The 66,362-nt window shown below is 41.6% G+C and overlaps 2 protein-coding genes and 51 non-coding genes across 55 annotated transcripts; 52 read left to right on the forward strand and 1 right to left on the reverse strand.

Moving 5' to 3' along the window:
• Positions 1–90: 90 nt before the first annotated feature.
• Trnar-ccu lies at positions 91–181 on the forward strand. The gene is given in 2 exon segments: positions 91–127; positions 146–181. It is a non-coding gene; the product is annotated as a tRNA-Arg (tRNA).
• A 214-nt stretch (positions 182–395) lies between these two features.
• On the forward strand, positions 396–486 carry Trnar-ccu. The gene is given in 2 exon segments: positions 396–432; positions 451–486. It is a non-coding gene; the product is annotated as a tRNA-Arg (tRNA).
• Positions 487–703: 217 nt separating this feature from the next.
• Positions 704–794, forward strand: Trnar-ccu. Its single transcript is given in 2 exon segments — positions 704–740; positions 759–794. It is a non-coding gene; the product is annotated as a tRNA-Arg (tRNA).
• Positions 795–1,012: 218 nt separating this feature from the next.
• On the forward strand, positions 1,013–1,103 carry Trnar-ccu. The gene is given in 2 exon segments: positions 1,013–1,049; positions 1,068–1,103. It is a non-coding gene; the product is annotated as a tRNA-Arg (tRNA).
• Positions 1,104–1,320: 217 nt separating this feature from the next.
• On the forward strand, positions 1,321–1,411 carry Trnar-ccu. The gene is given in 2 exon segments: positions 1,321–1,357; positions 1,376–1,411. It is a non-coding gene; the product is annotated as a tRNA-Arg (tRNA).
• A 217-nt stretch (positions 1,412–1,628) lies between these two features.
• On the forward strand, positions 1,629–1,719 carry Trnar-ccu. The gene is given in 2 exon segments: positions 1,629–1,665; positions 1,684–1,719. It is a non-coding gene; the product is annotated as a tRNA-Arg (tRNA).
• A 217-nt stretch (positions 1,720–1,936) lies between these two features.
• Trnar-ccu lies at positions 1,937–2,027 on the forward strand. The gene is given in 2 exon segments: positions 1,937–1,973; positions 1,992–2,027. It is a non-coding gene; the product is annotated as a tRNA-Arg (tRNA).
• A 218-nt stretch (positions 2,028–2,245) lies between these two features.
• Trnar-ccu lies at positions 2,246–2,336 on the forward strand. The gene is given in 2 exon segments: positions 2,246–2,282; positions 2,301–2,336. It is a non-coding gene; the product is annotated as a tRNA-Arg (tRNA).
• Positions 2,337–3,509: 1,173 nt separating this feature from the next.
• On the forward strand, positions 3,510–4,040 carry LOC124260641. Its single transcript, XM_046694971.1, has one exon. The coding sequence runs from the start codon at positions 3,510–3,512 to the stop codon at positions 4,038–4,040; it is 531 nt and encodes a 176-aa protein (XP_046550927.1).
• A 4,428-nt stretch (positions 4,041–8,468) lies between these two features.
• Positions 8,469–8,559, forward strand: Trnar-ccu. Its single transcript is given in 2 exon segments — positions 8,469–8,505; positions 8,524–8,559. It is a non-coding gene; the product is annotated as a tRNA-Arg (tRNA).
• Positions 8,560–8,773: 214 nt separating this feature from the next.
• Positions 8,774–8,864, forward strand: Trnar-ccu. The gene is given in 2 exon segments: positions 8,774–8,810; positions 8,829–8,864. It is a non-coding gene; the product is annotated as a tRNA-Arg (tRNA).
• A 229-nt stretch (positions 8,865–9,093) lies between these two features.
• Trnar-ccu lies at positions 9,094–9,184 on the forward strand. Its single transcript is given in 2 exon segments — positions 9,094–9,130; positions 9,149–9,184. It is a non-coding gene; the product is annotated as a tRNA-Arg (tRNA).
• A 214-nt stretch (positions 9,185–9,398) lies between these two features.
• On the forward strand, positions 9,399–9,489 carry Trnar-ccu. Its single transcript is given in 2 exon segments — positions 9,399–9,435; positions 9,454–9,489. It is a non-coding gene; the product is annotated as a tRNA-Arg (tRNA).
• Positions 9,490–9,704: 215 nt separating this feature from the next.
• Positions 9,705–9,795, forward strand: Trnar-ccu. Its single transcript is given in 2 exon segments — positions 9,705–9,741; positions 9,760–9,795. It is a non-coding gene; the product is annotated as a tRNA-Arg (tRNA).
• Positions 9,796–10,010: 215 nt separating this feature from the next.
• Trnar-ccu lies at positions 10,011–10,101 on the forward strand. The gene is given in 2 exon segments: positions 10,011–10,047; positions 10,066–10,101. It is a non-coding gene; the product is annotated as a tRNA-Arg (tRNA).
• A 214-nt stretch (positions 10,102–10,315) lies between these two features.
• Trnar-ccu lies at positions 10,316–10,406 on the forward strand. The gene is given in 2 exon segments: positions 10,316–10,352; positions 10,371–10,406. It is a non-coding gene; the product is annotated as a tRNA-Arg (tRNA).
• Positions 10,407–10,623: 217 nt separating this feature from the next.
• On the forward strand, positions 10,624–10,714 carry Trnar-ccu. The gene is given in 2 exon segments: positions 10,624–10,660; positions 10,679–10,714. It is a non-coding gene; the product is annotated as a tRNA-Arg (tRNA).
• A 216-nt stretch (positions 10,715–10,930) lies between these two features.
• Trnar-ccu lies at positions 10,931–11,021 on the forward strand. Its single transcript is given in 2 exon segments — positions 10,931–10,967; positions 10,986–11,021. It is a non-coding gene; the product is annotated as a tRNA-Arg (tRNA).
• Positions 11,022–11,236: 215 nt separating this feature from the next.
• Trnar-ccu lies at positions 11,237–11,327 on the forward strand. Its single transcript is given in 2 exon segments — positions 11,237–11,273; positions 11,292–11,327. It is a non-coding gene; the product is annotated as a tRNA-Arg (tRNA).
• A 216-nt stretch (positions 11,328–11,543) lies between these two features.
• Trnar-ccu lies at positions 11,544–11,634 on the forward strand. The gene is given in 2 exon segments: positions 11,544–11,580; positions 11,599–11,634. It is a non-coding gene; the product is annotated as a tRNA-Arg (tRNA).
• Positions 11,635–11,848: 214 nt separating this feature from the next.
• Positions 11,849–11,939, forward strand: Trnar-ccu. The gene is given in 2 exon segments: positions 11,849–11,885; positions 11,904–11,939. It is a non-coding gene; the product is annotated as a tRNA-Arg (tRNA).
• Positions 11,940–12,154: 215 nt separating this feature from the next.
• On the forward strand, positions 12,155–12,245 carry Trnar-ccu. Its single transcript is given in 2 exon segments — positions 12,155–12,191; positions 12,210–12,245. It is a non-coding gene; the product is annotated as a tRNA-Arg (tRNA).
• A 215-nt stretch (positions 12,246–12,460) lies between these two features.
• Positions 12,461–12,551, forward strand: Trnar-ccu. The gene is given in 2 exon segments: positions 12,461–12,497; positions 12,516–12,551. It is a non-coding gene; the product is annotated as a tRNA-Arg (tRNA).
• A 215-nt stretch (positions 12,552–12,766) lies between these two features.
• Positions 12,767–12,857, forward strand: Trnar-ccu. Its single transcript is given in 2 exon segments — positions 12,767–12,803; positions 12,822–12,857. It is a non-coding gene; the product is annotated as a tRNA-Arg (tRNA).
• A 216-nt stretch (positions 12,858–13,073) lies between these two features.
• Trnar-ccu lies at positions 13,074–13,164 on the forward strand. The gene is given in 2 exon segments: positions 13,074–13,110; positions 13,129–13,164. It is a non-coding gene; the product is annotated as a tRNA-Arg (tRNA).
• Positions 13,165–13,380: 216 nt separating this feature from the next.
• On the forward strand, positions 13,381–13,471 carry Trnar-ccu. Its single transcript is given in 2 exon segments — positions 13,381–13,417; positions 13,436–13,471. It is a non-coding gene; the product is annotated as a tRNA-Arg (tRNA).
• Positions 13,472–13,689: 218 nt separating this feature from the next.
• Positions 13,690–13,780, forward strand: Trnar-ccu. Its single transcript is given in 2 exon segments — positions 13,690–13,726; positions 13,745–13,780. It is a non-coding gene; the product is annotated as a tRNA-Arg (tRNA).
• A 218-nt stretch (positions 13,781–13,998) lies between these two features.
• Trnar-ccu lies at positions 13,999–14,089 on the forward strand. The gene is given in 2 exon segments: positions 13,999–14,035; positions 14,054–14,089. It is a non-coding gene; the product is annotated as a tRNA-Arg (tRNA).
• A 216-nt stretch (positions 14,090–14,305) lies between these two features.
• Trnar-ccu lies at positions 14,306–14,396 on the forward strand. The gene is given in 2 exon segments: positions 14,306–14,342; positions 14,361–14,396. It is a non-coding gene; the product is annotated as a tRNA-Arg (tRNA).
• Positions 14,397–14,612: 216 nt separating this feature from the next.
• Trnar-ccu lies at positions 14,613–14,703 on the forward strand. The gene is given in 2 exon segments: positions 14,613–14,649; positions 14,668–14,703. It is a non-coding gene; the product is annotated as a tRNA-Arg (tRNA).
• Positions 14,704–14,922: 219 nt separating this feature from the next.
• Trnar-ccu lies at positions 14,923–15,013 on the forward strand. Its single transcript is given in 2 exon segments — positions 14,923–14,959; positions 14,978–15,013. It is a non-coding gene; the product is annotated as a tRNA-Arg (tRNA).
• A 216-nt stretch (positions 15,014–15,229) lies between these two features.
• On the forward strand, positions 15,230–15,320 carry Trnar-ccu. The gene is given in 2 exon segments: positions 15,230–15,266; positions 15,285–15,320. It is a non-coding gene; the product is annotated as a tRNA-Arg (tRNA).
• A 5,952-nt stretch (positions 15,321–21,272) lies between these two features.
• Positions 21,273–21,363, forward strand: Trnar-ccu. The gene is given in 2 exon segments: positions 21,273–21,309; positions 21,328–21,363. It is a non-coding gene; the product is annotated as a tRNA-Arg (tRNA).
• A 217-nt stretch (positions 21,364–21,580) lies between these two features.
• On the forward strand, positions 21,581–21,671 carry Trnar-ccu. Its single transcript is given in 2 exon segments — positions 21,581–21,617; positions 21,636–21,671. It is a non-coding gene; the product is annotated as a tRNA-Arg (tRNA).
• A 217-nt stretch (positions 21,672–21,888) lies between these two features.
• On the forward strand, positions 21,889–21,979 carry Trnar-ccu. Its single transcript is given in 2 exon segments — positions 21,889–21,925; positions 21,944–21,979. It is a non-coding gene; the product is annotated as a tRNA-Arg (tRNA).
• A 238-nt stretch (positions 21,980–22,217) lies between these two features.
• Trnar-ccu lies at positions 22,218–22,308 on the forward strand. The gene is given in 2 exon segments: positions 22,218–22,254; positions 22,273–22,308. It is a non-coding gene; the product is annotated as a tRNA-Arg (tRNA).
• Positions 22,309–22,525: 217 nt separating this feature from the next.
• Positions 22,526–22,616, forward strand: Trnar-ccu. Its single transcript is given in 2 exon segments — positions 22,526–22,562; positions 22,581–22,616. It is a non-coding gene; the product is annotated as a tRNA-Arg (tRNA).
• A 238-nt stretch (positions 22,617–22,854) lies between these two features.
• Trnar-ccu lies at positions 22,855–22,945 on the forward strand. Its single transcript is given in 2 exon segments — positions 22,855–22,891; positions 22,910–22,945. It is a non-coding gene; the product is annotated as a tRNA-Arg (tRNA).
• Positions 22,946–23,160: 215 nt separating this feature from the next.
• Positions 23,161–23,251, forward strand: Trnar-ccu. The gene is given in 2 exon segments: positions 23,161–23,197; positions 23,216–23,251. It is a non-coding gene; the product is annotated as a tRNA-Arg (tRNA).
• Positions 23,252–24,088: 837 nt separating this feature from the next.
• Positions 24,089–24,179, forward strand: Trnar-ccu. The gene is given in 2 exon segments: positions 24,089–24,125; positions 24,144–24,179. It is a non-coding gene; the product is annotated as a tRNA-Arg (tRNA).
• A 217-nt stretch (positions 24,180–24,396) lies between these two features.
• Trnar-ccu lies at positions 24,397–24,487 on the forward strand. Its single transcript is given in 2 exon segments — positions 24,397–24,433; positions 24,452–24,487. It is a non-coding gene; the product is annotated as a tRNA-Arg (tRNA).
• A 2,402-nt stretch (positions 24,488–26,889) lies between these two features.
• On the forward strand, positions 26,890–26,980 carry Trnar-ccu. Its single transcript is given in 2 exon segments — positions 26,890–26,926; positions 26,945–26,980. It is a non-coding gene; the product is annotated as a tRNA-Arg (tRNA).
• A 217-nt stretch (positions 26,981–27,197) lies between these two features.
• Trnar-ccu lies at positions 27,198–27,288 on the forward strand. The gene is given in 2 exon segments: positions 27,198–27,234; positions 27,253–27,288. It is a non-coding gene; the product is annotated as a tRNA-Arg (tRNA).
• A 6,010-nt stretch (positions 27,289–33,298) lies between these two features.
• Trnar-ccu lies at positions 33,299–33,389 on the forward strand. The gene is given in 2 exon segments: positions 33,299–33,335; positions 33,354–33,389. It is a non-coding gene; the product is annotated as a tRNA-Arg (tRNA).
• Positions 33,390–33,924: 535 nt separating this feature from the next.
• Trnar-ccu lies at positions 33,925–34,015 on the forward strand. Its single transcript is given in 2 exon segments — positions 33,925–33,961; positions 33,980–34,015. It is a non-coding gene; the product is annotated as a tRNA-Arg (tRNA).
• Positions 34,016–34,858: 843 nt separating this feature from the next.
• Trnar-ccu lies at positions 34,859–34,949 on the forward strand. Its single transcript is given in 2 exon segments — positions 34,859–34,895; positions 34,914–34,949. It is a non-coding gene; the product is annotated as a tRNA-Arg (tRNA).
• A 1,187-nt stretch (positions 34,950–36,136) lies between these two features.
• Trnar-ccu lies at positions 36,137–36,227 on the forward strand. Its single transcript is given in 2 exon segments — positions 36,137–36,173; positions 36,192–36,227. It is a non-coding gene; the product is annotated as a tRNA-Arg (tRNA).
• Positions 36,228–36,465: 238 nt separating this feature from the next.
• Trnar-ccu lies at positions 36,466–36,556 on the forward strand. The gene is given in 2 exon segments: positions 36,466–36,502; positions 36,521–36,556. It is a non-coding gene; the product is annotated as a tRNA-Arg (tRNA).
• A 555-nt stretch (positions 36,557–37,111) lies between these two features.
• On the forward strand, positions 37,112–37,202 carry Trnar-ccu. Its single transcript is given in 2 exon segments — positions 37,112–37,148; positions 37,167–37,202. It is a non-coding gene; the product is annotated as a tRNA-Arg (tRNA).
• A 540-nt stretch (positions 37,203–37,742) lies between these two features.
• Trnar-ccu lies at positions 37,743–37,833 on the forward strand. Its single transcript is given in 2 exon segments — positions 37,743–37,779; positions 37,798–37,833. It is a non-coding gene; the product is annotated as a tRNA-Arg (tRNA).
• Positions 37,834–38,071: 238 nt separating this feature from the next.
• Positions 38,072–38,162, forward strand: Trnar-ccu. The gene is given in 2 exon segments: positions 38,072–38,108; positions 38,127–38,162. It is a non-coding gene; the product is annotated as a tRNA-Arg (tRNA).
• A 217-nt stretch (positions 38,163–38,379) lies between these two features.
• On the forward strand, positions 38,380–38,470 carry Trnar-ccu. Its single transcript is given in 2 exon segments — positions 38,380–38,416; positions 38,435–38,470. It is a non-coding gene; the product is annotated as a tRNA-Arg (tRNA).
• Positions 38,471–41,722: 3,252 nt separating this feature from the next.
• On the reverse strand, positions 41,723–50,672 carry LOC124260632 (retinaldehyde-binding protein 1-like). Of its 3 annotated transcripts, none has more exons than XM_046694954.1 (6): positions 50,332–50,672; positions 47,016–47,377; positions 46,050–46,165; positions 43,349–43,570; positions 42,126–42,236; positions 41,723–41,938 (listed from the first exon to the last, which is right to left on the reverse strand). In XM_046694954.1, exons 2-6 carry the CDS (start codon positions 47,278–47,280, stop codon positions 41,798–41,800), a joined length of 855 nt encoding a protein of 284 aa, XP_046550910.1. In that variant the 5' UTR covers positions 47,281–47,377; positions 50,332–50,672; the 3' UTR covers positions 41,723–41,797. The 3 variants fall into 3 exon arrangements, with proteins under 3 accessions (XP_046550910.1, XP_046550909.1, XP_046550911.1); XM_046694953.1 differs by lacking the exon at positions 50,332–50,672 and adding an exon at positions 50,132–50,239; XM_046694955.1 differs by lacking the exon at positions 50,332–50,672 and adding an exon at positions 50,132–50,171 and having other exon boundaries at positions 47,016–47,398.
• Between the last annotated feature and the right edge of the window lie 15,690 nt (positions 50,673–66,362).

The raw sequence follows: 66,362 nt of genomic DNA on the forward strand, positions 1-66,362 counted from the left end.
GGCATCGATCAGTGTAAACAAATCATAACACTAACCCTCCAGAAGTTTGGGTGTTACACTGTTACCCTGAAAACGGCTGTATTTCACCAAGCCCACGTGGCCCAATGGATAAGGCACCGGCCTCCTACACTAAGACATTGGTGATAGCCGGGGATTGCGGGTTCGAGTCCCGTCGTGGGTAATGCATTCTTTTGCAATTGTTTTCTTCTTTGTTTTACGTTTTTCAACAATACACATAGTGAGAATTGACACCCACCTTTGCCTTTTCTATAACTGAAAAGAATTGGTAAGTGCATTGCCTTTCAGGCATCGATCAGTGTAAACAAATCATAACACTAACCCTCCAGAAGTTTGGGTGTTACACTGTTACCCTGAAAACGGCTGTATTTCACCAAGCCCACGTGGCCCAATGGATAAGGCACCGGCCTCCTACACTAAGACATTGGTGATAGCCGGGGATTGCGGGTTCGAGTCCCGTCGTGGGTAATGCATTCTTTTTGCAATTGTTTTCTTCTTTGTTTTTACGTTTTTCAACAATACACATAGTGAGAATTGACACCCACCTTTGCCTTTTTCTATAACTGAAAAGAATTGGTAAGTGCATTGCCTTTCAGGCATCGATCAGTGTAAACAAATCATAACACTAACCCTCCAGAAGTTTGGGTGTTACACTGTTACCCTGAAAACTGCTGTATTTCACCAAGCCCACGTGGCCCAATGGATAAGGCACCGGCCTCCTACACTAAGACATTGGTGATAGCCGGGGATTGCGGGTTCGAGTCCCGTCGTGGGTAATGCATTCTTTTTGCAATTGTTTTCTTCTTTGTTTTTACGTTTTTCAACAATACACATAATGAGAATTGACACCCACCTTTGCCTTTTTCTATAACTGAAAAGAATTGGTATGTGCATTGCCTTTCAGGCATCGATCAGTGTAAACAAATCATAACACTAACCCCTCCAGAAGTTTGGGTGTTACACTAATACACTGAAAACGGCTGTATGTCACCAAGCCCACGTGGCCCAATGGATAAGGCACCGGCCTCCTACACTAAGACATTGGTGATAGCCGGGGATTGCGGGTTCGAGTCCCGTCGTGGGTAATGCATTCTTTTTGCAATTGTTTTCTTCTTTGTTTTTACGTTTTTCAACAATACACATAGTGAGAATTGACACCCACCTTTGCCTTTTTCTATAACTGAAAAGAATTGGTAATTGCATTGCCTTTCAGGCATCGATCAGTGTAAACAAATCATAACACTAACCCTCCAGAAGTTTGGGTGTTACATTGTTACCCTGAAAACTGCTGTATTTCACCAAGCCCACGTGGCCCAATGGATAAGGCACCGGCCTCCTACACTAAGACATTGGTGATAGCCGGGGATTGCGGGTTCGAGTCCCGTCGTGGGTAATGCATTCTTTTTGCAATTGTTTTCTTCTTTGTTTTTACGTTTTTCAACAATACACATAGTGAGAATTGACACCCACCTTTGCCTTTTTCTATAACTGAAAAGAATTGGTAAGTGCATTGCCTTTCAGGCATCGATCAGTGTAAACAAATCATAACACTAACCCTCCAGAAGTTTGGGTGTTACATTGTTACCCTGAAAACGGCTGTATTTCACCAAGCCCACGTGGCCCAATGGATAAGGCACCGGCCTCCTACACTAAGACATTGGTGATAGCCGGGGATTGCGGGTTCGAGTCCCGTCGTGGGTAATGCATTCTTTTTGCAATTGTTTTCTTCTTTGTTTTTACGTTTTTCAACAATACACATAGTGAGAATTGACAACCACCTTTGCCTTTTTCTATAACTGAAAAGAATTGGTAAGTGCATTGCCTTTCAGGCATCGATCAGTGTAAACAAATCATAACACTAACCCTCAAGAAGTTTGGGTGTTACATTGTTACCCTGAAAACTGCTGTATTTCACCAAGCCCACGTGGCCCAATGGATAAGGCACCGGCCTCCTACACTAAGACATTGGTGATAGCCGGGGATTGCGGGTTCGAGTCCCGTCGTGGGTAATGCATTCTTTTTGCAATTGTTTTCTTCTTTGTTTTTACGTTTTTCAACAATACACATAATGAGAATTGACACCCACCTTTGCCTTTTTCTATAACTGAAAAGAATTGGTAAGTGCATTGCCTTTCAGGCATCGATCAGTGTAAACAAATCATAACACTAACCCCTCCAGAAGTTTGGGTGTTACACTAATACACTGAAAACGGCTGTATGTCACCAAGCCCACGTGGCCCAATGGATAAGGCACCGGCCTCCTACACTAAGACATTGGTGATAGCCGGGGATTGCGGGTTCGAGTCCCGTCGTGGGTAATGCATTCTTTTTGCAATTGTTTTCTTCTTTGTTTTTACGTTTTTCAACAATACACATAGTGAGAATTGACACCCACCTTTGCCTTTTTCTATAACTGAAAAGAATTGGTAATTGCATTGCCTTTCAGGCATCGATCAGTGTAAACAAATCATAACACTAACCCTCCAGAAGTTTGGGTGTTACATTGTTACCCTGAAAACTGTTGTATTTCACCAAGCCCACGTGGCCCAATGGATAAGGCACCGGCCTCAGACCTCCCTTGATTCGGAGGTGTGTGGACGTGTTGACGAGAGAGTGATAGATTTTCTCGGATATCATCGTTTATACTTGCGTCTGGATTTCAATTCGGTGCTTAGAAGGTAGGAAAACATTCACAATGTAATTGTAGGTGAACCTGCCGTATTAGCAAGCACTTTGGTGCGTGCTCAAGACTTTGTCTTTCTTGTTGATATCTTGCCGACTGGATACAAAATGGCGGACATCAAATCAAAAAGAAAGTATCAGAAAGACTGCACAATTGAAGTTCATGTTGGAGATAATAAAGTTATAAGTGCAACTATGCTATCCAATGCATTGGTGGAATATGTATCTGATGTGTGGGCATGTGTTTTGAAAGGCACCGATTGCTATGACGTAACAGTCCCAGATACTACTGAAGCAAGGATTCTTGCAGAAACCGATGACTTGGTCATAGGAGATCAACACATCTCATTTAGACTTCTTCACAGTGACAGCGTGGTTGTATCATTTTTACATCTCCCGCCTTACATTGATGATGTAGAAATTGAAAGGCTTCTTATCAAAAGAGGAATAACAATGAAAAGTGATATACAACACAGGACTCTGAAAGGCACAAACATTTTTGACGGAACACGATATGTGCGGGTTGTATTTCCCCCTCAGTGCACCTCATTACCATATTCTATGGGATTTAACACCCTAGATGGATATAGGTACTTTAGAGTTATACATAACAATCAAGAGCGTTTATGTTTCAAGTGCAATTCTGGGGGGCCACATGGTCAAAGATTGCCCAAATACCAAATGCTTTAAATGCAATGGACAAGGGCATATAGCCAGAAATTGCAATGCAGAAAGAAAACAGGAACGCAATTGCGATATATGTTTTCGTCCAATTGATATTTGCAACTGTTTCTCTGATGTTGAAGATAATGATCAGAGCAGTGTTTCTGATTCTGAGCTGGAGAGAGCTAGCCCCAACGAAATCTTGGGATGAGGTTCCTCTGGACCATGAGTCAAATGAGAACCATACAGATGGACCAGAAGAAGAAAAAGACAATGAAGAGGAAGAGACAAAAGGAGAAGAAAAGGAAAGAAAGGCTGAGGAAGCACATCCACGTGCAGTTCCGTCTTCTGAGATCATTCCTAGTTGTGACAAGGAGAAGGACAATGACAGCACGGACAAGAACGCTTTGTCTCAAGATAGACTTGACATAACAGAAGATGATAAAGACATTCAACAAACACTTGTGACACCTGCTAAGTGGACAATTTCTTCACGTAAACGTGCAAGAAGGCACAAACTACAGCCAAAGTTAACAGACACAGTAATACATAGCAATGACTTGAAAAATAAAGTGAGAGAAAGCAAAAAAGACCAACAAAAGAAAAAGAAAGCAGAAAAGGTCAACGACAGAAGAGAACTATCAGGTGTGTCGAAAAGTGTTATGGAAACCTCATAATGTTGTTCATTATCCATCTATTTCTCTTTATTGTAATGGTCACAATATGGTCATGGAATGTAAATGGACTCCGTGATATAGCTAAAATGCAAAATGTATTTGCACTAATTCAGAATTCGCACGTTGATATTGCATTTTTGCAGGAAACCTTTTGGTCAGATGAATATATAGAAAAATATAAACATTTATGGCCAGGAACTATTTTATATTCTAATGCAGAAAATGACAGAAGAGGTGTAGCGATATTAGTCTCAACTGGTTTTGAGCAAAAAGTTACGATGCTTAAAAAGATGAAGATGGAAGAATAATAAAGGCTTCTTTATCTATTGAAGATAGAACAGTGAGTTTATTAAATGTGTATGCCCCAAATGAGATTAAGGAGAGAATACATTTCTTCAACAATTTAAGAAAATGGATTGAAAAAGAACATTTAATTTGTGCTGGGATTTTAATGAGATAATAAATCCTTTACTTGATAAGGGCATAAATACTACATCGTTTAACATTCAAAGTAGCAACGTTTTAAACAATTTTCTCACCAATAACAACTTTGTTGATATATGGAGGTATAAAAACTATGACAAAAAAGAGTTTACTAGAATGCAGTATGTGTTAGGAGTTCTTAAACAATCTAGAATTGATCTCATAATTGTTTCAAGAGATCTTATTACAAGCGCTATAAACAGTTACATTAGATACTCCTCTGTGAGTGATCACAGCATAGTTGCACTGAGGTTGGACTTTTCTTCAGTAGAAAGAGGTCCTGGGGTATGGATTTTTAATAATCAGCTTCTGGAAGATTTTACATTCTACCTAAGAATTATTGCATTAATAGAGGAGGCAAAACAGTGCCCTTTACTTAAAACAGAGCCATTGATATGGTGGGATAACTTAAAATACAAGTTCAAAACATTTTCCAGATTTTATGCATCTAAAAAAGGCAACCAAGCAAAAGCTGATTATTACAAAATTCAAAATAAGCTTAGAATTGAATATCATAAAATATCCTCCATTCCTGGCTATACATCTACTGATTTACAATCATTGGAAAATGAACTTGAGATATATGAGAATAATAAATGCAAGGGTGCCATTCTCAGGTCAAAAGCACAGTGCACGCTGGATTCAGATAGAAACACCAGTTACTTTCTGAATCTTGAAAAACTAAACAACAGGCTAATTCAATAACATCACTCTTCAAGGAAGATGGTACGATAGCCAGGAGCACAGAGGATATTTTGGATACTGCTCAGCAATTTTACTCATCCTTATTTAATGCCGAGCAATGTAATTTAGTAAAACAACAGGGCCTCATTGATAACATTGAAAAAACTTTCTGAGGAAGAAAAAATTCATGTGACCTACCTATTTCTCAGAGTGAGCTTACAGTGGCACTCAAAGGAATGAAAAAGAATAAATTACCTGGCCCGGACGGGCTAACTGTTGAGTTTTATTTAAAGTTTTGGGATATTTTATGTCCCTTCTTTTTAGAAGTTGTGGATGGTATACACAAAGAACATAATCTTTCTCGTTCCATGAAAAAGAGTATTATCAGTTTGTTTTATAAAAAGAAAGGAGACAAGAGAGACATTAAGTGTTACAGACCTATTTCATTGATTAATGTAGATTCTAAACTCATATCAAGAGTGTTATCGTTGAGATTGAGAAATGTCATGGCTTCAATTGTCTCCCCTGAACAATCTTGTTGTGTACCAGGAAGAGACATAGCCAACAACCTTCACTCTGTTCGAGATGTTATTGATGTTATCAATAATCGTAATGATGACTCATATCTCATAAAAATAGATCAAGAAAAAGCTTTTGACAGGGTTTCACACCAATATTTATTTCAAATTCTTAGGAAATTTAACTTTGGAGATTTATTCATTTCATGGATTAAGATCTTATATACTGATATAAAGAGTTCTGTGAAGTGCAATGGCCATTTGACACCGTATTTCACACTAACCCGTGGAGTTCGGCAAGGGGATCCAATGAGTTCTATGCTATACGTTTTGATATCAGAGCCACTGAATTTAATCATCAGAAATAATCCTGATATTCATGGAATTAGCATCAGCAATGATATTAACTCTTTAATATACCAACATGCTGATGACACTACAATTACTGTCTCAGATGTTAACTCTGTCCTTGAAACATTTAGTACAGTTAACCTATATTGTGAGGCAACAGGTGCAAAATCAACATTGAAAAATCTGAAATTTTGTTATTGGGTAAAAATAGGTTTAGTGATTTTTCAATCAAAATTCCGGTTAAAGTTAAGAGGGATTGTATAGAAATACTGGGCATTTATTTTGGCATGGACAAAGCAATGTGTGAAACATTAAATTGGGGAAAGAAAATAGACAAAATACAAGCACTGTTAAATTCATGGCTTCGCAGACAACTTACTTTACAAGGCAGAGCCATTGTTATTAATATCTTGATGAGCTCTCGTTTGTGGTATATGTTCACTGTACTACCTGTTCCGTATTGGGTTGAGAATAAATTCACTCAATTGTTCAGGAATTTTTTGTGGCACAATAAAACTGCCAAAATAGCACACAATACATGCATTGGTGTTTGTTTAGATGGAGGTCTTAATATACCAAATTTACGTTTACGAAAATATGCATTGAGGCTGAAATTGCTGAGAGTCTTTGTCAATTGCCAGCTCAATTGTATTTGGAAACAAACCATTGTATATTTTATGTCACATCTTTTGACAATGAACTTAGGAATTTATGCATTATCTCTTGAATATGATAAAACCTATTTACAGAATATAAGCCCATTTTATGCTGAACTATTAGCTGCATGGAATGAATTGAACGAAGGAAAAAGACCATTACTTAAAAATGTAGAAGACATCATGAATCAGCCACTATTTAAAATCCATTAATTACATTTAATGGAAAAACTCTTATGTTTCAATCGTTTATTTCAAGTGGAATTATTTGTATCAAACATATTTGTTTTGAAGTCATTCCAAAATTCATGTCTGGACACATTATTGTGAAAATAGTCCATGACACCTTACCTGAGATGGATATTAGTACCATACAACAATGTTATGGGGTTATTTTATTAGCGCTTCCATCAGAGTGGAAAAAGATAATTTTATCAGAGGTTGCCACAAAGCCCCCCATCAGGGAACATAATATGCACTGTTGATGAACAGGATCTGTCTGTTGATTTATTTACAACAAAATTTTGTTATGAAGTTCTCAGGAAAAACATTTCAAGAAACCAGTAGCTATCTCTTGGTGGAATCAAATTGCTTTAGATATCAATTGGAAAGATATTTGGCTGAATGTATGGGGAAAAGATAAATCAACAGATTCCGTACAGTTAGATTTCAAAATTGCTCATAATATTGTCTTCACATATGATAAACTCCTAAAATTGGACTGTCAAACACTGATGTTTGTCCAGTGTGTCAAAGTGAAACAGAAGACATTTTACATCTATTCATCTTCTGCAAAGAGTTATCTTCCTTGCAAGAACTGGTGACTGAAATGTTGACAGATGTGTGCCAGGATACAGGATTTAGTTTTGGACAGTTATCCCTCTGGTTATTGTTTGGATTCTTACCAGAAAAGAAGTTGTCATGTAAATCATTCATGGACATTGTATTGTCAATTTATCGTCTTGCTGTATTTAAAAGGAGAGTTATATTGAGCCAAAACACAATCTCATTTCACATGAGGGCATTTTTCAAATCATTGATAAAACGCCATTTTAGCCTGTTGTTGTATAAATATTCGAAAACAAATCAATCACACATTTTCACTCAAAAATATGTCATGAGCAATGCATTCATATCGTTAGATGGAAATGAGATTATTCTCAATCCACCTTTAGATTAGAACAATACGTAGTTCATTACATCTGTAGAAGTGCATGTATTAGAGCTGAATGAAATACATTTCATATTTATTCATGTACACATGTGGATTGTAAATTGTAAAATACTTATGAATATGCTTTCTCTCTTTACAATTGATATGTTAACCACTACCACCCAAACTCTGTGATAAATATTTTATTTTTGAGGTGGTAGTGTGAGCACTGTCTGCGCCTGTAATTATCCAATCATGTGAATAAATATTTTAATGAAAAAAAAAAAAAAAAAAAGGCACCGGCCTCCTACACTAAGACATTGGTGATAGCCGGGGATTGCGGGTTCGAGTCCCGTCGTGGGTAATGCATTCTTTTTGCAATTGTTTTCTTCTTTGTTTTTACGTTTTTCAACAATACACATAGTGAGAATTGACACCCACCTTTGCCTTTTTTTCTATAACTGAAAAGAATTGGTAAGTGCATTGCCTTTCAGGCATCGATCAGTGTAAACAAATCATAACACTAACCCTCAAGCAGTTTGGGTGTTACACTGTTACCCTGAAAACGGCTGTATTTCACCAAGCCCACGTGGCCCAATGGATAAGGCACCGGCCTCCTACACTAAGACATTGGTGATAGCCGGGGATTGCGGGTTCGAGTCCCGTCGTGGGTAATGCATTCTTTTGCAATTGTTTTCTTCTTTGTTTTACGTTTTCAACAATACACATAGTGAGAATTGACACCCACCTTTGCCTTTTTCTATAACTGAAAAGAATTGGTATGTGCATTGCCTTTCAGGCATCGATCAGTGTAAACAAATCATAACACTAACCCCTCAGAAGTTTGGGTGTTACACTGTTACCCTGAAAACGGCTGTATTTCACCAAGCCCACGTGGCCCAATGGATAAGGCACCGGCCTCCTACACTAAGACATTGGTGATAGCCGGGGATTGCGGGTTCGAGTCCCGTCGTGGGTAATGCATTCTTTTGCAATTGTTTTCTTCTTTGTTTTACGTTTTCAACAATACACATAGTGAGAATTGACACCCACCTTTGCCTTTTTCTATAACTGAAAAGAATTGGTAAGTGCATTGCCTTTCAGGCATCGATCAGTGTAAACAAATCATAACACTAACCCTCAAGCAGTTTGGGTGTTACACTGTTTGACCCATGTCAAATGGATCGAAAACTGTAGTATTTCACCAAGCCCACGTGGCCCAATGGATAAGGCACCGGCCTCCTACACTAAGACATTGGTGATAGCCGGGGATTGCGGGTTCGAGTCCCGTCGTGGGTAATGCATTCTTTTGCAATTGTTTTCTTCTTTGTTTTACGTTTTCAACAATACACATAGTGAGAATTGACACCCACCTTTGCCTTTTTCTATAACTGAAATGAATTGGTAAGTGCATTGCCTTTCAGGCATCGATCAGTGTAAACAAATCATAACACTAACCCTCAAGCAGTTTGGGTGTTACACTGTTACCCTGAAAACGGCTGTATTTCACCAAGCCCACGTGGCCCAATGGATAAGGCACCGGCCTCCTACACTAAGACATTGGTGATAGCCGGGGATTGCGGGTTCGAGTCCCGTCGTGGGTAATGCATTCTTTTTGCAATTGTTTTCTTCTTTGTTTTTACGTTTTCAACAATACACATAGTGAGAATTGACACCCACCTTTGCCTTTTCTATAACTGAAAAGAATTGGTAAGTGCATTGCCTTTCAGGCATCGATCAGTGTAAACAAATCATAACACTAACCCTCAAGCAGTTTGGGTGTTACACTGTTACCCTGAAAACGGCTGTATTTCACCAAGCCCACGTGGCCCAATGGATAAGGCACCGGCCTCCTACACTAAGACATTGGTGATAGCCGGGGATTGCGGGTTCGAGTCCCGTCGTGGGTAATGCATTCTTTTGCAATTGTTTTCTTCTTTGTTTTACGTTTTTCAACAATACACATAGTGAGAATTGACACCCACCTTTGCCTTTTTCTATAACTGAAAAGAATTGGTAAGTGCATTGCCTTTCAGGCATCGATCAGTGTAAACAAATCATAACACTAACCCTCCAGAAGTTTGGGTGTTACACTGTTACCCTGAAAACGGCTGTATTTCACCAAGCCCACGTGGCCCAATGGATAAGGCACCGGCCTCCTACACTAAGACATTGGTGATAGCCGGGGATTGCGGGTTCGAGTCCCGTCGTGGGTAATGCATTCTTTTTGCAATTGTTTTCTTCTTTGTTTTACGTTTTTCAACAATACACATAGTGAGAATTGACACCCACCTTTGCCTTTTCTATAACTGAAAGAATTGGTAAGTGCATTGCCTTTCAGGCATCGATCAGTGTAAACAAATCATAACACTAACCCTCAAGAAGTTTGGGTGTTACACTGTTACCCTGAAAACGGCTGTATTTCACCAAGCCCACGTGGCCCAATGGATAAGGCACCGGCCTCCTACACTAAGACATTGGTGATAGCCGGGGATTGCGGGTTCGAGTCCCGTCGTGGGTAATGCATTCTTTTTGCAATTGTTTTCTTCTTTGTTTCTACGTTTTTCAACAATACACATAGTGAGAATTGACACCCACCTTTGCCTTTTTCTATAACTGAAAAGAATTGGTAAGTGCATTGCCTTTCAGGCATCGATCAGTGTAAACAAATCATAACACTAACCCTCAAGCAGTTTGGGTGTTACACTGTTACCCTGAAAACGGCTGTATTTCACCAAGCCCACGTGGCCCAATGGATAAGGCACCGGCCTCCTACACTAAGACATTGGTGATAGCCGGGGATTGCGGGTTCGAGTCCCGTCGTGGGTAATGCATTCTTTTTGCAATTGTTTTCTTCTTTGTTTTACGTTTCTCAACAATACACATAGTGAGAATTGACACCCACCTTTGCCTTTTTCTATAACTGAAAAGAATTGGTAAGTGCATTGCCTTTCAGGCATCGATCAGTGTAAACAAATCATAACACTAACCCTCAAGCAGTTTGGGTGTTACACTGTTACCCTGAAAACGGCTGTATTTCACCAAGCCCACGTGGCCCAATGGATAAGGCACCGGCCTCCTACACTAAGACATTGGTGATAGCCGGGGATTGCGGGTTCGAGTCCCGTCGTGGGTAATGCATTCTTTTGCAATTGTTTTCTTCTTTGTTTTTACGTTTTCAACAATACACATAGTGAGAATTGACACCCACCTTTGCCTTTTCTATAACTGAAAAGAATTGGTAAGTGCATTGCCTTTCAGGCATCGATCAGTGTAAACAAATCATAACACTAACCCTCAAAGCAGTTTGGGTGTTACACTGTTACCCTGAAAACGGCTGTATTTCACCAAGCCCACGTGGCCCAATGGATAAGGCACCGGCCTCCTACACTAAGACATTGGTGATAGCCGGGGATTGCGGGTTCGAGTCCCGTCGTGGGTAATGCATTCTTTTGCAATTGTTTTCTTCTTTGTTTTTACGTTTTTCAACAATACACATAGTGAGAATTGACACCCACCTTTGCCTTTTTCTATAACTGAAAAGAATTGGTAAGTGCATTGCCTTTCAGGCATCGATCAGTGTAAACAAATCATAACACTAACCCTCAAGCAGTTTGGGTGTTACACTGTTACCCTGAAAACGGCTGTATTTCACCAAGCCCACGTGGCCCAATGGATAAGGCACCGGCCTCCTACACTAAGACATTGGTGATAGCCGGGGATTGCGGGTTCGAGTCCCGTCGTGGGTAATGCATTCTTTTGCAATTGTTTTCTTCTTTGTTTTACGTTTTCAACAATACACATAGTGAGAATTGACACCCACCTTTGCCTTTTTCTATAACTGAAAAGAATTGGTAAGTGCATTGCCTTTCAGGCATCGATCAGTGTAAACAAATCATAACACTAACCCTCAAGCAGTTTGGGTGTTACACTGTTACCCTGAAAACGGCTGTATTTCACCAAGCCCACGTGGCCCAATGGATAAGGCACCGGCCTCCTACACTAAGACATTGGTGATAGCCGGGGATTGCGGGTTCGAGTCCCGTCGTGGGTAATGCATTCTTTTTGCAATTGTTTTCTTCTTTGTTTTACGTTTTCAACAATACACATAGTGAGAATTGACACCCACCTTTGCCTTTTTCTATAACTGAAAAGAATTGGTAAGTGCATTGCCTTTCAGGCATCGATCAGTGTAAACAAATCATAACACTAACCCTCAAGCAGTTTGGGTGTTACACTGTTACCCTGAAAACGGCTGTATTTCACCAAGCCCACGTGGCCCAATGGATAAGGCACCGGCCTCCTACACTAAGACATTGGTGATAGCCGGGGATTGCGGGTTCGAGTCCCGTCGTGGGTAATGCATTCTTTTGCAATTGTTTTCTTCTTTGTTTTACGTTTTCAACAATACACATAGTGAGAATTGACACCCACCTTTGCCTTTTTCTATAACTGAAAAGAATTGGTAAGTGCATTGCCTTTCAGGCATCGATCAGTGTAAACAAATCATTAACACTAACCCTCAAGCAGTTTGGGTGTTACACTGTTACCCTGAAAACGGCTGTATTTCACCAAGCCCACGTGGCCCAATGGATAAGGCACCGGCCTCCTACACTAAGACATTGGTGATAGCCGGGGATTGCGGGTTCGAGTCCCGTCGTGGGTAATGCATTCTTTTGCAATTGTTTTTCTTCTTTGTTTTACGTTTTCAACAATACACATAGTGAGAATTGACACCCACCTTTGCCTTTTTCTATAACTGAAAAGAATTGGTAAGTGCATTGCCTTTCAGGCATCGATCAGTGTAAACAAATCATAACACTAACCCTCAAGCAGTTTGGGTGTTACACTGTTACCCTGAAAACGGCTGTATTTCACCAAGCCCACGTGGCCCAATGGATAAGGCACCGGCCTCCTACACTAAGACATTGGTGATAGCCGGGGATTGCGGGTTCGAGTCCCGTCGTGGGTAATGCATTCTTTTGCAATTGTTTTCTTCTTTGTTTTTACGTTTTCAACAATACACATAGTGAGAATTGACACCCACCTTTGCCTTTTTCTATAACTGAAAAGAATTGGTAAAGTGCATTGCCTTTCAGGCATCGATCAGTGTAAACAAATCATAACACTAACCCTCAAGCAGTTTGGGTGTTACACTGTTACCCTGAAAACGGCTGTATTTCACCAAGCCCACGTGGCCCAATGGATAAGGCACCGGCCTCCTACACTAAGACATTGGTGATAGCCGGGGATTGCGGGTTCGAGTCCCGTCGTGGGTAATGCATTCTTTTGCAATTGTTTTCTTCTTTGTTTTTACGTTTTTCAACAATACACATAGTGAGAATTGACACCCACCTTTGCCTTTTTCTATAACTGAAAAGAATTGGTAAGTGCATTGCCTTTCAGGCATCGATCAGTGTAAACAAATCATAACACTAACCCTCAAGCAGTTTGGGTGTTACACTGTTACCCTGAAAACGGCTGTATTTCACCAAGCCCACGTGGCCCAATGGATAAGGCACCGGCCTCCTACACTAAGACATTGGTGATAGCCGGGGATTGCGGGTTCGAGTCCCGTCGTGGGTAATGCATTCTTTTTGCAATTGTTTTTCTTCTTTGTTTTTACGTTTTTCAACAATACACATAGTGAGAATTGACACCCACCTTTGCCTTTTTCTATAACTGAAAAGAATTGGTAAGTGCATTGCCTTTCAGGCATCGATCAGTGTAAACAAATCATAACACTAACCCTCAAGCAGTTTGGGTGTTACACTGTTACCCTGAAAACGGCTGTATTTCACCAAGCCCACGTGGCCCAATGGATAAGGCACCGGCCTCCTACACTAAGACATTGGTGATAGCCGGGGATTGCGGGTTCGAGTCCCGTCGTGGGTAATGCATTCTTTTTGCAATTGTTTTCTTCTTTGTTTTTACGTTTTTCAACAATACACATAGTGAAAATTGACACCCACCTTTGCCTTTTTCTATAACTGAAAAGAATTGGTAAGTGCATTGCCTTTCAGGCATCGATCAGTGTAAACAAATCATAACACTAACCCTCAAGCAGTTTGGGTGTTACACTGTTACACCTGAAAACGGCTGTATTTCACCAAGCCCACGTGGCCCAATGGATAAGGCACCGGCCTCCTACACTAAGACATTGGTGATAGCCGGGGATTGCGGGTTCGAGTCCCGTCGTGGGTAATGCATTCTTTTGCAATTGTTTTTCTTCTTTGTTTTACGTTTTTCAACAAAACACATAGTGAGAATTGACACCCACCTTTGCCTTTTTCTATAACTGAAAAGAATTGGTAAGTGCATTGCCTTTCAGGCATCGATCAGTGTAAACAAATCATAACACTAACCCTCAAGCAGTTTGGGTGTTACATTGTTACCCTGAAAACGGCTGTATTTCACCAAGCCCACGTGGCCCAATGGATAAGGCACCGGCCTCCTACACTAAGACATTGGTGATAGCCGGGGATTGCGGGTTCGAGTCCCGTCGTGGGTAATGCATTCTTTTTGCAATTGTTTTCTTCTTTGTTTTACGTTTTCAACAATACACATAGTGAAAATTGACACCCACCTTTGCCTTTTTTCTATAACTGAAAGAATTGGTAAAGTGCATTGCCTTTCAGACATCGATCAGTGTAAACAAATCATAACACTAACCCTCAAGCAGTTTGGGTGTTACATTGTTACACTGAAAACGGCTGTATTTCACCAAGCCCACGTGGCCCAATGGATAAGGCACCGGCCTCCTACACTAAGACATTGGTGATAGCCGGGGATTGCGGGTTCGAGTCCCGTCGTGGGTAAAAGCATTCTTTTGCAATTGTTTTTTCTTCTTTGTTTTTACGTTTTTCAACAAAACACATAGTGAGAATTGACACCCACCTTTGCCTTTTTCTATAACTGAAAAGAATTGGTAAGTGCATTGCCTTTCAGACATCGATCAGTGTAAACAAATCATAACACTAACCCTCAAGCAGTTTGGGTGTTACATTGTTACACTGAAAACGGCTGTATTTCACCAAGCCCACGTGGCCCAATGGATAAGGCACCGGCCTCCTACACTAAGACATTGGTGATAGCCGGGGATTGCGGGTTCGAGTCCCGTCGTGGGTAATGCATTCTTTTGCAATTGTTTTCTTCTTTGTTTTTACGTTTTTCAACAATACACATAGTGAAAATTGACACCCACCTTTGCCTTTTTCTATAACTGAAAAGAATTGGTAAGTGCATTGCCTTTCAGGCATCGATCAGTGTAAACAAATCATAACACTAACCCTCAAGCAGTTTGGGTGTTACACTGTTACACTGAAAACGGCTGTATTTCACCAAGCCCACGTGGCCCAATGGATAAGGCACCGGCCTCCTACACTAAGACATTGGTGATAGCCGGGGATTGCGGGTTCGAGTCCCGTCGTGGGTAATGCATTCTTTTTGCAATTGTTTTCTTCTTTGTTTTTACGTTTTTCAACAATACACATAGTGAGAATTGACACCCACCTTTGCCTTTTTCTATAACTGAAAAGAATTGGTAAGTGCATTGCCTTTCAGACATCGATCAGTGTAAACAAATCATAACACTAACCCTCAAGCAGTTTGGGTGTTACATTGTTACACTGAAAACGGCTGCGCCAGTTGGCAGTTAGTTATTAGCGAGTTAACACAATGACTCTTAGAGTTATCTCCCTCAAACATAAACTCGCTTTCCCAGTTTTATGTTCGGTTCTTCGGTCTGTCTGTGTGTCGCCTTGGCTTCAACAATAAAGTGTTTGGATTTGATTGCACGTGTCCTTGGTGTTTATCGTGGAGGCGGAACCTTCTCCATTGGCGTGGTGGCAGCGATATGGATTGACTACATGACCTACGCTTCCCGGTAACTACTAAAAGCGTAAGCGGTCAGTCAGTCAGTCAGCATATTGGTTGGATAGCCGTGTGATCGTTGTAACTGTCAAAATGCATACACATAGAGGCCCGAAGCAATGGTGTCTTACAAAATCTGAGACAGTTAATTCCTTTGAGAACTGGAAACAAAATCTCCATTACACTCTGTCACTAGACCAGAATTTTGCACCCTTTTTGGTGGATGGTGTGACCTGGACGAAGAAAACTCGTGATAACCCTCGACGTGGTTTTGTAAACGATGGCGATGATGTTGATATAGCCATTCGTCGTACTTCTGAACAGAAAGTGACAATGCTTGAACTTATGCTTGGCCAGATCGCCAATTATTGCCCTGTTATTGCTAGAAGCACCATTGTCAAGAAGTCAACCTCTCTCAGCAACATTTGGCAGGAAATACGTTTACATTACGGATTTCAGTCAACTGGATCACATTTTCTGGACTTTGCCAACATTTCTTTGTTACCAGATGAGCGTCCTGAAGACCTTTACCAGCGTCTGGTTGCCTTCGTTGAAGATAACTTGATGAAGACTGGGGGTAATATCACACACCATGGAGAAGAAATCATTGAGGATGAAGAATTATCCCCATCTCTTGAGAACTTTATTGTGCTCACGTGGCTTAGCCTCATACATAAGGACTTACCCAAATTGGTTAAGCAACGCTATGGCACTGAACTACGTTCTCGTACCCTTGCATCCATAAAGCCTGAAATCTCTCAAGCTATGTCCTCCCTTCAAGATGAAATTATGACTAATCAGGACATGAAAGTTATGAGAACTGCAACGTCATTCCCTACTCAGGACAAACGGCAACACTCTCGCTCAAGCCGTTTCCCTCACAAGAAAACTGACAAGTCTTGTCCTTTGTGCAAGTTGGCTGACAGACCTGATCGCCATTTTCTGAGTGAGTGCAGTTACCTTCCGGCTAGTGATAAACGTTATCTAGCTAAGGCTCGACAGATCGTTACTTGCCCTTGAGGGACCGATTCCCACGATAGTCATGACCAAACCCCTGATGATGACTGCGACGTTAAAGAATATGAGGAACCAGTCGGTGTGATGAGAGTCCAAGTATCTCAGTCCCCCTGCCTCAATACCTTTTACCAACATCACTTGGCACGCATTACCTTGGACAGTGGTGCCACCGGGAACATGGTGAAGTTATCTGTGGCAAAGAACTTGGATCTTGACGTCAAGATTAGCACCCAGTCAGCCAGGCAAGCAGATGGTGTTTCGCCCCTCAGAGTTGTGGGGGAAGTTAGTGCTGTCTTCGTTCGTGGCCAGGAAGAATTCACATTCGAGGGTCTTGTTGTTGAGGATTTGGATGTCGACATTTTAGCAGGCATTCCCTTTATGGAATTGAATGATGTTTATGCCAGACCCGCTAGGCGACAAATCTTTCGAGGTGAACGTGTCATCGTAGATTACAGCCATTCAGGGAAGGAGTCAAAGCTTGATCAACACACCGTTGCGAACAGTCCCACCACTATTTGGCCAGGAGACTACATTGAGCTGGAAGTTCCACCGGAGTTCACTACACATGATGACCATCTCGCCCTGGAACCTAGGGTTGAAAACTCTCCCATCGGGAAACAAAACTGGCCAGAGGTTGACATCGTTCCCAGTGTCTGCGGACGGATACGCATCCCGAACCTGACGGATGGGCCTTTGTCATTGAAACATGCACACTTCTGCCAGGTGAGACATGTCGTAGATGCCCCCGACAAAGTACAACCCACAGACTCTGTCATCACTAGCCAAAATGTGTCGCTCCAGAAGAAGCAGCAAAGTGGTTTCTCTCAAGCTGTTAAGTTGGATCCGGATCATGCCCTACCCCCAGATACGCTGCAGAAGTTCAGAACCTTACTTGATGAGTATGACGATGTCTTTGATCCCAACTTCAAAGGTTATAATGGAGCTTCTGGTCCTGTATATGCTGCAGTCAACATGGGCCCTGTGTTGCCTCCTCAAAGGAAAGGTAGAGTACCCCAGTATGCCAGAGATAAACTTGAAGAGTTGCAAGCCAAGTTCAACGATCTTGAAGCTAAAGGAGTGTTTGTTCGACCCGAAGATGTTGGGGTAACTGCTGAGTACCTTAACCCATCCTTTCTTGTGAAGAAACCTCAGGGCGGCTTTCGCTTAGTTACAGCTTTCTCAGATGTCGGACGATATTCAAAGCCCAAACCATCACTTCTCCCGGATGTTGATTCCACTCTACGACAGATTGCTCAGTGGCGATTCCTCATTTCCACGGATTTCACCAATGCCTTCTACCAGATACCTTTAGCTCGTGACTCCATGAAGTTCTGTGGTGTAGCAACCCCTTTCAGAGGTGTACGGATGTATGCAAGATCTGCAATGGGCATGCCTGGATCCGAGACTGCGTTGGAGGAGTTGATGTGCCGTGTACTTGGCGACCTACTTGAAGAAGGGGTGGTAGTAAAACTTGCTGATGACCTGTATTGTGGTGGTAATTCGCTTGATGATCTATACAGCAACTGGAAACGTCTACTGGAGACTCTTCACAAGAACAGTCTCAATCAATCTCTGCATCGAAGACCATTATTGCACCCACATCCACAACCATCCTCGGTTGGATCTGGAGAAACGGTACGATCTCTGCAAGCCCTCACCGGATCTCTACATTGTCTGCTTGTGCTCCTCCTGAGAAAGTGAAAGGACTCCTGTCCTATGTAGGGACATACAAAGTACTGGCACGAGTTATTCCCAACTGCTCATCTATCCTGGCACCCCTTGATGATGCTATTGCCGGAAAGCAGTCAACTGATCGAATACATTGGACTGAAGATCTCATCCAACTGTTCAGGGATTCTCAGAGGGCTCTCAACTTGTCGTGTACTCACTCTTCCACGTACTGGTGACCAGTTATGGGTTGTCACCGATGGTTCAGTTAAGAGACAGGGTGTTGGTGCTGCTACCCTCTATGTTACTTTCGAAACAACAAGCCTCTCCTTGCCAGTTTCTTCAGCTCCAAGCTCCGAGGTCATCAAGTGAAGTGGTTACCATGTGAAATAGAAGCACTTTCCATCGCTTTAGCTGTCAAACACTTCAGCCCTTACATGATCCAGTCAAGGCATAAGACTTGTGTTCTCACTGATAGTAAGCCTTGTGTGCAAGCCTTTGAGAAATTGTGCAGGGGAGAATTTTCTGCCAGTCCACGAGTGTACACATTCCTCTCCATTGTGAGCCACCATCAAGCATCTATTCGTCACCTTGCAGGTGCCGCAAACCTGCCTTCGGATTTTGCGAGCAGAAATGCCCCAGATTGCCATGAACCTACTTGTCAAATTTGCTCTTTCGTGGCTCGTACAGAAGATTCGGTTGTCCGTATCACTTCCATTCAGGACTTTATCACTGGAGAGTCAAGATTACCATTCACAAGCAGAGCTGCCTGGAAATCCATCCAGTCAGAGTGCAGTGATCTTCGACGCACACATGCCCATCTCACTCAAGGTACACGTCCGTCCAAGAAGTTGACTAACATCAGGGCCGTTAAACGTTACCTACAGGTCGCTTCCATTGCGCGGGATGGCTTACTTGTTGTTGTCAAGGAGGAGCCTTTCACGTCTAACAGAGAACGGATCATTGTACCGCGTGAAATTGTCAGCGGATTACTGACTGCCCTGCACATTCAACTCAATCATCCGACCAATCACCAGATGAAACAGGTCATACAGGCGCTACTTCTATGCCTTGGATCTTGACAAGACTATTGAAGACACCACTGCCAGTTGCCATAGATGTCAATCACTTCGCAGTTTACCACATACAGTGATCCAACAGTCCACTGGAGACCTGCCTGATACTATTGGAATCAGTTTCGCGGCGGACGTTGTTAAGCGCAACCGGCAATTCATACTTGTAGTCGGGGAATGTGTCACATCTCTTACACTGTCCTGTCTACTTTCGATGACGAACGTCGACACACTCCGCAGCTCAATTATTGCTTTGTGCAGTGAAGTTCACCCAATGGATGGACCGCCTGCTGTCATTCGAACTGATCCAGCTCCCGGTTTTGTAGCCCTTGTTAATGACAGGTTTATGAAACAAAATGGTGTAGTTATTGAAATCGGTCGAGTCAAGAACAAGAATAAGAACCCAGTTGCAGAAAGAGCTGTTCAAGAACTCATAACTGAGTTACTGCGTCAAGACCCTCAGTGCAGTTACGTCTCGCCCCTCAACCTTTCTCTTGCCACTGCGTCTGAACTCATGGATCAGAACCAGAGGTTTCTCCGCCAGGAAATGTGGACACAACGCGACCAGCACACAAACTCTCAGATGCCTATACATGACATGGATCTAATTCTTAGTCAACACGGCCAACGTGTGTCCAATCATTTATCAAGTGAGAAGTCTAAGACTCCCACCCTCAAGCAGGGTCTGACACCTGACATTGATGTAGGAAGCATAGTCTACATTCACAGCGATGGCTCCAAGTCCGTGCCGTGATCGTTACATTGTCACAGCAGTTGACAATGACTGGTGCAACGTTAAGTAAATTTACCCGGATCACAACTTGAAACACTTCCTATAGAGTGAAAAGCCGGAGGTGTTACTCTGTTACAAAACCTTCACTGCAACAAGCATCCACTTTGTCGGCTGATCTTCAATATCTGCCAGTGGGAGATGAACATGACAGATTCCCAAAGTCTCTACCTCCTCCTCCTCAACCTCCTCCTATACCAGATGTCATCATGGAGCCCCTACACCTGCAGAGAGAGCTGACCCTATTATGCTGGCGATGAATTCACACCTGTGTCGCACTACTGGTAACACTGACTATCCAGAAGATACTTCAACAGACTCCCCTATCGATCAATCAGAACCTTCTATGTCTCCAAAGTTGCGTTGGTCCAGTCGCGTCGTCAGATGCCATGCCACCTCTCAGACTATATCCTTTACTAGAGTAATGTGTATGAGCATCCTCTGGTGATACTGTGTTACATATATCAGTTGCTTATATTTGATGGGGCAGAATAATCCCCGAGACTGGAGGGCAGTCTACTCAGTGATCGTCTCTCATTTCCTTTTCAGTTTGTCAGTGTTATAATCCACCTCTACAGGACATATTTGTTCCAAAGAGTCTAAACGACAATTTACCATTTGTTTACTGTTATTAACTTTAGTGATCATATTCTACCACATAGGCCCGTTGTATATGGTATTCCTCTTTCATATGCAAACATGTGTGGATCCCATCCATAATTTTTTTTATAAGACGAAAGAAGGAGAAGTTACGCCAGTTGGCAGTTAGTTATTAGCGAGTTAACACAATGACTCTTAGAGTTATCTCCCTTAAACATAAACTCGCTTTCCCAGTTTTATGTTCGGTTCTTCGGTCTGTTTGTGTGTTGCCTTGGCTTCGACAATAAAGTGTTTGGATTTGATTGCACGTGTCCTGGCTGTTTATCGTGGAGGCGGAACCTTCTCCATTGGCGCTGTATTTCACCAAGCCCACGTGGCCCAATGGATAAGGCACCGGCCTCCTACACTAAGACATTGGTGATAGCCGGGGATTGCGGGTTCGAGTCCCGTCGTGGGTAATGCATTCTTTTTGCAATTGTTTTCTTCTTTGTTTTTACGTTTTTCAACAATACACATAGTGAGAATTCACACCCACCTTTGCCTTTTTCTATAACTGAAATGAATTGGTAAGGTAATTGCCTTTCAGGCATCGATCAGTGTAAACAAATCATAACACTAACCCTCAAGCAGTTAGGGTGTTACATTGTTACACTGAAAACGGCTGTATTTCACCAAGCCCACGTGGCCCAATGGATAAGGCACCGGCCTCCTACACTAAGACATTGGGGATAGCCGGGGATTGCGGGTTCGAGTCCCGTCGTGGGTAATGCATTCTTTTTGCAATTGTTTTCTTCTTTGTTTTTACGTTTTTCAACAATACACATAGTGAGAATTGACACCCACCTTTGCCTTTTTCTATAACTGAAAAGAATTGGTAAGTGCATTGCCTTTCAGACATCGATCAGTGTAAACAAATCATAACACTAACCCTCCAGAAGTTTGTGTGTTACACTGTTACCCTGAAAACGGCTGTATTTCACCAAGCCCACGTGGCCCAATGGATAAGGCACCGGCCTCCTACACTAAGACATTGGTGATAGCCGGGGATTGCGGGTTCGAGTCCCGTCGTGGGTAATGCATTCCTTTTGCAATTGTTTTCTTCTTTGTTTTTACGTTTTTCAACAATACACATAGTGAGAATTGACACCCACCTTTGCCTTTTTCTATAACTGAAAAGAATTGGTAAGTGCATTGCCTTTCAGATATCGATCAGTGTAAACAAATCATAACACTAACCCTCAAGCAGTTTGGGTGTTACACTGTTTGAAAACATTTGTCATCACATGGATCGAAAACGGTAGTATTTCACTAAGCCCACGTGGCCCAATGGATAAGGCACCGGCCTCCTACACTAAGACATTGGTGATAGCCGGGGATTGCGGGTTCGAGTCCCGTCGTGGGTAATGCATTCTTTTTGCAATTGTTTTCTTCTTTGTTTTTACGTTTTTCAACAATACACGTAGTGAGAATTGACACCCACCTTTGCCTTTTTCTATAACTGAAAAGAATTGGTAAGTGCATTGCCTTTCAGACATCGATCAGTGTAAACAAATCATAACACTAACCCTCCAGAAGTTTGTGTGTTACACTGTTACCCTGAAAACGGCTGTATTTCACCAAGCCCACGTGGCCCAATGGATAAGGCACCGGCCTCCTACACTAAGACATTGGTGATAGCCGGGGATTGCGGGTTCGAGTCCCGTCGTGGGTAATGCATTCCTTTTGCAATTGTTTTCTTCTTTGTTTTTACGTTTTTCAACAATACACATAGTGAGAATTGACACCCACCTTTGCCTTTTTCTATAACTGAAAAGAATTGGTAAGTGCATTGCCTTTCAGATATCGATCAGTGTAAACAAATCATAACACTAACCCTCAAGCAGTTTGGGTGTTACACTGTTTGAAAACATTTGTCATCACATGGATCGAAAACGGTAGTATTTCACTAAGCCCACGTGGCCCAATGGATAAGGCACCGGCCTCCTACACTAAGACATTGGTGATAGCCGGGGATTGCGGGTTCGAGTCCCGTCGTGGGTAATGCATTCTTTTTGCAATTGTTTTCTTCTTTGTTTTACGTTTTCAACAATACACGTAGTGAGAATTGACACCCACCTTTGCCTTTTTCTATAACTGAAATGAATTGGTAAGTGCATTGCCTTTCAGACATTGATCAGTGTAAACAAATCATAACACTAACCCTCAAGCAGTTTGGGTGTTACACTGTTACCCTCAAAACGGCTGTATGTCACCAAGCCCACGTGGCCCAATGGATAAGGCACCGGCCTCCTACACTAAGACATGGGTGATAGCCGGGGATTGCGGGTTCGAGTCCCGTCGTGGGTAATGCATTCCTTTTGCAATTCTTTTCTTCTTTGTTTTACGTTTTCAACAAAACACATAGTGAGAATTGACACCCACCTTTGCCTTTTTCTCTATAACTGAAAGAATTGGTAAGTGCATTGCCTTTCAGACATCGATCAGTGTAAACAAATCATAACACTAACCCTCAGAAGTTTGGGTGTTACACTGTTACCCTGAAAACGGCTGTATTTCACCAAGCCCACGTGGCCCAATGGATAAGGCACCGGCCTCCTACACTAAGACATTGGTGATAGCCGGGGATTGCGGGTTCGAGTCCCGTCGTGTGTAATGCATTCTTTTGCAATTGTTTTCTTCTTTGTTTTACGTTTTCAAAATACACGTAGTGAGAATTGACACCCACCTTTGCCTTTTTCTATAACTGAAAAGAATTGGTAAGTGCATTGCCTTTCAGACATCGATCAGTGTAAACAAATCATAACACTAAACCTCAAGCAGTTTGGGTGTTACACTGTTTGAAAACATTTGTCATCACATGGATCGAAAACGGGAGTATTTCACCAAGCCCACGTGGCCCAATGGATAAGGCACCGGCCTCCTACACTACGACATTGGGAATTGCGGGTTCGAGTCCCATCGTGGGTAATGCATTCTTTTTGCAATTGTTTTTCTTCTTTGTTTTACGTTTTCAACAATACACATAGTGAGAATTGACACCCACCTTTGCCTTTTTCTATAACTGAAATGAATTGGTAAGTGCATTGCCTTTCAGACATTGATCAGTGTAAACAAATCATAACACTAACCCTCAAGACGTTTGGGTGTTACACTGTTACCCTGAAAACCGCTGTATTTCACCAAGCCCACGTGGCCCAATGGATAAGGCACCGGCCTCCTACACTAAGACATTGGTGATAGCCGGGGATTGCGGGTTCGAGTCCCGTCGTGGGTAATGCATTCTTTTTGCAATTGTTTTCTTCTTTGTTTTTACGTTTTTCAACAATACACATAGTGAGAATTGACACCCACCTTTGCCTTTTTCTATAACTGAAATGAATTGGTAAGGTAATTGCCTTTCAGGCATCGATCAGTGTAAACAAATCATAACACTAACCCTCAAGCAGTTTGGGTGTTACACTGTTACCCTCAAAACTGCTGTATGTCACCAAGCCCACGTGGCCCAATGGATAAGGCACCGGCCTCCTACACTAAGACATGGGTGATAGCCGGGGATTGCGGGTTCGAGTCCCGTCGTGGGTAATGCATTCCTTTTGCAATTCTTTTCTTCTTTGTTTTTACGTTTTTCAACAAAACACATAGTGAGAATTGACACCCACCTTTGCCTTTTTCTATAACTGAAAAGAATTGGTAAGTGCATTGCCTTTCAGACATCGATCAGTGTAAACAAATCATAACACTAACCCTCCAGAAGTTTGGGTGTTACACTGTTACCCTGAAAACGGCTGTATTTCACCAAGCCCACGTGGCCCAATGGATAAGGCACCGGCCTCCTACACTAAGACATTGGTGATAGCCGGGGATTGCGGGTTCGAGTCCCGTCGTGTGTAATGCATTCTTTTTGCAATTGTTTTCTTCTTTGTTTTTACGTTTTTCAACAATACACATAGTGAGAATTGACACCCACCTTTGCCTTTTTCTATAACTGAAAAGAATTGGTAAGTGCATTGCCTTTCAGACATCGATCAGTGTAAACAAATCATAACACTAACCCTCAAGCAGTTTGGGTGTTACACTGTTTGAAAACATTTGTCATCACATGGATCGAAAACGGGAGTATTTCACCAAGCCCACGTGGCCCAATGGATAAGGCACCGGCCTCCTACACTACGACATTGGGAATTGCGGGTTCGAGTCCCATCGTGGGTAATGCATTCTTTTTGCAATTGTTTTCTTCTTTGTTTTTACGTTTTTCAACAATACACATAGTGAGAATTGACACCCACCTTTGCCTTTTTCTATAACTGAAATGAATTGGTAAGTGCATTGCCTTTCAGACATTGATCAGTGTAAACAAATCATAACACTAACCCTCAAGACGTTTGGGTGTTACACTGTTACCCTGAAAACGGCTGTATTTCACCAAGCCCACGTGGCCCAATGGATAAGGCACCGGCCTCCTACACTAAAGACATTGGTGATAGCCGGGGATTGCGGGTTCGGAGTCCCGTCGTGGGTAATGCATTCTTTTGCAATTGTTTTCTTCTTTGTTTTACGTTTTTCAACAATACACATAGTGAGAATTGACACCCACCTTTGCCTTTTTCTATAGCTGAAATGAATTGGTAAGGTAATTGCCTTTCAGGCATCGATCAGTGTAAACAAATCATAACACTAACCCTCAAGCAGTTTGGGTGTTACACTGTTACCCTGAAAACGGCTGTATGTCACCAAGCCCACGTGGCCCAATGGATAAGGCACCGGCCTCCTAAACTAAGACATTGGTGATAGCCGGGGATTGCGGGTTCGAGTCCCGTCGTGTGTAATGCATTCTTTTTCCAATTGTTTTCTTCTTTGTTTTTACGTTTTTCATCAATACACATAGTCAGAATTGACACCCACCTTTGCCTTTTTCTATAACTGAAAAGAATTGGTAAGGCATCGATCAGTGTAAACAAATCATAACACAAACCCTCAAGCAGTTTGGGTGTTACACTGTTTGAAAACATTTGTCATCACATGGATCGAAAACGGGTGTATTTCACCAAGCCCACGTGGCCCAATGGATAAGGCACCGGCCTCCTACACTAAGACATTGGGAATTGCGGGTTCGAGTCCCATTGTGGGATAATGCATTCTTTTTGCAATTGTTTTCTTCTTTGTTTTTACGTTTTTCAACAATACACATAGTGAGAATTGACACCCACCTTTGCCTTTTTCTATAACTGAAATGAATTGGTAAGTGCATTGCCTTTCAGACATCGATCAGTGTAAACAAATCATAACACTAACCCTCAAGCAGTTTGGGTGTTACACTGTTTGAAAACATTTGTCATCACATGGATCGAAAACGGGAGTATTTCACCAAGCCCACGTGGCCCAATGGATAAGGCACCGGCCTCCTACACTAAGACATTGGGAATTGCGGGTTCGAGTCCCATCGTGGGTAATGCATTCTTTTTGCAATTGTTTTCTTCTTTGTTTTTACGTTTTTCAACAATACACATAGTGAGAATTGACACCCACCTTTGCCTTTTTCTATAACTGAAAAGAATTGGTAAGTGCATTGCCTTTCAGACATCGATCAGTGTAAACAAATCATAACACTAACCCTCAAGCAGTTTGGGTGTTACACTGTTTGAAAACATTTGTCATCACATGGATCGAAAACGGGAGAGTATTTCACCAAGCCCACGTGGCCCAATGGATAAGGCACCGGCCTCCTACACTACGACATTGGGAATTGCGGGTTCGAGTCCCATCGTGGGTAATGCATTCTTTTGCAATTGTTTTCTTCTTTGTTTTACGTTTTCAACAATACACATAGTGAGAATTGACACCCACCTTTGCCTTTTTCTATAACTGAAATGAATTGGTAAGTGCATTGCCTTTCAGACATTGATCAGTGTAAACAAATCATAACACTAACCCTCAAGACGTTTGGGTGTTACACTGTTACCCTGAAAACGGCTGTATTTCACCAAGCCCACGTGGCCCAATGGATAAGGCACCGGCCTCCTACACTAAGACTTTGGTGATAGCCGGGGATTGCGGGTTCGAGTCCCGTCGTGGGTAATGCATTCTTTTTGCAATTGTTTTCTTCTTTGTTTTTACGTTTTTCAACAATACACATAGTGAGAATTGACACCCACCTTTGCCTTTTTCTATAGCTGAAATGAATTGGTAAGGTAATTGCCTTTCAGGCATCGATCAGTGTAAACAAATCATAACACTAACCCTCAAGCAGTTTGGGTGTTACACTGTTACCCTGAAAACGGCTGTATGTCACCAAGCCCACGTGGCCCAATGGATAAGGCACCGGCCTCCTACACTAAGACATTGGTGATAGCCGGGGATTGCGGGTTCGAGTCCCGTCGTGGGTAATGCATTCTTTTTGCAATTGTTTTCTTCTTTGTTTTTACGTTTTTCAACAATACACATAGTGAGAATTGACACCCACCTTTGCCTTTTTCTATAACTGAAATGAATTGGTAAGGCATCTATCAGTGTAAACAAATCATAACACAAACCCTCAAGCAGTTTGGGTGTTACACTGTTTGAAAACATTTGTCATCACATGGATCGAAAACGGGAGTATTTCACCAAGCCCACGTGGCCCAATGGATAAGGCACCGGCCTCCTACACTAAGACATTGGTGATAGCCGGGGATTGCGGGTTCGAGTCCCATCGTGGGTAATGCATTCTTTTTGCAATTGTTTTCTTCTTTGTTTTTACGTTTTTCAACAATACACATAGTGAGAATTGACACCCACCTTTGCCTTTTTCTATAACTGAAATGAATTGGTAAATGCATTGCCTTTCAGACATAGATCAATGTAAACAAATCATAACACTAACCCTCAAGCAGTTTGGGTGTTACACTGTTTGAAAACATTTGTCATCAGATGGATCGAAAACGGGAGTATTTCACCAAGCCCACGTGGCCCAATGGATGGGATTGCCTCCCTTGATTTGATTGAGGGTGGACGTGCTTTCATCGGCTCTCTGCAGATTCAGCAAGTTTTCATATTTACCGATTGATAAACACATCATGGAAGTTCTTAAACAACCGAAGGTATTGTGAGAAGTCACTACCTATCAGCAATAGAGAGGTGTGCTTGAGGCAATCTGCACGATGAAGGAACTGGGCTCAGATAATGCCTGTGATGAAAACAAAGAAAATGGCGCACTGAATACGTCTGAATTTCACAAACGTGAGTACAAGAAAGAGGCTACTTTGAGAGTAGAGACTGGATTTGATAAAGTAAAAGCAGCTGAAATTATTAATGCGATAGAAGATGATTTTGGTGAAGACAGTGTATTTGCATGTGTACCGAGAGGCGGCTGGTATGAAATCACTGTGTGTGATGTGGAAACCGCAAACATTGTGGCGGGGGAGATTTCCATCTGTGGAAAAGCATACAACTGTAGACTTGTTACAGATAAATCCTTGGTTGTGTCATTTTTACATCTAACCCCCTACATCGAAGACAGTCAAATCATGGACATGTTACAGTCGCCTGCCGCACGTGATTTCGTCCGATGCAATCAAAACCTCAGCATAGAACGTGTTCATATGGGTCAAACCAGGACGACTGTAAACAATACTGAAAATATGTTTCTTCAAACCCATGTTCATGTATTTGGACATGAACACAGAACACGTTTGCTTCCATACTGCATGGAAATTAGCATCCATGAGTTTTCGAATGACTTTTAATCTAAATGCATATATTTTGTATTTAAAATATGGAATTGATAATACCCCCTGTGTAAAATGACCACAGCATGTCGACTGCTTGATCAGTGGGGTTTTACCGCCCCAGATAAAATGTGAAATTGCTGAATTTATTTCTTTCCTTGCCCACTCTGGAACAGGCACTACATGTATAGTATACCACAACCTTGACATTATGAACGTATTTATCACAATAGACTTACCCTGTAAGGATAGGTTTCTTTGTGACCACAACCCTAACAGAGACTTAATTTTAGATATTTTGGTTTTCCAGTTTTTGCTTTCACATTGAGCTTTATCAGGACCAAGGAAAATCCCTAATATTTTGACACAGTCATTTTTAACAGTAACTGGTAAGTTAAAATTTATATTGTTTGACCGGGCTTTACCTAAACACAGAACTTGAGATTTTGTTAGATTGACCTTTGCCCCGGTTGCATCACAATAGTCATTCACAGTGTCGAAAGTATTATATACAGACTGTGCATCAGACACTGTAACAGTAGTGTCGTCTGCATGTTGATATATTAAAGATGAGCACTGATTTGTGATTTGCACCGCATGTATAGATGAGTTAGCCTTAATGAGTAAGTTCAAGGGTTGACTAACAATAACAAAAATTAAGCTACTGAGGGGATCACCTTGTCGGACAGATTGTTCTATTGGAAAATATGGTGTAAGGTGACCATTGATTTTTACACTGCTTTTTAAGTCAGTGTATAAAGTTTTGATCCAAGAAATGAATGATGTACCAAAATTTAGTTTTTCCAAAATCTTGAAAATGAATGAATGTGAGACGCGATCAAATGCTTTTTCTTGATCAATCGTGATTAGATATGCATCTTCATTATCTTTATCCACTATTTCTATAACGTCTCTCATAGAGAGAATGTTGTCGGAAATATCCCTTCCTGGAACACAACATGACTGTTCCGGCGAAATTATTTTTGTCATAATTGTTTTTAATTTAAGAGCAAGTGAACGAGATATAAGTTTACAATCAACATTGAGTAACGAAATTGGTCTAAAATTCCTTAGGTCTGTTTTATCACCTTTTTCTTATAGAAGAGGCTAATAACACCTTTTTCATTGATCTTGACATGGTTTTTCATCAAAATACATTTCACCACTCGTCCAAATATGGGTTTAAGTATCTCCCAAAATGCAGCGTAAAATTCAACTGTAAGTCCATCGTTGCCTGGGGATTTATTTCTTTTCATACCTTTCAGAGCTTTAGTTAGATCTTCTATGGAAATAGCATCTTCAAGACTTTCTCTATCTTTATCTGGAAGAACATCAGTTATTAAATCTAGAATTTTATCTTGCTTATATAGATCAGTTTCTCCGATTGAATATAACTTGGAATAAAATGAATATGCGTGATCAAGAATATCTTCAGTTCGACGAGTTAAACCATTTTTTGTCATAATTTCTTTGATGCAATTAGATTCTTGTTTACATTTTTCTAAATGTAAGAAAAAGATGTGTTTTTATCACATTCTAAAGCCCACTGAACTTTTGAGCGTAGAATAGCCCCTTGACATTTAGTTTGTTCATATTTCTCCAAATCTCTATGAAGACTTTGGATGTACGTAAGATCATGATTAGGATGTTTAGATAACTTGTCATATTCGCGGCGTAAATTATTTTGCAATTTGTAGTATTCACATTTTTCTTCTTTACTTTTTGCAAGAAAAATAAATTGCACATTTTTTAAGTTTATATTTAAGGTTATCCCACCATATTAATGTTTCTTCTTCATAAAGTGGACATAATAAACTTTCATTGATAATGCTTATCACCCTCAGCCGAAATTCAGTGTTCTGAAGCAACTGATTATTGAAAACCCATAATCCAGCACCTTTCTCTACATGAGAGAAATCTAAATTTAGGCATGTGATATTATGATCGCTTTTAGTTGAATATTTTATATATGTATTCATTACATGAGGAATTAGGGATCTAGAAATCAAAATGAAATCAATACGAGACTGTTTCATTTCACCTTCGACAATTTGCTGTCGTGTGAATTCTCTCTTATCTGGATTTCTGTATCTCCATATATCACATAGGTTTTTGCAACGTATGATGTCTTGTAATTTATGACTACTCTTTATATTAAATGATTTCATATTAGCTGCTCTATCCATGAATACATCTGTTATCTCATTATAATCTCCTGCTGCTATCACATTATCTCCTGATAAATATGTAACTAATAAGTCATAAAATACAATTCTCTCAGTTGCATTATTTGGTGCATAAACATTTACACATGAATACAGAACGCTATCATGTTCAAAAGTCACTTTTAAAAGTCTACCAGTGTTGTCACAACTGTGAAAATTTACCTTGTTGGGAAACCGTGACGAGAAGAGTATTGCCACTCCCTTCCTTTTTTTCATTGGGACAATTATTAAAAATATTTGCCCTTGCCACAGATGTTTATAGTGTTTTACGAAATCGTTATCCCAGAAAGTTTCCTGAAGAAAACAAATATCAGCATGTGAATTTTTCACAGTTGTGAAAACATGATGAACTTTAGAAACATCTCTCAGACCATTCACATTCCATGACATGATTACCACCATGACAATTAAGGTGTAATAGAGGTGATACATTGTTAATCTTCGTATTCACATTCAAAGTCATTCACGTCAAGTTTTTTACCATCAACTTTACCTCTAGCCTTGACCTTTCTCATTTGCTTCTTACTCATTCCATTCCCTCCATTTACTGCTTTTTTCCTCTTTCTTTCCTCAGACAAGCTGACAACTCTTTCCTCATTCATACCTTGTATTTTTTTAAATTTGGTATTCTGCTTACCATTGGCTGGAGATGGTTTGTGATCAGTGTTCTCCTCGCCACTAAGCACGAGGATATCATGTCGCAGCCTTTGTTTCATAATCCGCACATTTGCTATAAGGGCAAAATGCTGTTGTTTAGATTTTTCATTGATTCAGGCATTGTTACTATTGCCGATATTTGTTATGAGTTTATCCCAGGCTTTTTACCTCTTCCAGCAATAAAAGAAATTATACACGACCACAGACATGATATACCTGTGTCAGAGATACAGACAGCATACTGTATTATCATTCAGTCACTACCAAGTGAGTGGTTGTCAATTTTGTCAAGTAAAACGATAAAACATAACAATGAACATTATTCTGATGCTGTTATTTGCAAAGATGATGTTAATATTTCTTCTAACGATCTCACAGTTAAATTTAATTATTCCTTATTTGTTAATGCATTATTTTGTGAGCCAACAGCCATTTCATTCTGGGATAACTATGCAATTGACATTAACTGGCCAAAAGTTTGGAAAAGTGTATTCTTGATAGATAAATCCTCTGAACAAATTGATTTGGATTTCAGGTTAAGTCATAATATTATCTACACAAATGAAAAATTATTCAAATATGGCAAAACAGACACTAACCTGTGTCCGGTTTGTAAAACTGAAGTTGAAAATTTGCTTCATATGTTTGTATTCTGTGATCAATTGTATGACACAATTTCCGTTCTTAAATCTCTGTTCACAGATTTAATGATGGACACTGGATTTTCATTTAACCAGTTAGTTTCCTGGCTTCTATTTGGTTTTAATCATGACAAATCATTCTCGTATGAGCACAGTATCAACATATTGCTATCTGTATATAGAATCTCTGTTTTCAAGAAAAGAGCGGTTCTTTCTTTACAGAGATGCAATCTCAGTCTGGAAAAATTATTCAACTGTTACGCAAAACAACACTTTAATCTGTTGTGGTCAAGGTATCAATTTGAAAACCGTGCTGATAACTTTATTCAGCGATATATCATGCCAGTAAACTTCCTGGAGTTAGACGGTAGTAAGCTTGTATTTAAGTATCCGTTTCAAGAATGAAATGCATGTAATGTTATACATGACTTGAATGCAATACAACATCTGTGATACCTTTTAGCCCTTTTATGTAACATTATAAATGCTTCATGTACAATATATTCTGTAATAAAATTTTATTAAAGAGAAAAAAAAAGGCACCGGCCTCCTAAACTAAGACATTGGTGATAGCCGGGGATTGCGGGTTCGAGTCCCGTCGTGTGTAATGCATTCTTTTTGCAATTTTTTTCTTCTTTGTTTTTACGTTTTTCAACAATATACATAGTGAGAATTGACACCCACCTTTGCCTTTTTCTATAACTGAAATGAATTGGTCAGTGCATTGCCTTTCAGACATTGATCAGTGTAAACAAATCATAACACTAACCCTCAAGACGTTTGGGTGTTACACTGTTTGGAAACATTTGTTACACTGGAAAAACGGCTGTATTTCACCAAGCACACGTGGCCCAATGGATAAGGCACCGGCCTCCTACACTAAGACATTGGTGATAGCCGGGGATTGCGGGTTCGAGTCCCGTCGTGGGTAATGCATTCTTTTGCAATTGTTTTCTTCTTTGTTTTTACGTTTTTCAACAATACACATAGTGAGAATTGACACCCACCTTTGCCTTTTCTATAACTGAAATGAATTGGTCTGTGAATTGCCTTTCAGACATCGATCAGTGTAAACAAATCATAACACTAACCCTCAAGCAGTTTGGGTGTTACACTGTTTGGAAACATTTGTCATCACATGGATCGAAAACGACAGTATTTCACCAAGCCCACGTGGCCCAATGGATAAGGCACCGGCCTCCTACACTAAGACATTGGTGATAGCCGGGGATTGCGGGTTCGAGTCCCGTCGTGGGTAATGCATTCTTTTTGCAATTGTTTTCTTCTTTGTTTTTACGTTTTTCAACAATACACATAGTGAAAATTGACACCCACCTTTGCCTTTTTCTATAGCTGAAATGAATTGGTAAGTGCATTGCCTTTCAGACATCGATCAGTGTAAACAAATCATAACACTAACCCTCAAGCAGTTTGGGTGTTACACTGATTGAAAACATTTGTCATCACATGGATCGAAAACGGGAGTATTTCACCATGCCACCTGGCCCAATGGATAAGGCACCGGCCTCCTACACTAAGACATTGGGAATTGCGGGTTCGAGTCCCGTCGTGGGTAATGCATTCTTTTTGCAATTGTTTTCTTCTTTGTTTTTACGTTTTTCAACAATACACATAGTGAAAATAGACACCCACCTTTGCCTTTTTCTATAACTGAAATAAATTGGTAAGTGCATTGCCTTTCAGACATCGATCAGTGTAAACAAATCATAACACTAACCCTCAAGACGTTTGGGTGTTACACTGTTACACTGGAAACGGCTGTATTTCACCAAGCCCACGTGGCCCAATGGATAAGGCACCGGCCTCCTACACTAAGACATTGGTGATAGCCGGGGATTGCGGGTTCGAGTCCCGTCGTGGGTAATGCATTCTTTTGCAATTGTTTTCTTCTTTGTTTTACGTTTTCAACAATACACGTAGTGAGAATTGACACCACCTTTGCCTTTTCTATAACTGAAATGAATTGGTCAGTGAATTGCCTTTCAGACATCGATCAGTGTAAACAAATCATAACACTAACCCTCAAGCAGTTTGGGTGTTACACTGTTTGGAAACATTTGTCATCACATGGATCGAAAACGACAGTATTTCACCAAGCCCACGTGGCCCAATGGATAAGGCACCGGCCTCCTACACTAAGACATTGGTGATAGCCGGGGATTGCGGGTTCGAGTCCCGTCGTGTAATGCATTCTTTTGCAATTTTTTCTTCTTTGTTTTACGTTTTCAACAATATACATAGTGAGAATTGACACCCACCTTTGCCTTTTTCTATAACTGAAATGAATTGGTAAGTGCATTGCCTTTCAGACATTGATCAGTGTAAACAAATCATAACACTAACCCTCAAGACGTTTGGGTGTTACACTGTTACACTGGAAACGGCTGTATTTCACCAAGCACACGTGGCCCAATGGATAAGGCACCGGCCTCCTACACTAAGACATTGGTGATAGCCGGGGATTGCGGGTTCGAGTCCCGTCGTGGGTAATGCATTCTTTTTGCAATTGTTTTCTTCTTTGTTTTTACGTTTTTCAACAATACACATAGTGAGAATTGACACCCACCTTTGCCTTTTTCTATAACTGAAATGAATTGGTAAGTGAATTGCCTTTCAGACATCGATCAGTGTAAACAAATCATAACACTAACCCTCAAGACGTTTGGGTGTTACACTGTTACACTGGAAACGGCTGTATTTCACCAAGCCCACGTGGCCCAATGGATAAGGCACCGGCCTCCTACACTAAGACATTGGTGATAGCCGGGGATTGCGGGTTCGAGTCCCGTCGTGGGTAATGCATTCTTTTTGCAATTGTTTTCTTCTTTGTTTTTACGTTTTCAACAATACACATAGTGAGAATTGACACCCACCTTTGCCTTTTTTTCTATAACTGAAATGAATTGGTCAGTGAATTGCCTTTCAGACATCGATCAGTGTAAACAAATCATAACACTAACCCTCAAGCAGTTTGGGTGTTACACTGTTTGGAAACATTTGTCATCACATGGATCGAAAACGACAGTATTTCACCAAGCCCACGTGGCCCAATGGATAAGGCACCGGCCTCCTACACTAAGACATTGGTGATAGCCGGGGATTGCGGGTTCGAGTCCCGTCGTGTGTAATGCATTCTTTTTGCAATTGTTTTCTTCTTTGTTTTTACGTTTTCAACAATACACATAGTGAAAATTGACACCCACCTTTGCCTTTTTCTATAACTGAAATGAATTGGTAAGTGCATTGCCTTTCAGACATCGATCAGTGTAAACAAATCATAACACTAACCCTCAAGCAGTTTGGGTGTTACACTGTTTGAAAACATTTGTCATCACATGGATCGAAAACGGCTGTATTTCACCAAGCCACCTGGCCCAATGGATAAGGCACCGGCCTCCTACACTAAGACATTGGTGATAGCCGGGGATTGCGGGTTCGAGTCCCGTCGTGGGTAATGCATTCTTTTGCAATTGTTTTCTTCTTTGTTTTACGTTTTCAACAATACACATAGTGAAATTGACACCCACCTTTGCCTTTTCTATAACTGAAATGAATTGGTAAGTGCATTGCCTTTCAGACATCGATCAGTGTAAACAAATCATAACACTAACCCTCAAGCAGTTTGGGTGTTACACTGATTGAAAACATTTGTCATCACATGGATCGAAAACGGGAGTATTTCACCAAGCCCACGTGGCCCAATGGATAAGGCACCGGCCTCCTACACTAAGACATTGGGAATTGCGGGTTCGAGTCCCATCGTGGGTAATGCATTCTTTTTGCAATTGTTTTCTTCTTTGTTTTACGTTTTTCAACAATACACATAGTGAGAATTGACACCCACCTTTGCCTTTTTCTATAACTGAAATGAATTGGTCAGTGCATTGCCTTTCAGACATTGATCAGTGTAAACAAATCATAACACTAACCCTCAAGACGTTTGGGTGTTACACTGTTACACTGGAAACGGCTGTATTTCACCAAGCCCACGTGGCCCAATGGATAAGGCACCGGCCTCCTACACTAAGACATTGGTGATAGCCGGGGATTGCGGGTTCGAGTCCCGTCGTGGGTAATGCATTCTTTTTGCAATTGTTTTCTTCTTTGTTTTTACGTTTTTCAACAATACACATAGTGAGAATTGACACCCACCTTTGCCTTTTTCTATAGCTGAAATGAATTGGTCAGTGAATTGCCTTTCAGACATCGATCAGTGTAAACAAATCATAACACTAACCCTCAAGCAGTTTGGGTGTTACACTGTTTGGAAACATTTGTCATCACATGGATCGAAAACGACAGTATTTCACCAAGCCCACGTGGCCCAATGGATAAGGCACCGGCCTCCTACACTAAGACATTGGTGATAGCCGGGGATTGCGGGTTCGAGTCCCGTCGTGGGTAATGCATTCTTTTTGCAATTGTTTTCTTCTTTGTTTTTACGTTTTTCAACAATACACATAGTGAGAATTGACACCCACCTTTGCCTTTTTCTATAACTGAAATGAATTGGTAAGTGCATTGCCTTTCAGACATCGATCAGTGTAAACAAATCATAACACTAACCCTCAAGCAGTTTGGGTGTTACACTGATTGAAAACATTTGTCATCACATGGATCGAAAACGGGAGTATTTCACCATGCCACCTGGCCCAATGGATAAGGCACCGGCCTCCTACACTAAGACATTGGTGATAGCCGGGGATTGCGGGTTCGAGTCCCGTCGTGGGTAATGCATTCTTTTGCAATTGTTTTCTTCTTTGTTTTACGTTTTCAACAATACACATAGTGAAAATTGACACCCACCTTTGCCTTTTTCTATAACTGAAATGAATTGGTAAGTGCATTGCCTTTCAGACATCGATCAGTGTAAACAAATCATAACACTAACCCTCAAGCAGTTTGGGTGTTACACTGTTTGACTTTTCATCACATGGAAAAACGGCTGTATTTCACCAAGCCCACGTGGCCCAATGGATAAGGCACCGGCCTCCTACACTAAGACATTGGTGATAGCCGGGGATTGCGGGTTCGAGTCCCGTCGTGGGTAATGCATTCTTTTGCAATTGTTTTCTTCTTTGTTTTACGTTTTCAACAATACACATAGTGAGAATTGACACCCACCTTTGCCTTTTTCTATAACTGAAATGAATTGGTAAGTGCATTGCCTTTCAGACATTGATCAGTGTAAACAAATCATAACACTAACCCTCAAGCAGTTTGGGTGTTACACTGATTGAAAACATTTGTCATCACATGGATCGAAACGGCTGTATTTCACCAAGCCCACGTGGCCCAATGGATAAGGCACCGGCCTCCTACACTAAGACATTGGTGATTGCCGGGGATTGCGGGTTCGAGTCCCGTCGTGGGTAATGCATTCTTTTGCAATTGTTTTCTTCTTTGTTTTACGTTTTTCAACAATACACATAGTGAGAATTGACACCCACCTTTGCCTTTTTCTATAACTGAAATGAATTGGTAAGTGCATTGCCTTTCAGACATCGATCAGTGTAAACAAATCATAACACTAACCCTCAAGACGTTTGGGTGTTACACTGTTACACTGGAAACGGCTGTATTTCACCAAGCCCACGTGGCCCAATGGATAAGGCACCGGCCTCCTACACTAAGACATTGGTGATAGCCGGGGATTGCGGGTTCGAGTCCCGTCGTGGGTAATGCATTCTTTTTGCAATTGTTTTCTTCTTTGTTTTTACGTTTTTCAACAATACACATAGTGAGAATTGACACCCACCTTTGCCTTTTTCTATAACTGAAATGAATTGGTCAGTGCATTGCCTTTCAGACATCGATCAGTGTAAACAAATCATAACACTAACCCTCAAGCAGTTTGGGTGTTACACTGTTTGAAAACATTTGTCATCACATGGATCGAAAACGGTAGTATTTCACCAAGCCCACGTGGCCCAATGGATAAGGCACCGGCCTCCTACACTAAGACATTGGTGATAGCCGGGGATTGCGGGTTCGAGTCCCGTCGTGGGTAATGCATTCTTTTTGCAATTGTTTTCTTCTTTGTTTTTACGTTTTTCAACAATACACATAGTGAGAATTGACACCCACCTTTGCCTTTTTCTATAACTGAAATGAATTGGTAAGTGCATTGCCTTTCAGACATAGATCAGTGTAAACAAATCATAACACTAACCCTCAAGACGTTTGGGTGTTACACTGTTACACTGGAAACGGCTGTATTTCACCAAGCCCACGTGGCCCAATGGATAAGGCACCGGCCTCCTACACTAAGACATTGGTGATAGCCGGGGATTGCGGGTTCGAGTCCCGTCGTGGGTAATGCATTCTTTTTGCAATTGTTTTCTTCTTTGTTTTTACGTTTTTCAACAATACACGTAGTGAGAATTGACACCCACCTTTGCCTTTTTCTATAGCTGAAATGAATTGGTCAGTGAATTGCCTTTCAGACATCGATCAGTGTAAACAAATCATAACACTAACCCTCAAGCAGTTTGGGTGTTACACTGTTTGGAAACATTTGTCATCACATGGATCGAAAACGACAGTATTTCACCAAGCCCACGTGCCCCAATGGATAAGGCACCGGCCTCCTAAACTAAGACATTGGTGATAGCCGGGGATTGCGGGTTCGAGTCCCGTCGTGTGTAAAGCATTCTTTTTGCAATTTTTTTCTTCTTTTTTTTACGTTTTTCAACAATACACATAGTGAGAATGGACACCCACCTTTGCCTTTTTCTATAGCTGAAATGAATTGGTAAGTGCATTGCCTTTCAGACATCGATCAGTGTAAACAAATCAAAACACAAACCCTAAAGCAGTTTGGGTGTTACACTGTTACCCTGAAAACGGCTGTATTTCACCAATCCCAGGTGGCCCAATGGATAAGGCACCGGCCTCCTACACTAAGACATTGGTGATAGCCGGGGATTGCCGGTTCGAGTCCCGTCGTGGGTAATGCATTCTTTTTGCAATTGTTTTCTTCTTTGTTTTTACGTTTTTCAACAATACACATAGTGAGAATTGACACCCACCTTTGCCTTTTTCTATAGCTGAAAAGAATTGGTAAGTGGATTGTCTTTCATTCATTAGTGTAAACAAATCATAAAACTAACCCTCAAGCATGAGATTGGTGAGAGGCATTTAGAAGTTGATGAATATATAAGACGAGTATATGGATGACAACTTCGTCTTTATTGTATGACACGACGTTTCTGGACTACTTCTTGCCCCTTCTTCAGGTGATATGAAGACAGGAGTACAAAACATACTATATATACCAGAATTTACATGAAGCCAGCGAAGTACATGTATATACAATGGATGAGAGGACCGATGAATAGCAGTTATAAAAACAATGATAATAGGGATAAAGTAAAGCCAGTTGACACAAACAATGAGGATAAGGAGATGTGAATACAGCTAATGAAGTGATAATTAGATTTACAGGAAGCCAGAGATGTACATCTATATACAATCAATCAATGACAACAGATTAATTAGAAGTTATAAAAACAATGATGATTAGGATATGTGTACACAACAGAGTGATATACAGCTAATTAAATGACAATAGAGACGGCTTTTGTGGTGTTCCAGGCACTAGGGAGGTATACACTTTGATCTCTATTATTCTTTGGGGTTACTTACTCCATTGACTGGCAACAGACTAGCATCTTGGCTACCAATGTTCACGATTGGCGCAAACGGAAAATACTAGAAGCCATCAACATCAGGAGATTAACCCCAGTGCACACATGTCAGGCGCCGGTTATTCAGCCTTTACCTGTAGCCATCTAACAAAACTTGCTGCCCACCTTTCTGCGACGTGTAGTACTCTACCTTCTTTGGATTCGCCATGATTTGAACCAAACTATGCAGAATTCCCATTTTATTTCAACATGTTTCCTTCTCAAACTTACTCAGTACAAAATCTGTTGCATGCTAAACAGAAGTAATTAAATTGCTTTTACATATATAGTTCCTGTTGAGAAAGATAGACAAATTGTATTAAAAACAAGCAAAAAGGATACATAAGGCACTGCTTGTGCTGATATGATCAGATAATCTGTAGGAAGTTTTCATAGTGTAAACAGGTTAAACTCATTAGGGCGGAAGTGACCACTTGTGTGCAGGGAAGCGTATCACTGCTGCTCACCTAAAACAACAGCTATTAATGCCTGTAGGCATTTGTCACTGTAGGCATTAAGAGACCTAACCTATACCTCCCTAGTGCCTGGAACATCACAAAATCCGCCTCTATTGTAATTTAATTCGTTGTATATCACTCTGTTGTGAGAACTGACACCCACCTTTGCCTTTTTCTATAGCTGAAATGAATTGGTAAGTGCAATGGATAAGGCACCGGCCTCCTACACTAAGACATTGGTGATAGCCGGGGATTGCGGGTTCGAGTCCTGTAAACGGTAAAACGAGCAAAGTACTGATGTTATTGTTTGCAAGCTGAAGTATTTCTTCTCACGATCTGACAGTGAAGTCGATCTTGAGCTATTTTTTATTCGCACTTGCATTGTTTTGTGAGCTGACAGTCATTTTCTTCAGCGATCACTTGATTGGACTGACGTATGAAAGACGAATCCTCCAAACAAACTGTTTCAGGGTATGTCATAGCATTAACTTCACGTTTGAGAATATTCAAATTTCTGTTTTTACAGACTTGTTCATGGATACTGGGTTGTTATTTAATCTGTTATTTTCCTGGATTTTGTTTCGTTTTCAACTCGACAGATGCATCAACTAACTTATGCACATTTGACTGAATAGAGTAAACTGTTTCACAGTTAGGCTGTTTCCTTTTGAAGGGTGTACGAAGTGCAGAAAAACCGTAAAGGATGCATGCATGTGACTTTCATATGTGGAGGGTGCGAAAGGACAACTATTGAACCCGTCGAGCCCCTGCTCGTTTAAACACATACAGAACTTCAAGGACAACCTGTCGTATTATTTCTGGCATGAGAAAATAATTTGAATGAATGGGGTTCTTATCGGGATTCTTATTCCATTTACGGAAACTCCAGCAGACGTAGGGGCGGTGGGGTAGTCTAGTGGTTAAAGCGTCCGCTCGTCACGCTGAAGACCCGGGTTCAATTCCCCACATGGGTACAATGTGTGAAGCCCATTTCTGGTGTCCTCCGCCGTGATGTTGCTGGAATATTGCTAAAAGCGACGTTAAACCAAATTCACTCACTCACTCACACTCACTCTCACTCTCACTCTCACTCTCACTCTCACTCTCACTCTCACTCACTCACTCACTCACTCACTCACTCACCCATCACCCACTCACTCACTCACCCACTCACTCACTCACTCACTCACTCACTCACTCACTCACTCACTCACTCACTCACTCACTCACTCACTCACTCACTCACTCACTCACTCACTCACTCACTCACTCACTCACTCACTCACTCCTCACTCCAGCAGACGTCATCCGTACTCCCCATGCACTTCTTGATCGGTGATGGTGGTTCCTCATCCAACTAGAACAACTGTCACCCTTCGTCTGTACGTTTTACTCATTTTTTGCCAAGGACAAAGTTAATCAAATCATTTTTTGCGTTTATTTGTTTAAAGAATATACTTGTGTTTAATATCTGTACATTGTCATGCCTCGACCATTGTCTATAAATCAGCAATTTTCTCCAGCAATGTTATCATCTCAAGGGGAGAGAACTCTGGTCCGTTACCTCCAAAGTCAGGTGGTAGAGTGCACGGATCTAACACTTGGTGAAACTTTTCGAGGTTCGAACCGTGAATGTGGACCTGTTGAAAGAAATGATATATTTCAGTGCTTGTAAAAACACAGCCATATCATCGCCGTTTCAATACGTCAGTTTTCACATGTTACTCGGTAAGGATAAAATATTTGCATGCGTCCCTTTTAGAAAGTTCAAGAATCACATATCACATTTATGACATTAACGTTAAGCAAAAAAGTTGCATTAAATACCCTTTCAGTCATCTTGGTTTTCATGAAGGGTCGAACGAGTGCGTATGTCCATGAAAAATACCAGGGTTGATACAAAAAGTGAACACCTTTGAACCGTATTGGGAATGCACCCTGCAAAGACAATAGATGCAACGTTAAACCATGAGGTTAATAAAAGCATGATGCATTATTATGATGTTCTGCAAAGAGTTGCCTTTCTTTGGCATACCAGGACCCAATGGTCGTGACTCGAGCATTAGCTCCGATTATGGCCTTTGGTTCATTGTAAACCTCTTATATCTGCTTCACTTACGGTCGTGACATTATAAACTTATTTACCACGGCTTATGTATCATTGCACAGTTTCTTTTCATTCTCATTCGGGTGAACGCAAACCCCGCCACCCCTAAGGCAGGATTTACAGAATATGAAATGTTGGATGTTCTGAAAATAATTTGTTGTAGGTTCAACCAGATGTGTTTTACCCCTTGAAGTCATCAAAATGAACAGTGGGATAGACTTGTGGTTAAAATGTTCAGACACGTGACCCAGTTTCCCAAAATTGGTGCTATGTGTGAAGTCCCCCAAGTTGATGTTGCTAGAACGTTTTTAAGAGCAGCGTAGAACCTCAGAGGCGGCGGCGAGGTAGCCTAGTGGTTAAAGCGTTCGCTCGTCACGCTGAGTGAGTGAGTGAGGAGTTTGGTTTTACGCCGCTTTTAGCAATATTCCAGCAACATCACGGCGGGGGACACCAGAAATGAACTTCACACAATGTACCCATGTAGGGATTCGTGCCCGGGTCTTCGGCGTGACGAGCGAACGCTTTAACCACTAGGCTACCCCACCGCCCCCTTGTCAGCGCTGAAAACCCGGGTTCGATTGCTTACATGGGTACAATGTGTGAAGCCTATTTCTGGTGTTCACCGCCGTGATATTGCTGGAATATTGCTAAAAGCGGCGTAAAACACAGCTCACTCACTGTAAAAGCTCACTCACTCACTCATCGTGACGGGGCGGTGGGGTAGCCCAGTGCTTAAAGCGTTCGCTCGTCAGACCCGGGTTCGATTCCCCACATGGGTACAATGCGTGAAGCCCATTTCTGGTGTCCCCGGCCGTGATATTGCTGGAATATTGCTAAAAGCGGCGTAAACTAATACTCACTCACCCACTCATTCACTCACTGAAAATAACATTCTCAAACAAACATCCCAGGTCCAGAAAATGTTAAGTGGTCATGACTTCACCTGAAGCATGCTGACCATCTTCTGCAGGTCCGAGGGTTTGAGAGACATGGCCTGGCTGATGGTATACTGCTGGAAGTTTTCCACGATGACGAACCCAGACACCTGGTTCTCCGCGTTCTCCAGTAGGGCCTCCAGCAGGTAGATGTACGCCCGTAACACATCATCGAACGGCACTTCCGTAGCATCCCATGACCCGATGGAGAACAGGAACACTATTCTACCCTGCAATTCACAAAATGACAATACGTGTCACAAAGTACTTACATGAACCGAAAAATATATATCAGAGTTTTGCTATGATAAAGATCTCTTACGAGCTCTAATTAAATTCAGATGCATGAGTCATAAACTTAAAATTCAACACAACCGTTTCAATAAGGTAAATGCTGATTCCATTAAATGTGACAAATGTAATTGTAATTTGACACAAGATGAGTATCATTTCTTACTCATATGTCCATTTTATTCACAACAACGCTCTTTGTACATTCCTGATTTCTATATTATATCTCCAACCAGATCAAAGTTTACTCAGCTGCTTGCAACAAAGAATGTAAAACTCCTAAAAAATATTGCAATTTATCTTAAACTATATTTACCTGTATAAATTGTAAATTGTTCGCCTGACCATGTACTATATTTTGCTTATTGAATTGTACTTTTGGTCATGTGGCCATAAATACTGAATAAAGCTCTTCTTCTTCTTCTACATGACTTCAAAGCCGCATATTTACCACTACGACAGTCGTTGTATGGTCTGGTCACTGTAGACATTGTTTTCAGAAGTTGGTTGTCATAAGTATTGCCATCAACGTTAAAAATTCACGTGTTTAACTAAACTGCCAGGCAACGAAAGTATATGCATGTGCTTGAGAACTGGGTTGACCGGAAATTTACCAACGCTATCAAATGTTACTTCAATTCATGTGAAACGTGTGTGTCGTATGTTGTATATGTTATGCATATGTATTTTGTATATAGACCTATGGCCTTCATGCAATAAACTGGTTGATTGGGTTGACCGGAAAATAACCAACGCTATCAAATGTTACTTCAATTCATTGGCCCATTTCTGGTGTCCCCAGCCGTAATATTGCTGGAATATTGCTAAAAGCGGCGTAAAACCAAACTCACTCACTCACTTCAATTCATTGAAACGCGTGTGTCGTATGTTGTATATGTTGTACATATTATGCATATGTATTTTGTATATAGACCTATGGCCTTCATGCAATAAACTGGTTGATTGGGTTGACCGGAAAATAACCAACGCTATCAAATGTTACTTCAATTCATTGGCCCATTTCTGGTGTCCCCAGCCGTAATATTACTGGAATATTGCTAAAAGCGGCGTAAAACCAAACTCACTCACTCACTCACTCACTTCAATTCATTGAAACGTGTGTGTCGCATGTTGTATATGTTGTACATATTATGCATATGTATTTTGTATATAGACCTATGGCCTTCATGCAATAAACTGGTTGATTGGGTTGACCGGAAAATTACCAACGCTATCAAATGTTACTTCAATTCATTGGCCAATTTCTGGTGTCCCCCGCCGTGATATTACTGGAATATTGCTAAAAGCGGCGTAAAACCAAACTCACTCACTCACTTCAATTCAGTGAAACGCGTGTGTCGTATGTTGTATATGTTGTACATATTATGCATATGTATTTTGTATATAGACCTATGGCCTTCATGCAATAAACTGGTTGATTGGGTTGACCGGAAAATAACCAACGCTATCAAATGTTACTTCAATTCATTGGCCCATTTCTGGTGTCCCCAGCCGTAATATTACTGGAATATTGCTAAAAGCGGCGTAAAACCAAACTCACTCACTCACTCACTTCAATTCATTGAAACGTGTGTGTCGTATGTTGTATATGTTGTACATATTATGCATATGTATTTTGTATATAGACCTATGGCCTTCATGCAATAAACTGGTTGATTGGGTTGACCGGAAAATTACCAACGCTATCAAATGTTACTTCAATTCATTGGCCAATTTCTGGTGTCCCCCGCCGTGATATTACTGGAATATTGCTAAAAGCGGCGTAAAACCAAACTCACTCACTCACTTCAATTCAGTGAAACGCGTGTGTCGTATGTTGTATATGTTGTACATATTATGCATATGTATTTTGTATATAGACCTATGGCCTTCATGCAATAAACTGGTTGATTGGGTTGACCGGAAAATTACCAACGCTATCAAAATGTTACTTGGCTGAAAACCATTTGTCGAAATACTGCAATGTAAGGTTCAGCACACAGAGATGATATCCGTATCAAATACATCACAATCGAACAGCCATTGCTGGTCATGTTGTCTCCTACTGCAGCCCTCATGATGAGTGTATACTTTCAGTTGCCCGACGGTTTAGATTCACTCACATCAAGGGGTCGAGTATGCCAAGTCTATATATCCTGTATTTATTGCACAATGTGTTCTTAATACGACTTAAATGAGTGAGTATGGTTTTACGCCGCTTTAAGCAATATTTCAACAATATCGCGGCGGGGGATACCAGATATGGGCATCACACATTGAACCCATGTGGGGAACCGAACCCGGTCTTCAGCATGACGAGCAGACCCTATAACCACTAGGCCACCCCACCGCCCCGACTTGAATCTGCTAGAACAACAATTTGCCAGAAACCTAATACTCCTCCAATTAGTATTTCACCTCATTATCCCTGGCAGGAAGGACCCTGGGGTAGCCCCTTTCTAAAGCTGGTCTCACGGAATCGATGCTGAGCTCTGACGTCAGATCCGGATACCTCTCTCTGAATTTAAGATAAGCTGAAAGAAAGATAAAGATTATGTCAGCCACTAGTCACTGTCATTTTGAGCAAAGGGTGCTTGGGGGACAGCCAACTGCTTACCTTCAAATTGAGTAAGAGAACAAAGTTTATTGAAACTACGGACGCGTGCTTGGAGTGGGTATTATGATCAAGCATTACTGCTAGAGACATATATGTAGTCAGTGTTGTGGTCACCTTCCAAGAAGCCCTGTCACATAGTTATATACGTTGGTGGTCACCCATTCAAGCTCTGGCCATACCAACTGGTCCTTTGATCGAGTTGGGACCCACTCCTGTTTGGTCTTTCTTACGCATGCGTGATTGTCACGGCAAGGCTATTCATTGAGCTAAGGCTTGTAAGATAAATTATGCCATGAACGGAAGCAGCAAGTTTGTAAATGTGTTTCATTACTCGTGGTAAGGTATGGTAAAGGAGGATACAAGGTAGTGTTTTTCCTGTAAGTCCCTAGGGAAGTTACACCTTTTGGTAAACGTTGATTGGCTGTTTCAGAAAATAAAACAGCCAATCAACGCGTAGGGATACGGGTATTCCCCACATGGCAGGTTTCCTTATAGAAAATGCTATTTTCATTTTAACGTTTTTAGATCTAAAACTGATATGGGTAATGAAAGCAATAACCAACTCATGACGGGGAATGTCAGATTATCTTTCCCTCGTTATATTAATTATGTCATTAATATAACTCGGGAAAGATAATCAGTCGTTCCCCGTCACTCGTTATAGCTACTGTTTAAATATCTTGTTGAGAAAGTTTTGGTTCTGCGTTCTTATACTTACTGACGGCAAATACACATAGTTCTGCCCTATGATATGTACTAGTACTTACAGTCCAACAGTTCGTAGGCTTTCTGGACATCATATTTCTTGGCTCTGAGGAACCCACAGAGGAACAGGTCGGATGTGCCACAGAAGTGTTCGGATATCTGTTGATCCCTGTAACAATCGGAACACAGGCCACTGTCGAGCAAGTCCCGTAACTCTTGAATAGATGTCGCTCTTCTCTCAGGAGTCTCATTTAACTCTTCTTCTGCCTTCTTGGCAACATCATTTGATAAAATGTCAGTTTTCCTGAAGAGTTTGGCGTATTCCATATTTCAATGTAATGATGAGATGTGCCCACGTTCAGATGTGTATCGATTTCAGGTTTCACGTTACATCAACACGTCGTTGTCTTCCAGCCTCTTCGCCCTGTATTGTATACACGTCAGTCTTGAAATAATGAAGTAGCAATTAGAAAAATAGAGGAGTTTCTGGTCTCTCAGCAAAATCTATAGCTGGCCAATGGGTTTTTTTTCAATTGATAGTAAAATGAAGTGTTATGACGGACATGTATTTCACACAAACTATAGGTATCTACAACTTTGCACCCGTGAAGATCCGGGTTAGAGTTGATCTTCAGCCACCCTTTCTTGTCGTAAAGGTGACTAACTAAAAAGGAGCGTCAGGCTGGCTGACTTTGCTAATGTATGGATCATTTCATCATATCCCAACTGTCAAGATGTGAATCACTGGATTGTCTGGTCTGGTCCAGACTCGATTACCGACGGCCGTCACGTAGCAGGAACATTGCTTAGTCTGGCGTTAAACAACAAACTTTTACCCTTAAGATACAATCATGACAAGCTACTGGTGTTTTCATATTTAGTTGTTTTTGTAGACATAACTATGTTAAAATGTCTAGTGCAAGGAGAATATGAGGTAACCATTTGACATGCGTCACTGGAAACTGCCTATTCTGGTATTTCTCAACATTGTTTTCAAAAGCTGTCTCAAAAATATAGATTTGTACAAATGCGCCTTCGTGATGTAAATTAATCAGTTAATTATCAGTAGAGAGTAATTGATATTATCGACATATTTGTATATTATGTCATATGTGTTAATGCATTGGTTACAGTTTAACACTGATTCCTTAAACACCAATTATCAGTTCCTGCAATGACGTGGGCATATAGAACAAGAGATTGGTTGACATCAGCGTCAGAGTGGGAGTGAATGAGTGAGTGAGGTTTACACCAGTGCAGCACTATGCTCACTTGGCCAAATGAAGGTGTGCCGAGTTGGATTTTTATGTAATGAAAATTGAAACAACTGTTCTTAATTATGATTATGTATGTTTTACATCACTCATTCCTGCAACAGTTTATAGAAAGTAATATATGGTTGGGTAAATTGTGAAAATGCATTGGTTTAAAAAGGACAGATGAAACTATACCCATCTGACGCCTACTGTTTTTGAAATGTAATACATTTGAGGCGAAAATGCAACTATATTGATTTTATGAGGTAAGATGTCTAATTGGATCCATCAGCAGTTGGGATCAGGAGGCTTTCAAATGTTGCGATTTAGAAGCTGGTTTGACAAAGGGGAAACTCGTTTTATGGATTCACAACGTAAGTGAACCCGCCCCCTGACCATGATCATCAAGAAATATCAGACATCCGTGCAGAAACAAAGACTGTCAATCAGCCATCTCCGAACACACCCAAGTAACATCCTAATCATATTATTCTCTGGACAACATCTACATCCTTGAAGCTTACCGGTCAGTCTACAAGATCAGCAATGCCATAGAGGCAATCAACATCAAACAACTCAAGCAACTCAACCCGACCATCAACAGAGATCAAGGTTATTACATTCTTGAGTTACCATCATCTCATCAAGGCCAATCAACGGTAACCACCCCCTTGTCAATCTTGCTTCACACCTATTATCTACAAAAACTATAACTATCACTGACTGACTGAGTTTGGTTTTACGCCACTTTTAGCAATATTCCAGCAACATCACGGCGGGGGACACCAGAAATGGGCTTCGCACATTGTACCCATGTGAGGATTCGAACCCGGGTCTTCGGCGTGAGGAGCCAACGCTTTGACCACTAGGCTACCCCACGGCCCCCTATAACTATCAGCATTGGCATCACACTGTACATCAATCCTCAACTAAATTACCATCCATGTATCTATATTTTCCTTGTGCATAATGTTATCACTTGCTTGATAAGGGTGATAGCACCCACAAAGAAACGCCTATTACAATAACGGCGTCAGTCAATACAACTTGTTTCAGCTTCGATTTTAGTATTATATACCAAATTATATTACATAATCCGTTTTAGTATTCTTTGAGTGTTGACTTAGCGCTAGTACAGTTCAGTTTTTTCATAAGATACCTGTTTCTCAAGAGCCGTTCATCTGAGAATCGGATACACTCCTCAGGGAGTTGAGATTGATAATACGATGTGCCATTGAGATTGACATCCAATGATCGAGGGAAAAAATATCAGCGCCTTGAGCAAGCACTAGTTGCCTGGATATGTGCGCTATATAAGTATCCTATAATAATAATAATAATAATATATAACAAAATCAGCTGAGAGGTATAGTTTCATTTGCTGTTCAGGTTGCAAATTTGAGGTGTCCACAGCATTATCAGATTTCCTGTGAATCAAGATGATCTGTAGCATGTGGTATGAAATATTATCCCCTTCAATAATCAACGGGTAACAGGAGATCGGCGTCCTTTCTATACATCGGAGCACGAGTTGGTGTTAGTGCTGTTAATGACACTGACTCTCTTAGTATCCACCAGACTGTTTGACGTCCAGCTCAAAAATCGATACAAATCTGTGTATAACCATCATAGCCCCTAGTCGTTTACAATTATGTCTCTGTCACAGAGCTGGAACATTGCTCAGTTTGTGTCACAATGATTCAGAATCCGATCAGAAAATACATAAAATGATAATATCAAAGTCCAATTGCCAAACCCCATCAATCTATTACAATTCAGATACAAGGTGACCCGTCGTCTTCTCGAAATATTATGATAAATCGTAATATTTCTTCATCCTCCGTTGAACAAAATGTTCATTATTTTACATAAATGTGTTTTGAGGAAAACCTGTGACACGTTAATTTGAAGAAGGTACTCACCGTGCATCACCACCCCCAACAGCAAACAGCTTGCTCCCTCTATGACCGAGGTAGGAAGAGAACCCCAGGATATATTCTACTACATATCCATGTTCCGGGCAAATCACATGAATCTAAGGCCAGATGATGAGGATATGTATGTTCACCGTCACCAAATAGGTGATAATTATGTCTGCTTGTATTATTGTCGAGCCACTAACCTTGACGGATTCCGAAGTTTATCCAGAGTAAGGGCTGAGGTGGTGTTATTGGGGCCCTGGTGTGTGCAGCTATAATGAGAGGAGCCTTGTATCGCTGTTTACGTCCAGTTGTACGTTTGGTGTGCTTGAAATGGCGAGATTAGCCGCAGGAAACAGCGGGGAACTCGCGCTCTGCAATAACTGGCGACAAAAACATACGTCATGTCTACGCACAGACTCGTGTCAATGTAGGGTCAGCGTGAAGACATTCTTCATAGTGTTCTCAGCTGTAGGGGTGAGGTAACGTACATCCTAGCCTTATTATATGGTCTCTACTCCCAGCCAGGAGGACATGCAGGCTGAGGTAGGCTCCCGGCTTCGCTGTCCTCTCCCAGGCTGGGCAAGGCGACATCAGTAGTACAGATGTCATCGTGGAGAGTGACTCATCTGCGGGAAGAACGGAGATAAAGATACAATGTGTTGTAACAAGTGTAGATCGCACAATGTGTTTAGCAACAGCAGCAACATCATCAGACATATAGTGTGTTGTAACATACAAACCGTAGTGTAGTAGCGGGGTAACATCATCATAGTAGAGTAGCTGCAGTAGCATTAGCACTATCAGCAACCGTATTATAGTATAGCAGCAGCAAGCAGTATCAGCAACCGTAGTGTATAGTAGCAGCAGTAGCATCATCAAACCGTAGTGTATAGTAGCAGCAGTAGCATCATCAACCGTAGTGTATAGTAGCAGCAGTACTATCATCAACCGTAGTGTATAGTAGCAGCAGTACTCATCATCAACCGTAGTGTATAGTAGCAGCAGTAGCATCAGCAACCGTAGTGTATAGTAGCAGCAGTAGCATCATCAAACCGTAGTGTATAGTAGCAGCAGTAGCATCATCAACCGTAGTGTATAGTAGCAGCAGTAGCATCATCAACCGTAGTGTATAGTAGCAGCAGTAGCATCATCAAACCGTAGTGTATAGTAGCAGCAGTAGCATCATCAACCGTAGTGTATAGTAGCAGCAGTACTATCATCAACCGTAGTGTATAGTAGCAGCAGTACTATCATCAACCGTAGTGTATAGTAGCAGCAGTAGCATCAGCAACCGTAGTGTATAGTAGCAGCAGTAGCATCATCAACCGTAGTGTATAGTAGCAGCAGTACTATCATCAACCGTATTGTATAGTAGCAGCAGTAGCATCATCAAACCGTAGTGTATAGTAGCAGCAGTAGCATCATCAAACCGTAGTGTATAGTAGCAGCAGTAGCATCATCAACCGTAGTGTATAGTAGCAGCAGTACTATCATCAACCGTAGTGTATAGTAGCAGCAGTAGCACCAGCAACCGTATTGTATAGTAGCAGCAGTAGCATCATCAACCGTAGTGTATAGTAGCAGCAGTAGCATCATCAAACCGTAGTGCAAACCGTAGTAGCAGCAGTAGCATCAGCAACCGTAGTGTATAGTAGCAGCAGCAGCATCGCAGCATCAAACCGTAGTGTATAGTAGCAGCAGTAGCATCATCAACCGTAGTGTATAGTAGCAGCAGTAGCATCATCAGCACCGTATAGTAGCAGCAGTAGCATCATCAACCGTAGTGTATAGTAGCAGCAGTGGCATCAGCAATGTAGTGTATAGGTAGCAGCAGTAGCATCATCATCAACCGTAGTGTATAGCAACAGTAGCAGCAGTAGCATCAGCAACCGTAGTGTATAGTAGCAGCAGTAGCATCATCAACCGTAGTGTATAGTAGCAGCAGTAGCATCATCAACCGTAGTGTATAGTAGCAGCAGTAGCATCATCAACCGTAGTGTAGCGTAGTGGTAGTAGCAGCAGTAGCATCAAATGGCATGTAGCATCAACCGTAGTGTATAGTAGCAGCAGTAATCATCAAATAGTAGCCGTAGTGTATAGTAGCAGCAGTAGCATCATCAAACCGTAGTGTATAGTAGCAGCAGCAGTAGCATCATCAACCGTAGTGTATGTATAGTAGCAGCAGCAGTAGCATCAACCGTAGTGTATAGTAGTGTAGCATCAGCAACCGTATAGCAGTAGCATCAGCAACCGTAGTGTATAGCAGCAGCAGCATCATCAGCATCATCATCAAACCGTAGTGTATAGTAGCAGCAGTAGCATCATCAACCGTAGTGTATAGTAGCAGCAGTAGCATCATCAAACCGTAGTGTATAGTAGCAGCAGTAGCATCATCAACCGTAGTGTATAGTAGCAGCAGTAGCATCATCAACCGTAGTGTATAGTAGCAGCAGTAGCATCAGCAACCGTAGTGTATAGTAGCAGCAGTAGCATCATCAACCGTAGTGTATAGTATAGTAGCAGCAGTAGCATCATCAAACCGTAGTGTATAGTAGCAGCAGTAGCATCATCAACAACCGTAGTAGTATAGTAGCAGCAGTAGCATCATCAAAACCGTAGTGTATAGTAGCAGCAGTAGTAGTGTATAGTAGCAGCAGTAGCATCATCAACCGTAGTGTATAGTAGCAGCAGTAGCATCATCAACCGTAGTGTATAGTAGCAGCAGTAGCATCATCAAACCGTAGTGTATAGTAGCAGCAGTAGCATCATCAAACCGTAGTGTATAGTAGCAGCAGTAGCATCATCAACCGTAGTGTATAGTAGCAGCAGTAGCATCATCAACCGTAGTGTATAGTAGCAGCAGTAGCATCAGCAACCGTAGTGTATAGTAGCAGCAGTAGCATCAGCAATGTATTAAAGTAGCAGCAGCAAGCAACCGTAGTGTATAGTAGCAGCAGTAGCATCATCAAACCGTAGTGTATAGTAGCAGCAGTAGCATCATCAACCGTAGTGTATAGTAGCAGCAGTAGCATCATCAAACCGTAGTGTATAGTAGCAGCAGTAGCATCATCAACCGTAGTGTATAGTAGCAGCAGTAGCATCATCAACCGTAGTGTATAGTAGCAGCAGTATCATCCGTAGTGTATAGTAGCAGCATCAGCAACCGTAGTGTATAGTAGCAGCAGTAGCATCATCAAACCGTCAAACCGTAGTGTATAGTAGCAGCAGTAGCATCATCAACCGTAGTGTATAGTAGCAGCAGTAGCATCATCAAACCGTAGTAGTAGTATAGTAGCAGCAGTAGCATCATCAAACCGTAGTGTATAGTAGCAGCAGTAGCATCATCAAACCGTAGTGTATAGTAGCAGCAGTAGCATCAGCAAACCGTAGTGTATAGTAGCAGCAGTAGCATCATCAAACCGTAGTGTATAGTAGCAGCAGTAGCATCATCAACCGTAGTGTATAGTAGCAGCAGTAGCATCATCAAACCGTAGTGTATAGTAGCAGCAGTAGCATCATCAACCGTAGTGTATAGTAGCAGCAGTAAGATCAGCAACCGTATTGTATAGTAGCAGCAGTTGCATCAGTTGCCTGGGGTCGACAGGCCGGGAAAGCCACATTTAAAAATTGAATAGTAGCTGTTGCCGGGAAGGCCACGTTTCAGTTACATGGCTCTTGCCGATAAAGCCACATTTCCAATAGATTAATTAATTATTGGATTACCGTAACCGGTAAAAGAGCGTCCCCATGTATAATATTGCTTTCACAAGAAACGAATAATCTTCTTACTCACAAGCGTGGTGTTTAGCAATGCCGGTAAAAGACTATCCCTATTTAAGACTCTAAATCACATTGTATAATATTGTTTTCACAAGACACTAATAATATATCCTACTCACTGGTCCACGATTGTAAAAACTGGTCTTTCAGGATTGATTCAGATTTTGATATGATCCAGGATTGAGTATAATGAAAGGGTTTTCAAATACAGCCGCATTTACAAAATATACTCATGCCAATAATGGTTGTCACCCCCCCCCACCCAACCCAACACACCTCAACCCCCACTCCCCACCCCCTCTCCAATTAAAAAAATTGAAGGGGGTGACAACCATTATTGGCATGAGTATATATGTTTCACATGATTTAGCCAGAGGGCATCATCCATAATATAATCTAGAATGAAAGCTGCTGTTTTGTTGGATGAGAAAATTTCAATTTGCACCAATAAGTAATTAATCGTTTAGAGATTTGGAGCTGAATAAGTTGTCTCGCAGGTTCTCCATAAACCATAAAGTTCAGGGTGTTTTACCTAAGACCGGTAGCTAATTTAAGGAATTTAAAATGAACACGTTCAATGACATCGCAATACCGGAAAAAGACTTTCCCTAGATTAAGATTAATCTAACTGATTAATCTAACAATAAACTAAAAGGATGGCTCAATAAGGTAAAGAGACTTCTCCAGAAGTGCCACCCTAACATTTACAAGATAGTAAAGCTATTTCAGCGTGAGCAGTCTCTCACTGACGCTCGTAATAAAATTATGAGGAAACATGTCTTGTTTTGTTAAATACGGTAACGCGTTTGAATCACTAAGCATGTTTTGACAGCATAGCCGGGAGAGCCACATTCCATGTTCACGCAACCGTAACTTTTGCCGGGAATGTTTCTGTTTCGGAAAACCGATTCACCAAAACATTTGAATGTATCCCTACACCACGCGCTTACGCGTCACTTATGTAACAAAATTTGCGGCTATATAACCACCACACACACATACTACCAACACACACACACACACACACACATATACCACACACACAGTTTCGTACCAACACACACACATAGGTTCGTACCAACACACACAAACACACACACACACACACACACACACACATAGTTTCCAACACACACACACATAGTCGTCACAACATAGTTTCACAGGGCCAACACACACACATAGTTTCACACACACATAGTCCCACAATACACACACACACACATAGTTTCGTACCAACACACACACACACATAGTTTCATTACCAACACACACACATAAACACACACACATAGCTTCTGTACCAACATACCAACACACACACCAACACACACACATAGTTTCGTACCAACACACACACAAACATAGTTTCGTACCAACACACACATAGTTTCACATAGTTTCGTACCAACACACACATTCGTACCAACACACACACATAGTTTCGTTCCAACACACACACATAGTTTCACATAGTTTCAGGACCAAAAGCACACATAGCAATACACAAGTTTCGTAAAACACACACACATAGTTTCGTACCAGGCACAGCCATAGTTTCGTACCAACACACACACATAGTTTCGTACCAAACCACACATAGTTTCGTACCAACACACACACCGAGTTTCGTACCAAGCGGCATCCACTTCAAAATATCTATATATGATGACAATTAACGGGTCATCATGTGGAAAGAAACAAGATTAAAGATTGAAAAATATGGTCAGTTTTAATTACTGTATGGATTCAGAATAGATGCTCGGAATAGAGACCCGTGAAGATCCGGGATAGAATTGATCTTCAGTAACCCATGCTTGTCGTAAGAGGTGACTAACGGGATCGGGTGGCCATGCTCGCTGACTTGGTTGACACATGTCATCCGTTCCCGATTGCGTAGATCGATGCTCGTGCTGTTGATCATTGGATCGTCTGGTCCAGACTCGATTATTTACAGACCACCGCCATATAGCTGGAATATTGCCGATTGCGGCGTAAAACTAAACTCTCATCTTACATATTACATATTACAAGTGGAAGTCTCATTATAAGTGGCTCCAAAAGTGCCAAATATTCTACCAAATGCATTACGTTTTATGGGTTTCAATGGTTTCATTTAGAGGAGTTAAGTGGCCTCAAATGGACCATTTTTTTATTTGGACTTATTAGTAGAGCCTCAGGCATCTGAGTGACCATTTCACAATTCACAGCATTTTGTTATTTTTGTTTGTTTCATAATGGGACATATCACATTAATTTATCTTATACCACTAGGGTATGTTATGTCCATTGTTCTGGCAGGTTGATTTTCTGCGTATCAACCTTCTATCTGCACGTGCAGAGGTTGATATGTGGATAACAACCTTGGCGGTGCAGGAAACGCACGAGCAACAAGCAATGGACGAGTCCATTCGGCGCCCACGTGGTATAAGTAGGTTAGCACTCCCCTCTGTGGGTGATATGGATTCAACGCTCTCGCCTGACGGCTCGAGCGTTGAAATCCATATCACCCTTGGGAGGGTGCTAACGTATACATAAAGGCCTAAGTCTTATAAATTTTGTAGGACTGTATAATGACATTCTAGTCAAGGATCTTAGTAATTGGAGGTCACATGCTATTTTATGCTCAAGTAGTTCAATTAAACCATGTTTTTGTTTCATTTTGCAATAGTTCATGATAATACATGTTAATATTGGAGTTGAATCTGAACGAATCACTGACATACAGTAACAATAATTACATACTGCATTGAAGTGCATTCTGTTGAAGCAAACAACACTGACCATGAAAATCATGTTATACTATTACCTTTATCATTATGTTCGCAAAACTCTGTTGCACTCTTCAATTAAACATTCCACGTTAAGACTCTATATCATTTTATTTATCTGTAAACGATTGGCATACAGCCATACACAATGGGGACGGAGAGCCTGAAAGTATGGTGTAACAGCAACTAAGAAGATGATGTCGCACACAGAGAGCTATTATGAATTTATGATGTACTTGGGCAGAAACCTTCCAGTCAATATATCACAATATGTATTGCAATATCTCTTAAGTTATTGGAATATATCGCAATATGAGAATCAGGGCAATATCCAGCCCTACTGACCACCCGATCCCGTTAGTCGCCTCTTACGACAAGCATGGGTTACTGAAGATCAATATTCTAACCCGGACCTTCACGGGTGGCACGTGGTAGAGAATGTAACACTTTGGCTTGTTTGTTAGTTTGTTTGTTTGTTGTTTAATGCCACGCACAACACGATTGCAGCTATATAATAATCTGTAAATAATCTGGAGTCAACCCACTTATCGACATAATGAGCATCAGTCTACGCAGGTGGGATACGATAACGTATGTCCACTAAGTCTAGGACTGACTGACTGAGTTTGGTTTTACGCCGCTTTTAGCAATATTCCAGCAACATCACGGCGGGGGACACTAGAAATGGGCTTCACATATTGTACCCATGTGGGGATTCGAACCCGGGTCTTCGGCGTGACGAGCCAACGCTTTAACCACTAGGCTACCCCACCGCCCCACTAAGTCTAGGAAAATGACCATCTGATCCCGTCAGTCGACCTTTGCGCTAAGACTGAACCCAGTAGTGAAATGGCCACGTAAGGGTTACGTACGAGTCGCTATTCAGCTTATCCCGGATTAACGCAATCTGGTTATCTGACGCTGCAGATGACGTATATTCCGAAGCGCACGTGCTCTCGGGCCAGACCACAATGGCCGTGGTAACTGTTGTGACTGTCAGCCTACTTCTGTCATTGTGGCCACCTCGTCAGTCGGGTAAATATACTCGATGTCCAACAGTGCAGGTACTTGTTATGGACGTTATGTACATTAGACCAGAGACCATATAATATAATATAATATAATCTATTATATGGTCTCTGATTAGACACTGAGAGCTGCCCAACTGCCGCCAGCTTCACACCACGCTCGCCATGTGTTGCTGTCGTTTGGTCTAGGATGCGGCAATCCGCGTAATTTAGCAGAGAAAATGTACTGAGCTTTTCAACCCGACACACCATCAGTTACGTCACCTCTGTTAATAGTGTGATCGCACCATCGTTGGGGTGACGTAATCTGACATTTGTATTACCAGTTTCATTGATGAAGAACTCCAGTTACCGTTAAGGGAAGCTGTAACTGTAATATGGAGACAATGGATTACGTCATCCCATTGCCAGTCGCTAATCGATTGTGGATCCTACAGTTGGCCGAGAGGGCGAGCCTGATGCGTTTCGGGTGCAGTACGCGTCATGTGACTAAAAATCATTAAATGCGCTTCAGAACTGCGGAAACATAAGATCGTTAACTGAGACAATAAGCCAGACAATTTAAAAATATATTGCCAACATTGAATTTCAAGTGTTAGAAATTTTGCTGTAATTTTCCTAAACGCGGCATAAACCCATCTTCACTCATTGAATTGGAAACAAGATAAAAATACACTCAAAATAAATGTAATCACACACATGTCTTTGATGTGTCATTTTGGCTGAAATTGATTTTGGTCTGTAGGTCCAAGGTGGGACTTAATTCTCCTTTGTATGGTTATAAGAGAAGACAGGGATATATATGAAGATGGGCCACTTATCGTATCTCGCAACACAGATTCCGTAAGTCGTTTGTACCACGGTAATCTGATCTTTGGTGTCATTACGAAGATCCCTTACACATGAAGAGTTCTGTAAAGACTGCCATGACTGCAGATAGCCGACGTCAGTTGGTTGTCATTCTCACGTTATAGTGAGTAATGGACGGAATTTGCTAAATAGCCGAAGCTCTGATAACAAACTGTTTTTTTTATTAAACTATAAATAAAAATGCTTTTGCATTAATAATTGGGGTACCTTTTTCTGATGCCTTTATCTTTCACCCAGCCAGTCAGTGTGCGAAATAGTTTCAAAATTTTGCTAGCCAGTCGGGCGAGCTATGCCTGAAAGTTACTTGCCCACAAAATAATTCACAAACAAGAAATTTGAATGTAGACACGGGTTTCATCATTAAGCTGATAATATGATGATCATTTTTATCCGGTCATAATCTTGCATGATTTAAAAGTGCATTATAAGTGGGAGAGTTTGATATACTTACAAATTGACCCATAAAAATTCCTTAGCAATGCAGTCGGGCCAGTGACTGTGGAGATTTACAGACCCGACTGGATTTTTACTAGCCACGGGCTAGCGGGTCAGTTGCTATTTCGCACACTGCAGACAGTTATTGCAATTTGCTAGATCTTCTTTAAGCTGCTTTAAGCAATATTCCAGCAATATCGCGGAGGGGGCACCAGAAACGCGCTCCCACATTATAGCCATTGGTTGGTATCAAACCCGGGTCTTCGGCGTGACGAGCAACGTTTGTCCATCCCACCGCTCCTATCGTAATATGATATACAGAATTGTTGACTGCAGAGTGAACGTCTATTTCAGTAATGTCTTGTTGACAGCATGTTTGAAATGGAAGTGAGATACTGAGAGACGACTAAAATAGACCGTTCATGATCTGCGCTGCTGCGTCAGTGCCTTATGTCAATCTCGACAATGCTCACACAGGAGGTGATCAGACAAATTAGGGTTTAACGTCACATTATCTAATTTGTGTAGCGACATCGATTTGTGTGTATGGGCAGGGTGTGTGTGGAGTGGGGTGGGGAGAGAGAGGGGGGTGTCACGCTATTGCAAGAGAGAGAGAGAGAGAGAGAGAGAGGTAGAGAGAGAGAGAGAGAGAGAGAGAGAGAGAGAGAGATAGATAGAGAGAGATAGAGAGAGAGAGAGAGAGAGAGAGAGTAGTGCGGGTGGGGAAACTGATGGCATTTGTTTTTAATGCTCGACCACTGAGCCACTTAAACACGGTAACATATTACCTGAAAAATGATACCAAATTCTTGGCAAATGTCAAGATATGATCCTCATATTATTGCAGATCTATTTTGATCTTACGATTATCAAAGTGTGCAGTTTACACAATATTTGAAAAGCAATAAAACATTAACAAATATCCCTGCCATATCAACAGTCGATCTGCGCACCTAACAGCATAGAGCCATTCATATTTCAACACAAAAATATTTATTGCCCAATTTTCGACATTGACAGTAATATGTAATACTATATATACGATTTCAAAAACAAAGAGTGCTATTAAGTCATTCTTAGACCTGGTGGGGTAGCCTAGTGGTTAAAGTGTTCGCTTGTCAATCCAAAGACCCTGGTTCGATTCCTCACATGGGTACAATGCGTGTTCAGCTCATTTCTGGGGTCTCCCGCCGTGATGTTGCTGGGAATGTTGTTAAGAGCGGCGTAAAACTCACTCAATCACTCACTCTTAGACCTGGTCGAAGCGCCGTGAAAAGAACTAGATTTTCAATGGTAATGCGTTTTCAATCCCATCTCTGTGACGTGCAAAATGTTTAAGTCACAGCTCGTGTGATTTCTGTGTGGCCAGTTGACATTTAGGCTCTGAGCGACAATGGAAACCAGACTGATTAGTCTGTATACATATTAACCCGTCTATGTCTTGCAGTATAGGGCAATGTCCTTCGCTCGAGATCCAGTATATCATTAAATGCGCTTCAGAACTGCGGAAACATAAGATCGTTAACTGAGACAATAAGCCAGGGAATATATTGTGATTCCTAGTGACGTCAACAAGCTGAATACAGTACTGTTCAAAACAATGTTACCTCGATGCAGTCATGAAAACGTTTGTACAGACAAACCAAACGTCGTAACGTCACAAGCCGTGAAGATCCGGGTTAGAACTTGATCTTCAGTAACCCATGCTTGTCGTAAGAGGCGACTCACGGGATCGGATGCCGACAGAGTAGTTATAATGAAGTTGGTTATAAAGGTTTGAAACAGTCAGAGCATTGTCATCGTGTTGGCGGAGTTGTTTTTCCTGAGTGACTTAACAAATGGCAGACTAACATCATCCAAACGTAGAATCGACACCCTTGAGGCTTCATACCATTTATTATAAAGATATATTTCGTAGGTGATGTTGTTATACTGGTAATGCAAAAATATCGGGCTCTAAAACAAAAAGTCCATCTTAGTCTATCAGCGTACAATAGAGTCATCGATCGCCGCAACCATGCATTCCGGCAACCCCGCAGATCGTACACATAGATGCAGCACCACCATATCAGCCGTACGACATCTGCGGTGTACGACGTTAACGTCGGGCTTTACTGAGCTCTAAACACAGGGGCGTGGCGTCGCCAATGAAGGCGGTATTCTTGAATTGAGTCTTTTTAGAATGAGATACAGAACGAGACCACGGGGCAAACAAAATGCACCAAAATATTTTCTCCTGTCCAACCCTCATCAAAATGACACCCTGTGATATAACGAAAATACTATTCAATGCGCATTTTCATCCTTCACCTTTCCGCTAACTATGGAATCCGAGAAGGGACATTGTCGCGTTGTCCCATTGTCGCCCTCTCAAAAACTAGTAAAATAAGGCAAAATAAACCGAAACGCGACAATGCGACAACGCGACATTTCGCCCATTTGTCGCATTGTCGCGTTTTGGTTTATTTTGCCTCATTTTGCTTGTATTTGAGAGGGCGACAACGCGACAATGCGACAATGTCCCTTCCAGAATTCCATAGGTAATCCTTGAAGATCCGGGTAAGAATTGGTATTCAGCAACCCATGATTGTCCTAAGGGGCGTCAAACGGAATCGGGTGGTCAGGCTCGCTGACTGGGTTGACATATGTCATCGTATCCCAATTGCATAGATCGATGTTCATGCTGATGATCACTGGATTGTCTGGTCCAGACTCCATTATTTACAAACCGCCGCCATAAAGCTGGAATATTGCTGAGTGTAGCGTTAAACAACAAACAAACAAGCAAACACAGCATTTGTATGTTGGTGATATACTGAGTTGTACTTGTGTGTGGATCAAACAAACCTGAGGATGATAGCATGACAGAATCCCACGCTGTCGGTGTGATGCAGATTGCATGATTGTGTGTCATTGTGTCCAGATTGCTTGGGTCGTTGGTCATGATTTCAACTACTGGTTTGAGGTTGTTGGTTTTCGCAAACTCCATCATTTCCTGATCAAAAGGATTTGATCAAGATTACAACATTTAATGACCATATGAAACTTTCAAATCGTATATGGCACGATCATATACAATCATACAATCCCGATACCTTACACGATTTAGTCGATGGTTGAGACATGCCTAGGTTGCTGGAATAGTCATGTCTGTCAGAAGCATGTGAACTGAATCAACAAGAGTTTGTTCCACACAAACATGTATATACACCCAATGTGTCTGTAATTCCTTCGTGGTGAGGCAATTGCTGTTTGGGGCATTAGCCGCATATGAACAACATGACTACCACTCCTGGTGAATATTACCAGTTTTTGTTGAAATTCGGAGAGAAATATATTTTATATCCTCATCGTTAAGGAGACGTCGTGAATTATATTTACAATGGTCTTGAGTATCTACATTTCACCTACATACTATGGCAATCAAGCATTAATATAACTAGAAAGAATAACATCATCAAGACAGTGTAGAATGCATCTTCTGAATATGAAGACGTGTTTCCTCAACATACACCCTTGTCGGTATTTTGTACAATAATTGCGTTCAGTGATGAAACGCTAGTGTAAGAAAGGACATCCGGTCTTTGATCCCTCACAGTTGAAGGAACACCAGTACCGAACATGTTGTAGATACATTATTATCCTTATTGAGATGTTGCTGGGTGTATAGACTATGAATGAACAAAAAACTGCAGAGGTGGTAACGTGGAGATGCTGCCTTATAATGGACAGTCAGTGCTAGACGTGTGGTGGGGATGATGGGTGGGAGTCACTCCGAAGCGTGGGGTTATCAATAGAAAATAGACCGAACCTCTTGACGGAACCTTCTAGTAGTGAAACCATAGACAAATGGATTCACTACACAGTTGATATAAGGCAACTGAATGACGATATCAAATATCTGAGGTTGTGACACCATCAGATGTGTCTGTTTTGACTTCAGACTGGAATCCACTGCAAGTATAACCCTTGGAATAACAGTCAGTAAAAATCACAAACGTGACGGTTAGCCTGAATGTTAGGTTATGACATTTAGACATTCCCTTCAGAGAATGTTTCCTTAAGCGGACAACAATGATCACATACAGCACGATAAGGGGTATTGTTACAATTACCACCAGCAAAAGAATCCAGGATGAAAATGCTATAGATAGATTCATACGTTTGCTTTCATCTGTAAATCGACACCGTTGCACTTCAACAAAGCCTGTTTGGTTTGGGGCCTTCCACTCCACCAAGGATGTGACAGTTTTCACTATCAGAAGAATGGGAACACCGGTTAGGAGACAGAAGATAACACAAGCAAATGTCAGTTTCTTGGCCAGAGATTCCGAAATCTGAAGACGTCGTGGACGACAGATCTTTTTATATCTGTGAAAAGCGATTAAAACGTGCAAGCAGCCTGTTGTCGCAATGCTGACGTAATGGAACCACGAGTAACACTTGCACAATATGGAGGTGTTTGTGACTGGAAACAGTTGATGTACAAAATAGGCAGATATTCCAATACAGCTGGTAAGATCTAACACGGCCAGGGTTTTGATGAAGAACCCAAAAATACAGATTCTAATCCTCTTGGTGTAGATGAAAAGGATGAGGCAGTTTCCAGGGATCCCCACAAAAACAAGCAACGCAGAGAAGAGGAAGAATGAAGGATGAAGTTTGAGTCTCTCCCAGGAACTGATGGGGTATGGATAGTGGTGTTATTATTCATGATCACTCTGTAATGAAAGTACAAATGGTTTGATAAGGGCAGACATTACTTTTATTAAGTTTATTTCAGTGTTTGAAGCCACATGGCTAAGAGTACAAACATTTAAAACAATATTTTGCGGATAGACAGATAGGACAAATGTAATTAGGACACATTCATACAGGCAAGTTACGCTTTAGAAATATTGCAATAGACTTCAATAGATGTGCATTTGTTGTTTTAAAAAGTTTTTGAAATTTTAATTTTGATGGAAACGTATGGTAGTAACTAGGTATACTCATACCAATAATGGTTGTCACCCCCTTCAATTGTATTAATAGGCTGGGGCTGACAACTATGGAATCCGAGAAGGGACATTGTCGCGTTGTCGCCCTCTCAAATACAAGCAAAATGAGGCAAAATTAACCAAAACGCGACACGCGACATCGCGACAACGCGACATTTCGCCCATTTGTCGCATTGTCGTGTGTCGCGTTTTGAATAATATTTTTTTTATTCCACCAAAGGGCGATACGCGACAAACGACAATTTTCAAGGTCAAAATATGTCGCGTTGTCGCGCGTCGCCCTATGTAAGATGTGTTAAAAGAGCCTATAAATGTACTAACACGCGACACGCAACAATGCGACAACGCGACATTTCATCAAAAAGTCGCGTTGTCGCATTGTCGCGTGTCGCGTTTTATTAGTTAAGGCGGATTTTATAAACTATCACAAGCATGATTACTTTTCGATGTTTGGATGAGGGGAGCGGAATGAGTGAGTGAGTGAGTGAGTGAGTGGAGGCGGGAAGCGGAGTGGAGTGAGTGAGTGAGCGGAGTGGAGTGGAGTGGAGGAGTGGGAGGAGGGAGTGGAGGAGGAGTGGAGTGGAGTGGTGGTGGAGTGGAGGAGAGTGAGTGAGGTGGAGGGAGTGAGGAGGAGGGGTGGGTGGGTGGAGTGGAGTGGGTGGAGTGGAGTGGAGTGGAGTGGAGTGGGTGAGTGGAGTGGAGTGGAGTGGAGTGGGCAGGGTGGTGGAGGAGTGGAGGAGAGGAGTGAGTGGAGATGAGAGAGTGAGAGAGTGGAGTGAGTGAGTGGAGTGGAGTGGAGTGGAGAGGAGTGAGAGTGAGTGAGTGGAGTGGAGTGGAGAGAGTGGAGTGAGAGAGAGTATGTGGGCGGAGTGAAGTGGAGCGGAGTGAGTGAGTGAGTGAGTGGATTGGGGAGCGGAACGGAGTGGAGTGACTGAGTGAGTGGAGTGGAGTGGAGTGAGTAAGTAGAGCGGGGAGGGGAGCGGAATGAGTGAGTGGAGCGGAGTGAGTGGAGCGTGGAGCGGAATGATGTGGGTGAGAAAGTGATCGGAGTGGAATGAGTGAGTGAGTGAAGCGGGGAGCGGAGTGAGTGAGTGTGTGGAGTGGAGTGAAGTGGAGCGGAGCGGAGTAAGTGAGTGAGTGAAGAGCGGAGCGGGCAGCGGAGTGGAGTGACTGAGTGAGTGAGTGAGTGAGTGGAGCGGAGGGAGGGAGGGAGGGAGGGAGCGAGCGAGGGTTGATTTCTGGCACTCCAAGGGTACGCAACTCTGCCAAGCGATTTGACCGCTTTTAAAATCATAATCATAACGTTCCATTTGTATGGCGTTTTCCCAAGAAGAATATCACTTCAAAGTCGACCAAAACTGTATTTGAGGTGCTGGATGGTTACGTGATATTACCATCTCATTCTACCTGGTATCCATCCACTGCTGGCTGAACAAGTTCATCAGCGTCGGACAGGACTGTACCAAGAATCTCTCTGAGGAGCCACACTGTGGAACATAGTGACCCATTCGTGGATATCACTTGATGTTTCTGCCGATGTGGCCTGAATTTTAACAATATTTGAGATTTTTCACAACCTGTGAGCTTGATATGGGTGAAATGTCCAAGGTGATGAGTGTGTATGGTGCTGGGATTAGAACCTATGATCATAGTTTTCTGGTGTGACTAAGAGACACAACTCTGCACAGCAAATTGCCCCGCTTTGAATGACAGGGCCACCGTGTGCCGTCATTACAATGAATAGTAGCGCTAATACTTTGTCTTGCTGCTAAAACACACTTGATTGGCCAAATACATTTACAATATATACAATAATTTTCAAAGCAACAATGAAAGATTTGCATTAAGTTCAAGAAAAGCAGCCCCCATTATCATTACGCGTACTACTTCTTTGTAAAAGCCATTGGAGGTAACAAAAGACCACTGAAGTGTGAAATAGAGTATAACATTTCCTGCGCATGCGTAGACGCATGCCTTACCGGTAATCGAAAAGGGCGACAACGCGACATATTGAATATGTCGCATTGTCGCGTGTCGTCGCGTTTTAGTGAATTTTTAGGCTTCTTTTTACACATCTTACATAAGGCGACGCGCGACAACGCGACATATTTTGACCTTGAAAATTGTCGCTATGTCGCGTGTCGCCCTTTGGAGGAATAGAAAAATATTATTCAAAACGCGACACGCGACACGCGACACGCGACATCGCGACAATGCGACAAATGGGCGAAATGTCGCGTTGTCGCGATGTCGCGTGTCGCGTTTTGGTTTATTTTGCCTCACTTTACTTGTTTTTGAGAGGGCGACGATGCGACATAGCGACAATGTCCCTTCTCGGATTCCATAG

Source organism: Haliotis rubra, unplaced genomic scaffold (genome assembly GCF_003918875.1).
Source record: "Haliotis rubra isolate DU_JTF1 unplaced genomic scaffold, ASM391887v1 Scf770, whole genome shotgun sequence".
NCBI lineage: Eukaryota > Metazoa > Mollusca > Gastropoda > Lepetellida > Haliotidae > Haliotis > Haliotis rubra.

Coding starts and splice junctions, on each gene's coding strand:
- LOC124260641 (XM_046694971.1), top strand. CDS start 3,510: ATGATCAGAGCAGTGTTTCTGATTCTGAGCTGGAGAGAGCTAGCCCCA.
- LOC124260632 (XM_046694954.1), bottom strand. CDS start 47,280: ATGGAATACGCCAAACTCTTCAGGAAAACTGACATTTTATCAAATGAT. Junction 43,571..46,049: donor TTCCTGCCAGGGATAATGAG/GTGAAATACTAA, acceptor TGTGAATTGCAG/GGTAGAATAGTGTTCCTGTT. Junction 41,939..42,125: donor AAACCAAGATGACTGAAAGG/GTATTTAATGCA, acceptor TTCTTTCAACAG/GTCCACATTCACGGTTCGAA.